Raw genomic sequence first — 72,089 nt, 5'->3', positions numbered from 1 at the left:
CCTCTCTCCTTCACAGCTGCTGCACTCCACCTCTTGTACACCTACTGTCCTAGGTCAGTCGTAAGGGTGCTCGTTGTAGGATTTCAATCTTCATACGCAGTGGAGGGGACTAAAACCAGATATTCCACATATTGTTTTTTCAGGTTTTGTTTTTTTTGGTTTTTTTTTTGTTTTTTGTTTTTTGTTTTTTTTTGTTTTTGTTTTGTTGGTGGTGTGTTTGTTTGTTTGTTTCTTTTTATACCCAAGGCATTATACAAAAGATATCTTTCTTCCAGCTTGGTTTTAAAAGAAAGTAGCAGCCACTGTTATGTATTTTAAGGATCCTCTAGGTATGTGTGGTACACTCTTTAGCAAACTACCAGATTGAACCCTTAAGGTACTTAAGTTTGTAAACAAAGAGACATCTGTTGTTTTTATTCTGATCATGGTGAGCTAGACTGAGCTACCTTGAGACTTTTCCACAAGTCCTCAAGGGCATCAGATATACCTAGGGATTTTTGGAGTCAGATTCTCTAGTTTGCCTGCCTACGAGGTTGGGTAGCACCTGGATTAGAGTCAGAGATTTTTGGGATTCATTTTTGCATTCCTGTCCTATTTTGCACCCACAAAGTTCTCAAACAACAGCAGAACTGCGAATGTGTCGGTGCTGCTGGTATTGAATGAGAACTGAGAAAACAATTCTGTTTTCTGAAGTCCTTCTTCCCTACTTTTACGGGATTTCAAGACAGTTGACCTGAATCTGCAGCTGCCTTTTTTATCTAGCAATAAATTATAACCAGAAACGTTGCCTCGAATATTTTAGAAGAATCATGGGAGGACCACGAGTTGCTCAAAAGCCTGCCATTCAAGTAATCTGAGGACGCTGAAAAAGGTTTCCAGATATGTGTGGTTAATGTTCATCATTATGTGCATTTTTTCCAGCATGACTAAAAAGCTTTTAGCCCAGTCTTGCATTCCTGCTCACCTAATCCAAATGACGACACTGTGCAATCAGTCACAGTGAACAAAGTGTTTTGTAAGCAGTCAACACTTCATTTTCTGAGCCTCGTCTAGGCCCACTCATCCTTTATCTGCTGAGAAACATGACATTCCCTTTCCTGATTTCTGCTGGCTGTCCCTGCTTTGTAAATCACGTATTGAAAGTACTCTCTGATAAGTACAGAGTTATCTCTATCATTGCCAAGTGTTTCACTTGTGATCACTTCTGGTTTTGTACTTCTTTCCTTAAAGATATCTCTATATAAAGTGGAATATGTAATTCTACTCTTTCCTTCCTGGGGGTGGCAGGGGCTGCCCATGGGGGTCCATAAGGGCAGGACCCAGCAGCCAGGGACCTTCCCACTCCCCAGGCACGAGAAGAACAGCCAGAGCACCGGGGCAGCCCCAGTTCCAGGCACTGGGCATCTCCCTGGGGATTAAGCTGGACCAAGGCTGGGCCGGGACATGGACTGAGGAGCGGTTGGGATATGGGTCCAGTGAGGGGAACCAGGATCATACATAGCTGCGGGAAGACCCAGCAAAGCTGAAGGTAAGAGCTTCAGCTGCGGTAGCCCCCAAAAGAAGGGGGGGGAAGCCCTGGCTGGGACGTTTTCCAGATCTTCCCTTGCAGCAGCTCCTGCTGTGGGCAAGCCATCAGCTGAAGCCCTGTTACAGGTGTGGTCAGGACAAGTCTCAACAAGGACTCATTGAACAGCTAATAGCAATGTTTCTATTAACAGGAACATATAAAATATTACTGCTTCTACAATGTCTTAGGTATATGAAACATTTTCTTGGCAAAGGGTGAGATAAATTTAAGTACAATGTGCAAAGCGGGAGGTTTCACATAGCTGAGTTGTATGGCCAGGGCTCCTCAAGCAGTGGTCTGTGGTCAAGCTCCATCTGCCAGGGACAGACAAGTAACACCATGCCACTGTTGCCACCAAATGAGCATGGAAAAGGCCACTGGCCACTTAAGGTCAACACTCAGGAAGTTCCTGTGCTACTGACTCATCTGAATCTGATACCAATTTGCTGACTTAGTCTTCCAAATCATAAGACAGTAGGGAAACTCGGGAACATCTCATTCTGATGGACAGAGGAGGCTGGAGGTAACATCCCTCATGTGTTTTTCAGTTTTCTCCCTAAGCTGCCCAAAGCTTCTGGTTCCTGTGCAATGCAGAATCTCTTTGCTGCTTGGTCCTTAGTTTCCTACTCCAGCCATTGCTAACTGCCTTGCACCATCAGCGACCTATTTGAACAAGGTTTCAGGTATTAAGGGGAAGATGGCAACACAGATGAAGTAGGAACAAGAGGGACACCTCACGGATTAAATAATAGAATCATAGAATAATTTAGGTTGGAAAAGACCTTTGAGATCATCGAGTCCAACTGCTCACCTAGTACTGTCAAGTCCACCTCTAAACCATGTCCCTAAGGACCTCATCTATGCACCTTTTAGACACTTCCAGGGATAGTGACTCAACCACTTCCTTGGGCATCATCTACATACAAAGAAAAACCCACTGCCTTGCTTGAGCATTATAGTTCCACTAATAGTATTGCGTCCAGTGTATGACATGAGAATGGAAAAAAGTGAAGGTATGCTTCTGAGCTCATCAGGATCTGGGCTTGGAACTCACAACTCCTGCTCCAGATTAATGTCTGTGAACTTGGGTCACCCTACCACCCAAGAAGACAAAAACTGAGCTCCCCCAGTGGCACTAACTACTAGATTACAGGAGTCTTTTATTTGGTCAGAAATCAGAAATAGCAATCCATGTGCTAGAGAAAAGACATTTTTCCCATGGGTAGCAGTGACTACCAGTTTCTGCTACATTCATACACAAAGGCAGCTATCATTCAAGAACTCTTGCCTATCATAAAAAATTACTTTGTGACTGAGAAGAACAGTGATTGATAGCCTGAGAAACAGTCTTCTACCTGAAATCAGAAGAGCTACTGGAATTCACACGTCTCTATCATTTTCATGGTATCTGAGTGAAAGCAAAATATCTCTTCCTTCCACTAATAAAAAAACCCCACATTTGGGAGAAATGAGAATGTTCATAACTTTAACATCCTGTGTCCTTGAATTAATTACAGTAGATCGACTCGACCGTATGTTTGGAAATTTAATATTTTCATCCACATGGAATTACTTATTGTATAAAATAGACTAAAGCAATAAATATTTTTAGTCCTAAGAAAATACTGTGCATTACCAACCAGATACACATGTATGAAGAGAAATGTCTTCTAAGTAACTATTTTAGAGATTCGGCTTGGGAACTATCTTGCACCTTTTTGAGAAGCAGTTGTATTCAGAGCATCCCCTCCCCTTTTTTCTCTTCTCCTGATAAAAGTGTATATTCAAGATATTTACTTATCACCATGTAGCTTGTTAGTTTTATAAGTTCTGCAAAACTTCATCCAAAGTACTTGAGAATCTAGAGTAAATTGTTTCCCTAGTGCAAACACACATCTATGTTAACAACAATGTAGAAAGCAATTCTTTTTGTGATATCTCACTATGATATTTAGAATTCATGCTACTACATCCTTGGTTTTCTTCGCTAAACATTGTAACATGTAGTTTAAGAGATAAATTAATTAAATAGAAATACAAATGGTAGTTCAATGTCGGAGTCCATGTTGTAATATTAATCCTAAACTACAGAAGAAAAGAGTGAGAACTCTTTTCCTAGGAGTTTCCAAAAAGCTTTGCTGAGTTCTACCTCCTAGGAGGTAAACAGTCAGTACTTCAAAGCTCAGCTGTTTCCCTTCTTGTTCACTTTAGAATTAATGATCTTTCTGGCTAGCGATAAGCTGCCTCTAGGGTTTCTAATTAATAAATACTGACACCACAGGATGCAAAATAATAACCTGGTATGGGTTTGTTTTTCTGATTCAAATGAATCAAAAAACTTTCAGTCTGTTAAATTTGTCCTTCCAAGTTTAATGTTGAATCAACCTTGAATCAACCATTGCCTGTCTAAATCATTCAAGTTTTATGCCAATACTAATATAATCTGTCTCCTACAGCTGGCATACTGTTGGCTTAAAAGCATAAAGCTGTCTTGCAGTCTGTATCCTGTGTCTTGAGTACTTGGGCTGCAATACAACTGATTGTGTGCCCAGGACTGATTTCTCATTAAATATGTATCTCAGTGATCTGGCAGCACACAGATCTGATGTGAATGACTTGAAAGCCACAGATACTTCTGATCTCCGCCTAGCTTGTTGTTTGTTTGTTTGTTTGTTTTTTTTAAACAAACCAAACCAAACCAACAAACCTGTCACTCTAGATTTGAAAGATAAGCTGTAGTTTAATTTATGGACTCGGAAAAACTATATAGGAAGTTTCACATTGACTTAATGGGTTCATTTTCTGCTACACAAACAAACTCAGTGACTAGTCATAGCTCTGTGATTCTGCTTGAACTCTTAGAGATATCTGGCCTTTTACAGTTCCCTGATAGAAGGCAGGCATTTTTGCCTTGGTGTATGGTAACATAACGTGTTATTGTAATGACTTAATTACCCAAAAAGCAAAGTGATGGGTTAACACAATAGCCATAAAACATTTGGAGTCTGGTTGGGAAAAATATGTCTGAAGAAAAGATCAAACAAGAGTTTGTTTTCCCTTTCTTCTCTTGAAAATTCTCGTGGTAAATACAACTCAGAAGACCTTACAGTAAGAGAAATCTTAATCTGCTATTTCAGTTAGTAAGTATATAAAGAGACTATGAGATGAGACAATTATGTCACTGGCTGAAACAGAAGAATATAGCAGAACATTTTTTGCAATCTGTACATAAAAGCACAAGGGAAATGTGTAATGACATCATTACTGTTAGCTTGCAGAATACGAGAACTAAAGTTCAGGTAGTGTAACTGTAATACACAGTAGAGCATAAAAGAACATACTTGGCCTTGAGGCTTAATAAAGCATAAGCTTTAATTAAATCAAATGACAAAAAGTTCTGTCAGAGACCTTTGATCTTCTTTTTTTTTAGCAATTCTCTTTTTCATGACTATTGCTTTAAAGCAGTGAAGAACCCATGAAGTAGCTTGTGCCTTTTAACTTCTAACAGTAGAATAGCGCTATCAACTTTGGAAATGACTTTGCATTCATGTTATAAACTTTGCTTGGACTACTAGCTGTAGTAAAATACATGGCAGTTTGGCATTTTTCTTATTAACTTTAGCTGTGCCAGTTTCTCCCCTCTTTTGTATTCTTTTTAGGTATGTAAGGAAACCTGAGTACGTACACACTAAGTAGCGTCACAAAGAAAAGATATGTAGAACAAGGGATTTTCTTAGAACTTTAACTTTTCTTTTTAGTAAACGGTAGTGACCTACTGGGATGTGTGCTCCTGTACCTGCCACTATACGTTTTTGATCTTTTTCATTAATCTGCATTTTTTTTAGACCTTTCCTTCATCACAGTATCCATTGGCATTGGGTTGCTGTATCTGACTTAGCAGGTGCATATCTGATGGCGCAATGTATCTTGATACTACATAGCAGTAGGTGGATGCTGAGGTGGCAGGTCTCTGTCTACCTTGTGTAGCAGCATTTTGAGAGGTTGGAGGTTAAGAAATACCTACTTAAAATAATTTTCTCCAATTAGACTCTGTTTTTTTGGTGGTGGGAAGACATAAAATTTAGAACATAGATAACTCTCCCATAGAAAAAACTAACCCTCAAGTAGAGAATCACAGTTAAAAATATACACTTCTAAGTGAAACACAGGGATTGACAGTAATTATGATTTTGCAATTAAAGCTGCTTTGGTCAAGTGCTTGGGCACATGTTAAATTTCATGCACATGTAGCTCTGTTGAAAACAAAAAAATCTAATCAGGTTGTTATTTATTGGGTTATGTGTTTTCCTGAAGTGGCATATAAGGTGGGAGAAGAAAAAAAGAACAAAAATAATTGAAAAAAAGTGGTCCATGAATAAGGTGAAGGAGGATGAAGAGAGTTGTGTTCCAGAGTTCTGCTCTGGCTTTGAATAATGAACTTATGTATACACAAGGACACACAGTACAGCAGAGTGAAAACCAGCTGACATTTCTCCTTTCTGTAGTAAAATACTACAAAATAAAAAGTATTGGAGAAGTTTATGAGCAGATCTCCATAAACAGCATGAAAGAAAAGCAGAAATTCTGTTTCCTTGGCTTTGTTTCTTGCCTTATCTTCCTCTTTGGAAGACAGATGGACTGGAAAGTTGCAGCATCTCAGGCTTGTCTGTCAGGGTACGGGGGATGAGAAAACCCATGATATTCAAGCACCTTAGCTGTTCTGGAATAGTTAGAGAAAAAAGCACCTTTAGCCTGGATGTAGACAGATTTTATAAATAGCACAGATGTATAGGAATAATAAAATTCATCAAGCTCTCCTCTGGTCTTACAGGCAGCAGAAATGTGCCATTAGTGATGGCAGCATCCTCCCATTTCACAGTTTATTTAACAATAGGACTGAGAGAGGACTGTTGTAGATGCAGGCTGCATCTAAAGTTTCAATGCTTTGAGAGAGAAATGGACAGTTTTCAGCCACTGCTCTGAGCTGCTTCTCTGTTTTGTGCCTTTGCCTTTCTCGTCTGTCACTCTGCTTGGCTTGGATGGGAAGAGAGGCAGATACATGGCACTGTGAAATTTCATCACAGCACTGCTGGTCCCACTGGCCTCATCATTGCTGGTCCACTTCAGTGGACCATCCCTTCTGCAAACTCAGAGTGAGGGTGTGAGGAGGAGGTTCCTAAATGTAACTTATGGTGCAGTAGAAAAACCAAAGCCAAACCAAACCAACAAAACAACAACAACGAAAATTTAATAAAACCAAACAAATAACCCCAAACAAACAAACTTGGATTTTAAAGCAATTCCACTACCTAGACATACACAATTTAGGAAATCAGTTTGCCCTCTGGAGATTCTCAGAAATCAGGTTTCACTTCCAAACCCCGTACTGACTGCAGAGCAGTTTGCAGAGAAGACACATTCCTTCTCTGGGAAAACTCAGTTAACTGTGCAGCCAGAGCTGGACAAAGAAAAAGCAGGTGCTCTCCACTGGTGGAAGGAAGTGGGGGTAAATGATGATTTATGTTTAGGAAAGTTAAATATTTTTTTTTTTCAGACTTAGGAAATTTTTTTTTTTATTATTTTTTTATTTTTTTTATTTTTAGTAAAAGGTTTCTAAGGGGAAAAAAAACTGTGGTTTTAAGAGGATTTTTTCCCCAAGACATCTTGATTGTGCAAGAAATCTCTCTCTCCAAAATTTAGTTCTCAAATCTGGAAGTACTTGCTTTTTATTTGTTCACTTTACTCACTTTATGACACCATTCCTGTTCTCCCTATTTCTTGGTAGACACATGAGAGAAACCACAGGCACTGTGCTGCTGACTTGACTATTCTAGCAATGTGTAGGGGCCCTGATCTATAAGGGTATTTGATCTGTGTGGCTATTTCTGTGAAAAGCTGCATTTAATTAATTTTCCCCTCAAGCATAAGGACTTTATTTTTATTTCTTTAAAAAACAATGGCAAATTCCACAAGTAGGCCTCAATTCATTTGTATTTATTTTATCTGTTATTGTATATGCATGCATGCATACACAAGACCTTTCTCCCTCTGACTTCACATCATTTTCAAGATAAGCTAACATTTTTAAGAAAAATATTTTATAAAAGACTAACGCATTTATGAAGACATGCTACTTACCCTCTGTATAACTACCACTCAGTACAATCTAGCATAGCTGTGGGGGAAAATCCTGTATCCCTTTTAAGTGTGTTCATTTATTCTATTGAGTTGTTTCATTTATCGATCTGTACAAAACAGACAAACATTCTCAGAAAGAGCTACTGCCCCCTGTTTCCATCTGAAGTAGCTATTTTTAATTCCCTCATGATCTGTTGAAGAAGAGAAACAATAAGAAAAGAAGAAAGAATCTTTCTCCTCTCTTCCCCAAAGACTCACAAACTGGATTTCTTTATACAACAGGCAAAAACAAACAAACAAACAAACAAAACCCACCACACACACGCAAACCCCCACAACACTCCAAATAAACAAACAAACAAAAAACCCTAGTAAGTTACATACATCTGTGGGGAAATGTAAGTTGATTTATAATGACTATTGCTTGAAAGATCCAAGGTCCTTTTGGTTCTAGACTGTCTCTGTCTGTCATACCTAGAACTGGAGGACCTCTGTAAGTCCACCCTCTACATGTAAGTAGAAAAATGGATCCATGTTTTTCCTCTGTCCTTTCCACTGAAAATTATAAAAACTGCTGGTACCATGTAACTACCAAAATACTAGGCTAGGCTCTTCACCTGGTAGAAGTATCTTTTGTAGCATAGTAATGCCCCTGACACCACACTGAGAAACTCTTCTTTGCTGATAATTCCTCAAATAGCATATGCTTACTTATTTTACTGTCTTCCATTGAATCTTCTTTTTCTATTTTATCCTTTTCTTGTGCTTATTTGGATTATATGGTCAGACGGTATGGCAAATGGCCCATGAGGAGACTGGCTTTTGTTGAGAGTCAGGTCTGTGAAACAACATGATTTCAGCCGAATGCTTATCTGATGGAGTCACTAAGAGACAGGGAGTCTTTTTCCATTCAACAAAAATCTGAGTGGAAAGAATGTTTTTTATGACTTCTTCTCCAAGTCTATATAAATCAGGTCTCCACTTCCTCACATGGCATTTCTCAAAATATGGGGTTCTAGTACATAACCAGCTGACTCAGGTAAAACACCACTGCCATCCAAATGTGACATTGCTTTTCCAGTAGGCCAGAGAAATGTTTCTCAAGTAATGCATAGCAAAATAAATCTCCTCACAGAACTTATTTTATTAATGTTTTTTTCCACTTCTAGTGGCTTACTTTTTCTCTCCTCTCTACATTTTTCCTTCTCTAGCTCCTCAGCCTTTCCTTTTCTGCCTGTCTTTCTGGATTCCTGTTGTAGATCATCACTTCAGGGAAACATCACATTCTCTTTGTGCTGAATTCAATCTGCACAGAGAGCCCCATGGTTTTGTGCTGCCAATCTTAAAATTACATAAAGAGAGAAGTTTCTAAAACTCACTTTCCCTTTCAGTCACCATTATCACTACTGAAGGAACTAAGAATCCCAGTCCTAGCCTTTCTGCTGACCAGGAAGGGAACTCATGGGTAACAAGTAGCTGAATCTCAGGACTGCGGCAACTGGAATAGCTTCTTCAGCAAAGCAAGAGGGAAATTTCTGTTGCTGGTGAATAATGATATTTTTTGTCCTGTTTGTGAAAACACTTCCTCTTTCATACCTGTGTCTTTCTTGACTATATGGCCTTGTTGTTACTTTGATCCTTCCTTCTCTCCTGCATATTCTTCTTCCTTTGCAAGCTTCCGAAAATGTTTCAATTCTCAGTGTGTTTCTTGAATTCCTCCTTAAATAATAGCCCCAGCCCATAATGCTTTCCTTTATTATGTTTTGAAAAGATGTAAATCACATGCAGGGCAATGTGGTAACTACAGACAGAAGAACCAAGAGGAAATGAGGAAGAAAAATAGGAAAGTATTCTTATGGTCTTTTCAGTAGTGCATAGGCAGGAGAGATACTTAAGGAGCTGCTACTTTCTTAATGTACTTTCCACAGCTTTGTATATCCTTTAAAATTACTTTGTGCACACAACTTGAACAGTGTTAACATCTGGAAATACAGAGGTAACTGTATCCAGTATCAGAGAAGGCTACTAGTTACTCTATGCCCTGCACCTACAGCATGCTAGTTTATATATCAACAAGGGCTGTTTCCTGCTCTTGTCCCATAGGGATCTCAATATTCACTGTGCAAGTGAATGTAAACATCATGGATTCAATCTCATCTTAGTGTCTGACCCAAAAAGATAGTAAAATGAGTTTTGGACGCATCTAAACTTTCAGCCTTTTCAAACTCCAGGAAACCTTTTGTAAAGTGACCAAAACGCCCTTGAATCAGGGCAGAGAATGGAGAAAATCTGCCCTCTGAAAACAATGTTTGTGGCTAACTCTTGAAACAGGCTCAGAGGGATGTGCTCAGTAAATATTTAGATCATTCTAAGTGGAGTATGGAGATACAATGGCGCCTTAGTTGAAACTGTGTGCTGCTTTGTAGGAAACAAGCCCACACTTTTTTTTCTGAAATGCACATCAGGTCCATTCCTCAGCTGCAGTAAACCAACACAACCAGTCACTAGAGAAAAACCAAATGAAGTTGTACTGAAGGTTTGAAACAGGAACTGGTTGCAAATTCAGTGTTTTGAAAAAAAAAAAAAATCCCTGCATGTATTTGCTGTAATTTTACAACCAAATACAACACTTGAGTGTGCAAATGCCCCAATTGACATGCAAGTTAACGTGGACAGTTTTAACAGAGCTCATCCTGAGGGCAAATTGTGCTTTTTCTGTACGCTCTTCAGGTCATCTAGTAAATGGCAGTCACATATCTTGCATTTGCTGTAGCAGGGAACATTTCTTCATTTGCCAGCTTCAGAGGATACAGATTGGCACCTTTTTTTTTTTTTTTTTTTTTTTAAATAAACTTTTTTTTTTTTTTTTTTTCCCCTTAGAAAGGCTATCCAGAGTTTAGATATAATCGGTCACTCCTTAATTGATTTCAAATGTTGAGATTCAACATAACATGAATTGAAACACTGGGCTGTACTTCACCCACTCCAAGTTTTCTTTATAGTCCTATATTTTGTCAGGCCTACGTCTGTGTCATACAGTACTGATGTGATACTGCCCTCCTGGCATAGTAGTGTGGGCTGAATTGAAACTCATCATGTGGGTAATGTAAAGCGGAAGCTCTGATTTCCTTTGGAGACAATGACATCTGGAAACCCTGCCTCTAATGTTACTGTGAGAAGGATCTCATCGGGGAGAGCTGAGAAGCTGCAACTGTCAATTCTGCATATCATCATTTTCCCAGCACAGGAGTCCTATCAAAGTCAAACAATTCACTCTACAGAGTCTGACATGTTTAACGAGAAGTAAAATAAATGCTATGTTGCAGATGTGCAGGTCCAAAAGAATTATTTTATTTCATGTCAGACACACGCCTCTCATTCCAGGCATTTAATTAGATCCACCACTATGACATGAAGAACTGAGAGAGGAAAAGGAATCATGGGAAATCAGAAAAATATAACAGGGAAGGGAAGGGAAGGGAAGGGAAGGGAAGGGAAAGGAAGGGAAGGGAAGGGAAGGGAAGGGAAGGGAAGGGAAGGGAAGGGAAGGGAAGGGAAGGGAAGGGAAGGGAAGGGAAGGGAAGGGAAGGGAAGGGAAGGGAAGGGAAGGGAAGGGAAGGGAAGGGAAGGGGGCAACGAAATAACACATAGCCTATGAGGACTCTGTGTTCCTCTGGAAACCACTGAACCAATCTCAGATGATTTCCTTTGCCAGGTTAGAGTGGTAAAGGAGATTTTCTTTTGACAAATCAGGTGCAAAGCAACTTGGCAATAGCAAGGAGCAATTCAAGGAGAGAACAAAAGAACAAAGACACGGTCATTACAGTCATCACTCATGCAGAGAGAGGAGAAAGTGAAAGGAGTTTTATTGCCGTCATGTACAGTATCAATCATTGTGTGTCAGTAAAGTCTGTTCTTTGTGTTAAATCCAAAAAAAACAGTCAATGAAAAAAATCTGCTTGCACTATGCACTTTTTGCTTTGTCAGCCAAAGATGGGTGCACCACTGGTAGCAGAACTTTCCATATACTATAGAGAATGCTTCACATCTCTAATTCTTCCACCTATTTTTTCATATATGCTTTTTTTTTTTTTTCCTGCAAAGTTGTCAAGATTTTGTCCAAGATATCTGACAGAAGCCAACCAACATTTGACTAGGTAAGCCTAGTCCCCATTCAACCTATTCCTCCACCACTTTCTTGGACTGGTGAACTAGCTCTAATGGAACACGTAAAAAAGCAGTTTTATATTTCTTGTCTAAAATATTCCAGAAGGCCTTTTACAAACCATGACCAAGAAAGGAAATAGCTGATGGAGATATTTTTTACAGTTGGCTAACCACAATATATAAACATACAGTTATGATAAATATCAATACCGTTTTTTTTTCCCAATTAAAATATGCATTACATAACACTCAGGGGACTGCTGTATTCTCACTATTTGCAGACTTTTAACTTTCCATTGTTTGCAATTTTTAAACTAGATGGACTTGAAAGAGCCATGGGAGTTGTTCAGTGACTGTGTGACTGGTTAGACCTCAGAAACAAATGATACGTTTTCTTGAAATGTCTTAGAATATCAAACTTCCTCCAAGTGACTTCTAAATAACCTTGGAACAGACATAATGTTAAACTTTCATGGTCTTAACTGCAGCTTCATGAAATTTCTCTGAACTTTGTTAATGCAGAGCTTAGGAGAACACAAAAGCTATAATACCACTCAGTGCAATATAAACTTCACCTTCTGAAAACAAGAAAATGCAATTAATCTACCTTTCCTCATCTCCTCTGCCTCTGGAGCATCGTCTTGCACTGTACACGTTCTCTGTCCCTGCTCCTAAGCCCACTGCTCTCTCCTTATGATGACCTTCCCCATAAATTCCCTCTGACCCAAGAAGACACCTCAGAAACATCTGAAAACTTATGAAGAGATCAGTCTACAGGATCTGCGTAAGAGATTCCTTACCCACAAGACCTAGTGACTTGCTGTGCTTTTTTTTATACTCAGCTCTGTTGGTCAGGAAGTATGTCAGTATAATCCTAGCTACTACATCAGTGCTAATTTCCTTGGAAAATATTTGTAAAATAAAACTGGAATGTGTATACAGATTTTTCAAGCACCTTGAAATAGTCTTTTACATCCAAAATTATTGATGTTGTATGTATTGGATTAAAGCTACACTACAAGATCTTTGTATGCTTCAAACTTTAAGCCCTGCACATATAATTTATGTCTCAACATAGCATCAGGATGTGATCCATGCAAATTCTAAGCCCATCTTTATGACCTCTCATATTCTTATTTTCCCATTTCCTCGGAAGAGAAATCTATCTTGCAGGCCAGAAAGCAGGTATAACGCATTTCAGTCATCTCCCAGTCATGATCACCCATGGCCCAGGACACTTTTATACACACTTTCTGTGAAACTTCCCAGAGGTCCTTCATTAGGCTGGAGGCAGGAATACCACAGGTTCCCCAGAGGCCTCATGAAGTTTGGTTTACCATCACTGAAGGAGAAGCATGTCTCTTTGAGGCACTGAGTCAATGCATGTGTGGAGCTCCTTTGCTCCTCAACAGATGCTAAACCTCAATATTCACATGATGCTTCTTTCAGCTCATTTTCCTAGCTTTGAGTTTCTAACTTAAATCTTGAGAAATTTTGTATTTGAACCCCTTCTGACTACCTGTTTGCCTAAAAAGCTATGGCTATTTTGTGTTTGAAATATATCCAAGGTCTTGATTCATTTTGGGAAAGGTTAAGCCAAAGTTTGAGACTTAGTTGTACGTTTAAAATGGAGGATCAAGTGGCTTTGTGTGCTGCTCTGTGGGTATGGGAGGGTGGCACTTTGGAATTGATTGCTTAAATAATGTTGAACTTGGGACATTAACCCTGCCCTGCAGCCTCAGGAGACCAAAGATTTTCCAGTCAGAGCTATACGGGAATTTTTGAGTACTTGGAACAGCCATCTTTGAAGTAGTAAGCCGCTGACAATCCTAACTATAATTCGGTCTTTATTCTGGCACTGTTCCCGTTTAATTCTGTAACATTTTTGAGTAAAGCAGGATTAAAAACTGGGTATGGATATCAGAATTTGTTCCATACACTATAGTGCTGAGACACTGCATGCTGCCATGTCAACTCCAGAAATGCATGTTTTCCTGGCAAGACTTCCCAGTTCGATGTATACTTTAGTGACCTCTTCACACTCCCTTCCAAATGCAGCTGCAATGAGGAGTTACTTATGGCCATCCATTTAAGTTGAGGAGTTATTTTCATGCCTGTCTCTAGGATAAAATTTAGCAGTTGTCATTTGAGATTCTTCAGGTTTCATGAGTGAAAGGCCTAACAAAAAGTCTTATATGTTTGTGGTGCAAGAAGTATCAGGCATTTCCCCAATACATTTTGCTCTCAGCTGAGCTTTGTTGCATAAAGTGGGCACATAGAACTGACACGAAAATATGTTAGACATGCAAAAGTTTCCTGAAAAATATAAAGGATCAGGTACACTTTTTTAGAAGTTTTTGTGTTTTGCATGCTACTTCTCTAGAAGAGCTAAGTTCTCCCACAAGACTCCTTTCTACTTGCAGAGGTTCATATGAGTACCACATTTTATCTTCATGTTGCCTGCATGAAACATGAACTGTGCATTTACTGAGATTTTTTTCATGATTTAAACTTCAGAAAACTGTACTTATGCCATTTTAGTTTGTGTCTGTCCATAAGTAAGTCCAAATTAATTTTCTAATCAGTACAGAATTAAAGCATTTTTTTCTTTGTTCAAATATACTTCAGTCCTTTGGACTAGTCAGAGATTTAGAGAGAAATTTCTTATTAGAATAATCACTCAACAGATCATGATCTGACTAGGAAAAATTCCTTGATCCTCCCTTCTTAAGAACATTCCTACACAGTGAGGGTCAACTTCTATTTTCTACTGACATAAATCTCTTCTATTTGCTTAATATTTGGTACTGTAGTTAATCTGATACTTGTGGATTATCCCCAGGCATCCAGTAACAACTGCTATATACATGATAGGAATGTTACAGGCAACGCAGATAACAACTTCTCTATGTTAAGGTTGTCCGATTCTCTTTTTATTAGCTTTACAGTTTTTGCCATGCTAGTACTTGAAACTAAAATTTTATGATTTTGAGGCTGTCTCAAAGCTAATCTTTTTAGGAAGTTTCAGAAAGATAGTTGGAATGAGCCCATCTTATATCCGATATCCCAAACTCATATGAAAAAGTCAATTAAGGGAAGCCTTGTGTTCTCATTTTTGAAATAAAATTTCAATATTCAATTAAAATAGGAAGTAGCCTGACTTGGAAATGTGAAGAATGTGGTTTGCAAGTTACTTTGAGGAGCAGATCAGGGGAATCAGAAGTGTGGGAAAATTCTGTTGATCAGGAGACAGCAGAAGGACAGCAGATCTGAGGACTAGACAAGAGAGATAAAGGCAGGAAAGACATCTGGTGATTGGCGTCACATACAGGGGACAGATAAGGGCAGAATGTTAGATAGGAGAAAGACAAAGGAGTATAGTAGCAAGAGAAGAAGAAATTATATTAAAGAGAGACATAGGCTTGGTAGAGAATACTTAGATATAGTTTTAGCACCCTCACTGTATAATTTTTTAAACGTCTGAGTCCAAAGCTCCCAAGAGATATGTGTGAAACCTACAGGAAAGTGCTGAACCATCCTTGTCCAAAGCCTGAGTCGTTACTCAGCCACTGCTTTTCCCATTGTCTTTGCAATGTCTAGTAGAAGTCTATATTCATGACCCAACATGTGGGTAAATGTGGTTTGGCATGAAGTAATTTCTGGGTGTTTTCAATATGTCTTATATACTTTGTGAACCCTTAAATAATGAGGTGTGGTACCAGAGATGGAATAATTTGTTCTTTTTACCCTACCAGCCTGACTGTCTCACGAGCTTGTCTTGCTGTTATAGAGCTTGGAAGATCACTGAGAAATTAATTCCCCTTCACAATCTGTTTTTTATGAGCCCAGCATTGATTTACTCATCCAGAGTTATACCTGAATTTAGCAGGTACTATCTTCCCCTGTTTCTGTGTAATGGGCTGAATGTCCTCATTCATTCACTCTGGGATTTTAAGTACTCTTTTTTTTTTTTTTTCCTTTCACTGTTACTTTTCAGTATTTTTATTTTCCACATTCTTTTTTTTTTTTTTTTTTTTTTTTGCCTACACATTGAATTGTGAGGCCAGGTAACAACTTGCTAGTTAAAGAACAAATGATGGACTCATGGAGACTTTAAACAGAAAAGGCCAAAGGGATCTTGGAAAGGTTAAATAGATGATAACACTTAAGGAAAAAAAATATGTTCAGACTTATCAGAACGACACGTGAACCCTGACATCTCAGTCATTTACTGTCACTGTAAACTTTAAAGGCATGTTTTGCTCATTTTGGTCTTCGGTAAGCACCTTTGGATCTTATTTATTTTAGACTTGCTTTTAAGAGGGGAGGAGTCATCTTCTGGAAATGCCTGCGTCTCTGTGTTGACCACAGAAAGAGTCAGTCTAAGACTAAACTTGTGTAACTGTGTAACCATCTTCTGAGTTAAGTGAGAAAAACATATATTTTTATAGCTAGGGCAGCTCTCAACCCATCACAATTGGAATTTTCCAAAATCTCACTTTCCTACATGACATTTTTTCTTCCTTTGAAAGCATAATCCCATTAGTTTTAAAATTCTCCTTATGGACCTTCTCCTTTTCCTCATGGAAATAAGAAAAACAAACAAGCAAACAAACAAAATCAACAAAACAAACCACAACAGGTTTTTTGTTGTTGTTGTTGTTTTTGTTTTGTTTTGTTTTATTTTTTAATTTACCTGGCAAAGGATGCCGTTTGACATCTTTCCAAGTCGTCATGAAGCTGCTGAATGGACCTAAACAGGGAGTGTCCATAAGATGACACCATCCATGATCCTGTGCCATGACATCCTTACCACTTCTACAATGCACAGGCATACAGTAAATCTGCTTTCTATCATGAAGGCAGATGACTAAATGCAGTTGTGAAATAGGTTGTCTATAAAGCAATCCAGTAAAGATCAAAGAAGATCTCGCTCTGGCCTTGTGTTATGAAAGCTCCTAAACACATTTCCTTTTGGCTATGTCTTCAAACTTACACAGACTTCTATGATGCAGAAGTTTTAATTACATCTGGGAATGGATTTCTAAGAAAACCAGTATTCTAACAAGGCCAAACCTCAGAAAAGAGCTTTCATTGTCCTTTTTCCAACAATAATCTGAGATAATTTTCTTTTGCAGCACCACAGCCTTTCTTCTGTAGATCTGACTTTTGGAGGCCATATGTATAAGGTACTTGGAATCTTCTGATTTTCCTGGCAAAACTAATTACTGCAGATTTATATGATAAGGTCAGATTGTGTCCTGCCAGGAGCAGAAGTCACTATTGCATGTTTAAAAGAAAGATAATAGACACGCTCTTAACTGAGACAGTAGCAATGGTCAAAGAACAACTTGTATATCTATGGCTACACCACTGACATCACTAGCCAGATGTCTTTCAAGATTGATTGAACTACTGTCCCTGTAAGCTTAATTATTATTTTTTCTCTGTGACATGTTAAAGCTGTCAATGTGCTGACCATCTCATACTGGTCTTTTAAGTGACACACAACAACAGAGAGACACCTAATCCAAATTTAGATCCCGTTCACACTGAGCTGATGCACACTTCTGAGGAGAAAGCAGGGTGAAAAGCAAGTTTACACATCAGGATCCAAAAGGCAACTCTGTAAGAGCCACTTAGGCCATGCAGTGCAAATAACTTTATCCCCTGGTTATGTGTCACTCATCACCTCCCCTCAGAAGGTAGTTTAAGAGACTGGAAGCAGTATTTGGCTGAACATATCCTAAACCATAGTCCATATATCCTTACAGGGAACCCCAGGCTTTCTGAAGAAATTGGATTATTTCCATTTACAGAATAAAATCTTCGTTTTTATAGGTGGTGTCTAGCTTTACTATACAATCCAAGATGCTGAAATAGTAATTCTAAACAAAGGTCATGCAGTTAGATTTTTATTAGTTACTGAAAACTTGATTTCCAACAAAGAACCTCAATCTAATTTTGGCACACAAAATGTACATGCAACCATTCATGCTCCAAATATTCCATTAATTTACATATACTGGAAATGAATTTGAGAAAATCATAACAACAAGAGAGCACTGAGAAATTTAATAAAGGACACAAATAAGGACTTAGTTAACTATCTGTGAAGGTGTGAAAAATAAACAACTTTTAAATAACCAATAACATTTCATTGAATTTGAAAACACAAACTTTGTTCATTGTACTGGAAAAGGCTTCCCATTACATGTGAGAATGTGGACTCAAGGGGACTCACATGGGTACAACTTACTGAGAGTTATAGCCACAGTTCTTACTTGGCAAATAAATAGCTCACAAGCTGCCTTGGACATGATATTGCCTGTAGGTTGTTATTGAGCTGGTTCCTAAATGGGTTCTGGATGAAGTTTGACAAATATGTGAGGGATTAGACCTGTAAGTTCATATCTAGACTTGACTCCATATTTTCTATATTTTTTAGCAACTGTTAAATGTTAGATTCTTAAGGATTTAGGGGCAAAGAAATGAGAAACAGAAGAAAGCACAATTTTAAGTAAGTGAAGAATTGCTTGCTTGCTTTTTTAATTTTGACCAAAAAAATATTGAATCTAAATGAAAAGACAAATGAAAGGCATTCTGCTGTATTTGAAGAAGGGATGTCTGATGGCAGGATTAACATGTAGTATATGAGTAACAAAAACAAATAGAAGTAAAAATACACATTTTTAACCAAGCAGATTCTGAACTTGTGTCTTTAATCTCACATTACACTTCCAGGGATAGTGAGGGACATACCTTTGAACAGTCACACACTTATGCTTACACAAGCGCTTTAATGGAACACTATGCAAATCTCACCAACATGTAGGCATCCACCACCAGTGACATGAACACAGGCTCATCCCCACCTCTGCAAAAAACATTCACTCGGGTGCAAAAATGCCACAACTACCAACTTTACTTCTCTTTCCCTTAATGTTTTGAATCATGCAAATTACCATGCAAATTTAAGATGCATTATGTGGTTAATTGAAGAAAAAAGAAACAGTTTCTGGTCAGTAAAGCTTTTCTTGAAGTAGAACCAGCTTTGTTCTTGTGTGATTTCCTAGAACCGGATACTCTCAAAACATACCATAACTAACTAAATAAATGCAAGACAATAATAAATATTAATCACCCTCTTAATTTGATGAATATCACTCCCTTCCTGTGCCTGCATTTCCAGCACATCATCATGAACATTCATTGAGAGGAAAACAAAACAATAGCAAGAAAACAATATCACTAGGAAGAAATGCAGTTAATTCCTGTAAGGTAAGTAAACAAGCAAGAATATTAATATCAGTAAACCACGCATAGGTTGAATTGAGGTTTAGCTTATAATTTTTATTGCCAGAGAACATGGATAGAAGTAGGAAGATTATGTTTCATAGGAAGGGGAACAAAATGCAGTTTCATTATAGTCTTTTGACTGACGTGAAGCCAATAGGCTCTTGAATGGAGTGAAACATAGAACTAATTACAAACAAATAAATAAAAAGCTAATAACTTGCAAGAACTGGCAAGTCTGCAACAAATGTGTGTGGAGATACATTGTTTTGTTCCTGGTATATGCTGTAATGGATATTTTCCCCATTACTCTAGTTTCCCCAGCATTCTGTTATATGACTATATCAATTTGAATAGTTTATGATTATCACCAGAGCAAATTTTTCTGTTTGCTTTTCAGAGACAGTCACAGTGGAAAAAGGAACATAGCAGTAAAACCGATTTTCTTCATATTTGAACTATTACATAGGGTTTTTTCAAAGTATTTAATTCTATGTGGGTGGTGCCTTTCAGAACCATTTCAGACCAAAATGGATGCTTAAAAGCACAAGTAGTTATATTCTTATAGCAGCCCCACTTTTAACATGTATGCCCAAGTGTTGGTTCAGGAAGTGATGTTGTGCTGACTAGGGAGCTGAAATTCCTCAACTGGCTCCTCTGACCATCCACAGCTAAGTAAGATGATTTGGATTTTAAATATTCATCAACAATGCAAGTAACGGCTATGTGAACACACCCAAGTAATTAATGTGCTAGGGGAAGCTGTGGTCTGTGTGTAGATGTTCTTATAAGAGGAAAAAGAGGCAAAACACATATTAGAGGTTTTTTTTTAAAAAAAAAGGTGGCAGAATTATTTCTTCAGCTTTAATCATCATAATCATTATCAGGCCACAGCTGAATGATGCTATTCTCCCGCTTAGAGACCCACAGCCAGCTGTAGTATTTTCATGAATTGCTTTCTTTCATCTCTTCACTTTTTCCTGTGGGACCCATGACTCCATCTGTGGGAGTTTTGAACATATGGAGAGATATCAAACCCCCAGACTGTTGACTGTGGTCTTTCAAATTGTTTGCAACTGATTTCAATTCTTTTGAGTATGTTTTTCTCTTGCCCTGTTGGGGCTTCCATCCATTCAGTTTCTCTTCCCAGTTGTGCCTCTTGATCTCTTCAGACTCTGTGAATCCCATATTTCAGGGACAAACTGTACCTGGTGAGACCATACTTTGCTGTCAGCCAACCACCCTGCTGTACCTGTAGAAAAATGGAGGCCCAAGGGGAAGGGTGAAGATGCCCAGGACCTTGCCAGGAGCTTGGAGAAAGCATAGCAGAGGTAGGCAGCAACCTCAGGCACAGGGCTGCAGTTCTGTCCAGGAGAGGGACTCCCATCCTGTGTTTGCACCTAAAGTCCCCTCAGGATGGGTCCCCCCAGCAGCCAACACATCCAGCAGTGGGAATAACCTGCTTTTCACAGGGCAGTTGTGGAGGTAAGGCAAGGACCCAACACAATTCTGGTGAAAACACAGATGTGGGTCTCATTACAATAAAAAATCCTTTTCAGACTGAGGTCATTCAAACATTTGTGATAACTTGTTAAAACCTCAGTAAGCATTTGGTATTTTATTTCACCCAAATAAGTGAAGCTAGGCCCAGAACTTCAAAGGCAGTTTGGCTCTTACCTCCTACTGAAATGAATGGCATCTGGTTCCCTGAAGAACTTTTAAGATCTGGCTGAAGTACCAAAGTTATCATTTTAGTTGTATTCACTTGTTCCTCAGCTAAAACTACTATCAACTTCAGTATGTTTTACTTCTAAATAAAGACCGAATACAAACCATTTAAAAGCTTTGAGACTTGGGCTGTCTTTGAATGTGTAATTACAACAGACCAAATTCCATTTGACATACAGAAAGCACAGTACTGCAAATAAAATAAAAATTTTAATTATCCAGCCTGGATAATAAGAACAGTCTTAGTTGCTTAAAAGTCAGTGCTGTAGCGCTGTATTCTCTCCCTGTTATAAACGAAAAAAATTCAATACCTTTGTAATGAGAATGTGAAACTATGTAACAAAGATGTAATAACAGCAGGCCAGTGGGTAATAAATCTGTTCTGAATTCAGTAAAAGGGTTTGTTTTTGGAACTCAGGGCAACAACATGGGATTTACTGAACATTTTCAGAGCTCACTTGCGTTGCACTTGGTAGGGGAATGTTCCTTTTTGGAGGCTGAGAATATTTGGCAGCCCTAACATGTTCAGCAGCTCACATATAGGGAAAGAATACAAAAAATCTGTAAAATGGTTAAGGATACATTTAACTGTTTGTAGACAGGTATTGGTTTTGCCATATGCACTGTATGGACAGGGAAAAAATAGTTTCCAGGTTAAGGTTGCCGACCGTGATTTAGAAGCCTAGGGTTCTTTCTGTAAGTTATTGTGACACCAATTAAATCATGTAGCAACCAATGTAGGAAAACACTTAAACATGTGTACAGCCTTAACGTTCTCTTACTAACACCACTGAAACAAGCCTTTATGTGTAAGCACTTTGCTCAGTAAAGATGAAGTTTGTAAATGGACGGTATCAAGATTTCCCTCTTTGACAAGATGATTGTAAAAGTATACCAGATAGTACTTGTGCAGCCCATGGACATTTGTTCTGACAGAATGTGTTACTGTTTGTACCTGAATAGCTTTTATACCTGGAAATTATTTAAAGAAGGTTGGAAATAAACCACTTGTCTCTCTGAATCAAATAGAAAACTAAGTACCTGATAATGATGCCCACTTTTTCTAACTACTTATCTGCCTGAACTCAAACTAAAGCATACAAAAATTTTGTCAAAAATAGCTTTTTCTTTTATCATAGATAAATTCACTGACCCTTGTGTGACCTGTTCCAGTATTCAAAATCTGTATTTATCTGGAGTATTTACAACACGTTGTCTGAGGAACCACCCAGGTCTCTTTTCCTATCAATATAAGCTCACTCAAACAACTGGATGGTTTGGTTACACGCTAACCAGAAATAATCTGTTTTAGTTTAGGAACCCAGATACAGTGAATTATGAAAACCAAACCTTGCCACAGGAAGGAAAAACTGAAAACTTCTTCATGCCTGTGGGACAGCATTTCAGAAAGAATGTTTATCAGCATCAGGTGAGCATCCATGACTGCAGGATAAGACCTGAAGGACTCCTCATCGCATTCATGCAATTAGATCCATTTCAAGTAGAGGGGATGCTTTTGTGGGAAAAGAAGAAAGAGCTTTAGTGGCATTTCTTCTAATGTAGGAGAGTTCAAGCCTTGCCACAAGCTAAGCTAAGCCGGAGTGTGACAAACTCCTAGGCAAAACCAAGATTATTTGTTGGACCAAATCCACCAAATCGCAGTTCTGAGACAGCATGGGACCAGAATCCTGCCATTATCCAGAGATTTTCAGTAATGCATGTTACCTTGCATGATGGTCACATGATCCAAAGTGGAAGTCCCGTAGGGCAGGTGCAGAAGGGAAAAGAAGCAAAACCACAAACAGACTGAAAAAGGCAAAGGAAGGTGCATAAGGAAATGAAAAAGACCTGTGTTCATGCCTGATATGCCAGTCTGAAACAAAACACAATGAAAGGGAAAACAGTACAGAAACCATTAGTGTGAGAACTACTGTTATTCCCCTAGTGTTCTAAAATGTTACAAAATCTGAATTTATTATCTCTAATTACCATTGCTCACTTTTTCCTTGTACTAAAAAAGCAGGTAGATTGAGAAACATGAACTTAATTGCAATATTTGCATGTGTACATTGGCTAGCTGGGGAAAGCGAAGAGCACATTCATTCCTGTGAGACTCTGTCAGGAATCTTGGAAAGAAGAGGATGTTTACCTCTTCAAAGGTGGCCGGGGAAAGTGAGCAGTGAGAATTTTCACAGTCGTGGAAAGAACAGAACCAAATCTGTCTTCTCAAAGGTCATCATCCTATATATAAATCACTCAGCTTGAAACAATATGCTATCAATCATTCATTCCTGCAACACCCACAGAGTCAGGAAGAAGAGTTTTGTCATGAGGTAGCTAGTTAAAAGCAATTATGATAAAATTTGTCTCTTTACTTTGCAATGTCCTTTTACTGACTTAAGAATTTCCACTGTAAAAAGTGAATGCATCACTAGTAATCTGCATTATCTCAAAGATACCTTTTAGGTCTCTTAAACAATTTCTTGCCACCTCTTCTCCAGCTGTAAACCCAGAGCAGCTTCTTGATGAGACTTCTGCCAGTGCTGTTCCAAAAGTCTTTTGGAAAACATGCTACACAGCTACATATATAGATAAAAAGACTAAGTCTTAATATAGTGGGGGGAATGAGTAAACTCAGTAGAATTTGAGGTTTTGTGAACTTCATTAGCTGTTTTTTAAAAATTCTTGAGGTTTCGCAAAACTGAAAAACCAATGTCTTAGGAAGACAAGAAAGCTCTCTCCCTCCTAGCTTGGCTCAATCCTCTGGACCCTGTGAGAAAGGGGAAGGCTCCTTGGCTCCTGCTACTCTTCAAGGCCAAGGCCAGCCAAGTTGTAAGGAGCTTCCATGGCAAAAGGAATGCCAGCAATGCTTATGCTGGCGTTTTCTGATCTAGTGACAGATTGAGCCTTTTGAACTCTTCTTAGTTCTGAAATATCAACACCTTTTCCTACTGGAATTTCAAATTTTGATGAGCCAAGTTGATGATTTCCTATGCTGGTTTTTTTGCCTTTTTTTTTTTTTACTTTTTTTTTTCCTTTCCTTTTTTTATTCTTTTTTTTTTTTTTTTTTCCCCTCACATTTGTGGTGTTTCTCTACCTATACATTTGACAAGGCTCCATTTCTTCAATTCTGCAGCCAGCTCAGCCAAATCTATGTCCGTTTGCACCAGCTGCATGATCCTTCCACAGATATTCTGCAACCTCAATTTGGGCCCCAGCAGCAGGGATGCTGGTCTTCTTGTTTGACTTCTGAAACATTTCTGCATGTCAAGGCAGGTTCTGTGGAGCCATCACAGAGATTGTCCTGCTCCACGTGGAGCACAGTGCCTACAGCTCTGCTGGCTCCTCCTCAGCATGGTGACCTGCTAGTCCAAGGTTGGAGACCGGAGTCTTTGCTTGTGAAGATACCTTTCAGTCCTCCCAATGAGACTGGGAGCAGCCCAAGAGTGAGATTTCTTGTGTGCCACTTTCGTTAGCCTGGGGCAAGGTGCCCTCTGTGAGGAGGAGCATGCTTAAACAGGATCACTGGACCTTCCTTGAGATCAAAGAGGATGGTGCTTCCTATGGAGAAAGGAGGGACAGAGGTGCTGGGCCCACTTGGCAAGTTGCTGACCGACTTCCAGTAAGCACTTTACAAAAGGAGCAGGTGAGGACGACTGGGGCAAGCCTCGCCTTTGAGCTGCTGCGTAATTTAAAAACAAAAATGATAAAGAAGAGAGGACTCAGTCCTCGGGAGGGCTGAATTTCGCCCCAGTGGCGGCAGGAGCACCGAGGTCTTAGCAAGCGAGGTTTCGCGAAGCCGCCGGCTGCGCAAGGAGCCCGGCTGCCGGGGCTGGCGCCGCCTCCCGGGGGCTCTGCCGTGTCGGGGCGGCCGCACTCGTCCCTTCAAGAGACGCATTCGGATGCCTCTCCCCGCCTTTCCGCGCCTCTCCGCTCCCTGGGGGAGGCACCGGCCGCCCAGCCCGCCTCCCGCACCGCCCGCGGAGGGCGGTGTGACGGTCGCGGGGCGGTACAGGGGAGGGCCTGGGCACGGGATGGCTTCGCAGGTAGGCGAGCAGGGGCCTCCCGGTGGGTAGGGGGCGGCGGGGGGCTTATGTCACCGCCGCGGAGGGGCGAGCCGGGGGCGCGCCCCGGCGCTGCTGATTGACAGCGGGGCCCATCCCGCAGCCCATAAAGGCAGCGGCGCGGGGCGCGGGGCCGTGGAGGGACTTGCGACGGCGGCCCGGCACCGCGCTCCGCTCCCCACTGGCATCGTCCCAGCAGAGCCTCAGCGCGCCGTCGGCTCCCCCCATGCCAGGTGAGGCGTAAGGCAGGAAATCGCCGTGCTCCGCCGTGAAGCCCCCTGCGGGGGGTGGCTGCCGCCCGGCGGGGCCGGGGGAGGCTGCGGGGGCTCACCGTGGGCAGCCGGGTGGGCGCCCCACGCTGCCGTCCCTGCGGGTTCTCGGGGTGAAAGATGCCCCGGGGCAGGCTCGCCGGAGGCGGTGTGCGGCACCGGCCGGGAGCTGCTGCAGCCGTGCCCGCGGGGGCTGTGCCGGAGCCGGGAGGGCAGGGTCCCACGGGAAAGGTGCCGAGTTAGAGAGGTGCAAGAGTCTCTGGCATTTGCCGGTAATTGGTGGTAGCGGTAATACCTCGGGGTGACAGATAATAAAGTGTACCCTGTAAGAGAAAGGAAATACAGACAGTAAAAGGTGGCATCCCCGAGTCTTTACAGAAGTGCATGGAGTTAGCAGTGCCAAAGTGATGTGGCGGTATCCAAAGAAACGAATGTCTGCACATTCCAGTGAATGTGTCTGCTCCATTCATTATGAGTGCAGACACATATGGAGATGCAATTACGTGGCTTATAGCTGCATAGTGCTGCGAGGCGAAAATGGAATCACGTTAAAAGTCACGTTGTCCAGCTACGATTGGGTGAACAGAATTGTAAGAATGGGTAAATTTTATAGATAGATAGATAGATAGATAGATAGATAGATAGATGAAAGAGAGAGGAGTTTCTATGATGGCACTGAAAAAAGGTACTGAAAAGTACCCTACTAAGGTACTAGCTCAGGAGCAGCATCTAGTGAGATCTCATTATCCTCACAAGGAATTTCAGCTGAACATTGTGCTCCAAAGTAAAAATGTAGCTACTAATATGCTGTATCTTGTGTAGTCTTGTGGTCCCTATGCCAGCTACTGAAATACTGTGGAGAAAATAGTAGCCTATTTTTTCTGTATGTCTTTCTTTTCTTATTATTAAGAACATTTACATAAAAAGGAGCTTTATCATCCAGCTTCCGTTCACTGGATGTCCTGTTTTACGTCTGGCATCGAGAATTACCCCAGAATAAATATTACCAGAGTCAGACAAAAGAGAAATTCTTATTTTTAGATGTATAGTTGCTTCTAATAAGAGTTCTGTTTATGGCATTTCATGAGGTAAATTAAAATATTTGTAGTTGATAGATATTTTTCCATAATACTTACTACTTTTTGGTTTATTCATAGGAGTTATGCTGCAGAAGAGTGGGCTGTTGTGGCTTGCTGTCTTGATAACCCTGTGGGTTTCCTCAAATGCTCAGGGTGAGTTCTGACACTTCTTAACTAGATATAGAGTAACTCCCAAAGCTAGAAGTTGGTGTAAAGCTTACCTGAGCTACAGTGGGCAAAATAATCATATATGATTTTTTAGAAGTGCCTGTAGTAGTAGGATATTTTTGGTAGATACATCTTACTGCTAAATGACGATTTCCCATTAAATATCCCCAAATTGCTTTCTTTACAAATTATTGATGAAAATGTATATAATCTCAGAAATAACTGCTATTATACTTTCCTGTGCAGTGGAAATGTATGGTGAAATTAACGTAAACAGAATCACTGAGTAGGGTGAACACTTTAAAAACATGGATGTAAAGAAATAGACCTCTACAGACCAAATATAAGTAGAATGTAAATTGGCACAATGCCAGACCCTTGTTTACATCTGACTTCTTGGCCTGAATCTTTAAAAAGTAAATCTCTTGCTTCCTGTTGTGATGTGTCCACATGTCTACTCATAATTTGATTTTTATTAGCTTTAGTCAAAATATAGAAATTGACTCAACTTCCTTATCCATTCATGTATATTAAAAATATTAATTGAATGCATCTTTACATACATCCATGCATAGGCGTATACATGACATACAGCCTGTATATATGTACAAGTGTGTATTGTATAGTGCTATAAAATATATAGCCATATGTTTAGTTATAGAATTAAACATATTTATACCTACACATATAGAAGGAGAGAGTTGTCATATAAAGGAACTTGACAGATGGAAAGTACAATTCATTTGCATGCTAATAGGAAGAGTTGTCTTTGTGGAAGTAGGAAAGTGCTGGGTTTACTCTGCTGGTCTTTACATCTGTCATACAACTGCAGTTACTACGTATAGTGTGCAGAGTTGTTTCTTATAAGACTTTTTGTAGACACATTGTCACACACTGTTAACTTTTTCAGATGGTGACAAGGAAGAGGAGACTACCTTTGATTTACTTCAAATCAGTAATATAAACCGAAAGACAGTTGGAGCAAAACTGTTTCGGGGTCCAGACCCTGCTACCCCAGCGTATCGTTTCATTCGGTTTGACCATATACCTCCATGTAAACCAGAGAAATTGAAAAAGATTGTCAGACTCATACGGCAGAATGAGGGCTTTATCCTTTCAGCCACCCTGAGACAGGACAGGCAATCTAGAGGCACTATCCTTGCTTTAGAAGGTCCTGGCATCAGTGAGAGGCAGTTTGAGATCATTTCCAATGGCCGTGCCAACACCCTGGACCTTATATATTGGGTGGATGGCTTCCAGAATGTGATTTCCCTGGAAGATGTGGACCTCGCCGACTCACAGTGGAAGAACCTCACCGTGCAAATAACAGGGGAGAACTACAATCTCTATGTTGGCTGTGACCTTATTGACAGCTTCATCCTGGAGGAGCCTTTCTATGAGCAACTGAAAGCAGAGAATAGCAGAATGTACGTGGCCAAAGGGTCCATTCGGGAGAATCATTTCAGGGTAGGTAACCTGGAGAAGCTCAAGCCTCTGGTGAGGTAAGAAATTAACTGCAAGTAGTTTGAAAAGATGCAATAGGTACAGTTATGTTCTCCCAACACCTCTTGGATTTTTTGTGGTGATTTGTAGAATTCTTTGGAAATTTCTTGAAGACCTCTTTGGCTGTCGAAATATAACTATTCAAGTTGTAAGAGCCTTTCAATATTTTTAGATTTTATTTGAAAGATGAAGAAAAAAAAAGGATTTTTAATGGAGCTGAAGCATGTGGTGTTGGTCCATCCCCTAACAGAATATCTTGATTTGCCATTTTGAATGGCCTTTCATTTCAATTAAAAAAAAGAAAAAAAAAAGAAAAAAAAAGGAAAAAAAAAGATAAAAATAAAACAGTTTTCATCATCAGTCCTGCAAATGAGATTTTTTCTTTTTGTGGAAAACCTTTATTGTTTCACTTTTGTTTTAAAATGAAGCAGTTACAAACTTTCTGGTTTTCTTATAAAAGAAAAATTACCTCCTGCCTCATATAGTGGTGTGATCTCGCTCAAGTGCTTTAAGGATGGCTTCTTTTCACTCACAGCTAAAATCCAGCTTGAACTAATGGCTTCAAAAATTTGGAAAGCCCTTTCTGTCTCATCCTATTGTGCCATCTAGTTGTCAGCCAGAGCATGACATGCTGGAGTGTCGTTCCATGGGGCGACAAGTTTTGTCATGGAAGCCAGAAGTTCTTGTCCACAGTCTCTCCATTCCTGCCTCCATGATGAAGTTTCTCCATCAGTTGTTTGTCAGAAGAATTGAGGAGGCAGTAAAGTGTGGTGCATGGGAATGACTGGCTAACGATGGAAGTGTGATGGGGCAGGAGCGTCAAAAGTTGACTTTGACCCCGTGGCAAATGTTTCATAGAACTACTATCTAAAATGCACCGTGAGAATAGAGATTTGAGCTAATAGCTGATTAATAACTTTTAGCATGACTTATTTCAGAACATACATAATTTTGTTGCTTAGAGTATTGAAATTGCATATAGCAAAACTATAAACACATTTTTTTCAGTGTCTTTCAGTTGTGATGCTTGTAGGTTATTTTTTACATATTTATGGCTGAATCCAGTCATTAGCATGGGATTGACATAGATCAGTTATTAGTTAATCCCAAATTGATCTAACTGGTTTTTAATTACTTTTTATTTTTATTACAGGGTCTTTTGCAAAATATTCAGTTAATCTTTGATACTTCAATAGAGGATGTTCTGCGTAAGAAAGGATGCCAGAGAAGCCAGTCAAGTAAGGCTTTTTTACCTCATTAATACCATTCACTTGACTCTGAAAATGAGAAATGTCAATGCTGACGTATTATCTTAAAATCATGCAACAGAGCCCTTCAAAATAAAAAAGAAAATGAGTTGTTTTGTGGGTTTTTTTGTGGTAATAGGAACATATTTTTAGCTATCTTGAGATATCATTTCTACTCTCTAGCCTACTATTTTAGTTCTTATTGCTTAGGTTGATAACTCTGAGCCTGTTTTTAAGTTGGGAGAAAAGCTATCAAGCAAGAAATTAATATAAATAGAAGGAAAAATGTGTTATGTATGACAATATCTGTATTATTCCATGAGATGTTCATGATTGTCTGAGCACAAGACTGGTAAAGTTGCTTCTGAATTTTGCTCCTGTCTCTCAATGGGCCCATGAACAAGTCTGCAAGTCTTACAGACACTGAATTGCTCTGCACTAAGTTTGTTGACTGAAAGAGGCTTTGAGTTTTAATACCAAAGCATTGTTAATCAAAATAACTTAAAGAAAACAAGAAAAAAAATGAAAAGGGATGGAAGGCATGTATGTGACAGGCTGACGTGTTCTTGTTAGTCCACTTCATGCTGACCTCACTAGGAGGGAAGCCCTCTATGTGTGGGGGTATATTGGATTTGTCATGAAAGAGTTATGAAAATTTGTTAAGTATGCACTAAGGTTTTGTACATGAGCTCATGGGAGATGCTGAGTATTTTACTTTCCCGTTTTTGTAACTAGCAAGAGCTCAGTCAAGAATCAGAGACAACTGAGTCTGTCAGAGGAATGTGGTGTGTGCACAAGGCAGTCAGGACTTCAGGATTTTATTTTAAACTCCTGCTATCTGAAATTCCATTATTTCTGTCAGTTTGCTAAAATGTATGTCATAGAGCAAATCAGTTAGTTGAACTGTACTCATCATTGTGCCTTGTTTATACAAAATCTAGAAATTAAGCAGTAGCGGGTTTTGACTTCTTCAAAGGGAGCCAGAATGTTGAGATTTTGTAACAAAAAGTCTCTATAAGATATATACATGTGTTTAGATAAATTTATATAGATATCTGTATAGGACTGCATAGATATGTATATGCACAAAAAATTAACTGAGCTTGCTAGTCTGCTTTTACATCTTAGTAAAGGATTGGTTGTTTCATATGTTCCAGAGGTGTGCCCAGGTGCAGGACCTCAGACACAAGTGTGACAATGTGTTACAAATGAGTCACATAGGCTAGAATGAAAGTGATCTTAGATGGCAAAGGCAAGAAGACATGCCCTCATTTGTTGGTTGTTATCTCTCCCAGCCAAGCTGTCTTCTGTACTCAGAAACTGTGGAGAAACTACTCAGAACTACTGATTACTAGTGTTCAACTTTGTTAGTGGAAGAAAACTGTTGAGCAGAACTGCTGTGGGAAAATAAAAACATGTATTTAGATCTAATCGTAAACTGAATAAAAGAGAAGGCTAGTTTTAAAAAGGATGGAGTTCAGCTATGTTGGTTCATTTACCAGTGGAAACAAAATTCCCAGAAGCTGAAGTAGAATCTTGAGGGCACTTTCAGGAGTCAGAGGTGGAAAAACTCTCAGTCAAGGGCATGGGATCCCTGGGTGTAGAGGGATTGAACCAGCAAAACCAATGAAAGACAGTGTCTACATATCTTTTACACTGTCATTGATTGATTACCACAGTGGCAAATAGTGTGGCCAAATGTTTTGAAGTATCACCAAGTAAAAATGTGCTTCTACTTGTACTTCTACTATGAAGAGGAAGCCAATGGGAGCCTAGAGGGATAGTAGAGTTCTGCATGCTGATACATACCCTAGGAGGAATTCCTATACTCTTCAGCTATTGCAGCTATAACCAACAGATAATATTTTCTTAATATATTTTTTATCACATCACATCACAAATCTTCAGGTCCAATAAACTATACAGATTATACAGATTTTTTTTTTGTCGTTGTTTTTGTAGTTTTATCCTTCCTGGGAAGTATGTAGCAACTAATATTTAGTTCAATTCACAGTTCAATTTAGTATTTAGTTCAAGTCACCGTATCTTTACTTTTACTTTGTAGCACCAAGAGAACACTACAAAGTGGAAATTACTTGTGCAGCAACAGAAGATGGCTAGCAGCACTCTGTGGCTTGAGGCCATCAAAATTACTTGGGAGGCTTGTTATATGCATGGCTGATTTCCTAGCACTGTCTATCTAGCTTAATTACCACAGTTGAAAAGCCATGGGTGATATGTTACTTACTGCAAGGTACATATTTTCCTATTTTGATGGCCCAATCGTTGAGCTGAGGTACAGGCACTAAGGTGCCCTATTTATGTGTTGGTGTCCCATAATAACATGGCAGATGTAACCAGAGAAGTGCCCTCACCTCTGAGGACACAAAAAACCTGCTGCTTTTTCGGAGACAGGGCTGTGTTTTCCTACTGTATCTTTACTCCTAGTATGAGAATGTGAGGTATGGTGAAATGGTAGCTTGGGATTGCTGTTAGGTTGAGGGTAGGAAAGTATCTCAGTAGTGTGGTGGCTGCAAATACTTTAGGCAGGACTTAGCACTAGGTAAGAGAGATGACAAAACCACGTCTAAATAGGCACATCAATAAAATCATTTATTCAGCTAGATCAACAGAATGACATTTACATACGTGAAAGAATGCACATTCTGCTCTTCTGCCTTCTCATTTTAAAGATAATCATGTGGTCCTTAGGAAATTAGCAGGAAGCCAGCACCAGAGAACTGATTTCCCAGTGATCCCCAGGCATCTTCTTTCAGTCACTGCCAAGTACCAGTAGGAAATGTGGATTTAGTTCTTCTAACATAGTTTTGGTTTATGTTTCCTGCTGAGACTGCAGCTTTATTAATGTCCTCAGAATGTTCCGGTCAAGGCACACTTCATGTTGGCTAGAAAAATATGAAATTAATGACCTCAGAAGTGCTATGGGGGAATCTGAGAAACCTAGTGTTTCAATGCGGTAGGAAAAATTCATTCTTTCCAGGGAATCAAAAAAGCAGCTGAAGTAAACAGTTATGACACAGAGAGTTTTGATCTGCTATGGGGTATATCAGTTTTCTCCCATCCTGTAAGTGAAGCTGGACAATTACTTCAACTCTGGAATACAGTGAACAATTTTTTGTAGACCTTGGCTGGTGACAGATAGTTCATAGCTAATTTTAGAGCACATCAAGCCAATCATTTTAAACATGGTTGAGAAAGATTTACTTAATGTAATCTTATGGGTTGTTTCTTTGTTCTTTTGTTTTTAGCCTTCTAAATGAATGAAGAATATTTTGCTTACATTTTCACTGCTTGTACATTTAAATAAAACACTTTATATTGTGTAGTCAAGCATCAAATCAAACCCTCAAAGTTTTTGAAGTGTTTCCACCTTCTGTGACTTGTCAGCACTGAATGGTGTTGGGCTGTTTTGAAGCATATGTTTTATAGCACACATTCCTGTGCTGATTTCTTCTTCTAAAATGCCTATATCCTTTGCTTCTCCTTTCAGTTCGGTAAGCTTAGATTATTACAACATTACCAAATCTGATAAACAAGTCCTTACTGAGAGACAGGGCACATTGGATTTCTGTACAGCTGCTACCAAATTTGAGTGTACCATGGAGTCCTTAGAGAAAGTTTTCATGGAATCCACAAGATATTAACCAAGTGGGGATTTAAATGCCTAACAGAACACAAACTGCTTTATTTAGCTATGTTCTTTTTTCATTAATTACTACTGATGCTTTGTGTTACATTATTTTTCAAGAATTTGCTATAGACAGGGAAGTCTTTTGAATTGATATTAGAACCTGTCCAGTTCTCACTTTATAATGCATGCAAGTTCTGTTTTGATTACAATCTGCTTCATGGAGGAGTGTTTCAAGTGACAAAGCAAAGCTGGTTTAGAGTGTTTAGAGTGACAAAGCTGATCTTACCTTCTCCTCCATTTCACTTCAGAATTAAACTATTATTATAACAGCTCCTCTGAGTTTAACACCAGGCAGTGCAACATAGAGTAGCCTAGAGCCTGGTATAAGTGGCATGATGGTTGAAATTTGAGCCAAGTAACCATGGAATTTATGGGCAGAACAGGGAAAATGTTTTTCTGCAAGGAAGCTCTTTTTTCTGCCTTTTGCTCTACATCAAGAAAAAGTCTGAAATCTTTCATGGCTGTGCATGAATAAAAGGGGTTTACTTTTTTTAACACTATGTCCTTTTGTTATGCCTTCATAAATTAAAGTTTTTCAGTGCCAACAATGTTTTAAAGTGAGGGCTATCTGAGATGCATCTTGGCTCTTAATTTTGAAAAAAGAAAGCCTGTAATTGGAACCAGCTGACATGTAACCTCTCTATTTTACTCATGGGTGTAATCTAGCATGAAGTTGTGCCAAAATAGATGAGTTTAAACCCTATCTATGGGTGCCAACCTGTGATTTCATCAGGATCTGTAATCTGCGGAAGAACTTTGTATATGCTGCTCTTCTCTTTCCTTCTCTTGCTACCAGCTGAAGTGAACACCATCAATGAGAGCACTGAAATCCTTCACTTGAGCCCTGCTGTTACAACTGAGTACGTGGGTGAGAAACCAGAGAAGAAGGCTGAGTTCTGTGACCGTTCCTGTGAAGAGCTGGGAACGATGTTCACAGAGCTCACCGGCCTGCGCATTGTGGTGAATAACTTGGCTGATAACCTCCAAAAAGTGGTAGGTACATGTAAGTCTGAAGAACTGAGAGAGGTCTGCTGTACAGTGCCCTTTCCTTGTTTGTTTTATACCAGAGACACTTAATAGAGTTTTCTGTATGTACATTCATGTACCTGATTATATCTGCATAATGTAGAGATGACTTACATTTTCAATGTGACTAGTTAGGTAGTTTTTGAGTATAACACTTTAATGAAGTCTTCGTTTACACAGACTGGGTTTAAAAGAGCACACACACATGCACTCATACATGGGGGAAATCAATCCTCCTGAAGGTTACTGTGGGTTTGGAAATTGAAAGCTAACAAACCCAACCGTGCCCGTGTATTCTTTAGGTGTTGGTATCATGCTTATACCTTTTATGAATACATTAGCAAGTGGCTACACAGGGTACCTAAACTGTAAGTGAATGTATAGGATTTTCATAGCTGAAGTATGATGGTGACATTTTACTGCAGTCTGCCTCTCTTCTTATTCTGAATCGATTAATTTTTCCTGAAGGAAGTTTATTACTATGTCATATGCCTCAGGACTAAAGTCTTCCCATCTAAAGATGAGCTGTACTAGAAGAAAGAAAAAATGCTAAGAACAGGTTTTCCTTAGTATTGTGCGACTGTGTTTGCACTATTATCTGAAGAATTGCTATGCAGTATTGTGGTACCTGAGATCATCTTCTTTATGTACATAAATATGAAAAATATACTTCTTTTTTTTTTTTTTTTTAATGGAAGAACTAAATCCAGTAGAGTCTCAATTTTGTTTATGTAAAATGGTTTGCTTATCAAGTACATAATTTGTTTTTATTTACTTCATCTTCTAGTCTGAAGAGAACCAAATTATGTGGGAATTGATTGGGCCCAACAAAACACTGAAGAACCAGTCGGTTTGCTGGCAGGATGGCCGTGTCTTTGCAGATAGCGAAAGCTGGATTGTAGATAGCTGCACCAAATGTACCTGCCAGGTAAGGTTTTAGGAACATTCTTCTTCACTGTTAAAATTGGATAGTGTGTTTAACCCAGATCAACTGTCCAGGTCAGGTCACATTTACCCAGAGCTTAGCCTAGATTTACTGATATTTATAAAAAGTAGCCCCCATGTCCATGACAGAACAAATCAAAGAATTTCTACACGTGAAACTTCCACAGATGCCCACCTTTATTTGCCTCTCTATGTGAGCATGTCAGTAAGGTGATTTCTTTGCCTGTAGGGTTCTAAAATTGTGTGCCATCAAATCACCTGCCCAGCAGTCTCCTGTGCCAGTCCATCTTTTGTTGAAGGTGAATGCTGTCCAGTCTGCTCTCACTGTGAGTATTTAGCCACAGAGAAAGATACTCTTTGGCAATATTAAAAATCACTACTAGCGTGTTCGAAAGGTCAAAACAAGTAAGAGGTCAAGGCAGGTAAGATCAAATAAAAAACTTATATATGCACAAAGATCATATGAAGTAGTTTGGCTGCTTGAAGTTACTTTCTGGAGGAGCTGGTCTCTCTACAGTGATTATATTGGTTACTTAGAAATGAGCTGATAACTGGCCTGCCTAATTTGGACACTAAAGTTTAAATGCATGCTCCTTCCCAGTGATGTTTTCCAAGGCTGAACATTCTGATTTTTATTGGTTTGCTATAGTACTGTGCACTATTGTTTCTTCTTCATACTGCCTGGTTAAAACAGACTAACATGGGTTAGGATGTCTTCTTTTCTCCTTGTGGAGGATGTATATGTTCCAGATCAAAAGTTTCATGCAGTTTGATGCAATATTTAGTAAGAGTGCAAGCAGTGTTCTCTCTGTTACTGTTATTCTGGTACTTTGTTTTATATTTTCTCTGTCATGTATCCTCTTTTGGTTTAATGCTTTGCTTATGAACCTTGACAATCTGTTCCACATTTAAGGAAACATTGCAGGCTGTGAACTAGACTTTGGAGTGACAATAGTTTAAATAATTTTACTGATTAAGTGACTTCAGTGTGGATCCAGTACATTTCAGTCTGTACCAGAGAGGTCTGTTACAGAAGAAAATAGTTGCTTAGATATTCTAAATAAAAATGCATTGGAATATACTCAGAGGGGTTTTTTTTTCCTATTCAAAGCATAGTGCATATTCTTACAATGTGCTCTTGATCATGTTCACCCTTATGTTGTATTCAGAGGTGGGGCCACATCTCATCGTAATGAATCATATTCTGAAATCAAAGGCAATTGGAACTCGAGTTTTTGACTCAGTCCATTCTAGAGATAAGATGTTGTTCCTCTGAAGGTCAGTGCTTCATGCATACACTGCATACAAGTTCATGAAGTTTCAGTATTGTTGTCTGGGCTAACCTCTAATTACATTAAACCATAATTCCCTAACTTCAGTGGCAGCTTGGGAAAGCAAAATTAGAAAAAAAAGAGATCTCAAGGACAAAGTACATGTTCTGTAGAAAAACAACAACAAAAAGGTGAAAATCTTCTCAATAGGATAGCAGAGCAACTTTAAATGCTCAACAGTTTTTCTTACCTTTTGTTCTGCAGCTGATGACAGTGAGGAAGGCTGGTCACCATGGTCAGACTGGACAAAATGCTCAGTTACCTGTGGTTCTGGGACTCAGATGCGAGGAAGGTCATGTGATGTCACCAGGAGTGCTTGTACAGGCCCACACATCCAGACAAGGATGTGCAGCTTTAAGAAATGTGACCATCGCAGTAAGTAATAAAAATTCTCCATTTTTAAAAGCTTCTTTGGACATCTCTAAGTGAAAACAAGCTGGATTTCCTATAAATGCCTGCTAGTCAGGACAGTATGTATTTGAACACTCATATATGCATAATTAAAGTAGCTATCATTAGATTCTTTGTCATTTCCCCCTTTCAAATATTTATCCTTTTCCTGACATTCTGTAGTTAATACTGTTGCAGGTAGCTTCTGTGTCCAGGCTCCTATAGTAGCTATGGCTATTGTTGAAGATGCAAGATGTCCAAATGTGCATTTTAAACAAGTGTCCATTTCATTGGGACAGTTTATTTTTCAGTAAAATATCTAACATCCATGTTAGCCATGTGTTGGTCACTGAGATTCTTAAAAAAGCTGTACTTGAATGCCTGAGCTGACATGCTGGGCTTTGTAAGTGACAGTGGTAGGAAAGAGATAGGACATTCATCAGGTGTAGGAGAGGCTTACTATAAGTTTAACTTCACAAATGAGTTTATATTACTGCTGCAGGTGGGCTATTTCCTTGGATTTTGCTCTTTTCCCTGACAGTACGTCAAGATGGTGGCTGGAGTCACTGGTCTCCCTGGTCTTCCTGTTCAGTCACCTGTGGAGTAGGAAATATCACTCGCATCCGCCTCTGCAATTCCCCTGTCCCACAGATGGGTGGGAAAAACTGTGTAGGAAATGGGCGTGAAACGGAGAAGTGTGAGAAGGTTCCATGTCCAGGTACGTCTGTGGTCTTGAATCCAAGGTGACACAGTAATACTCCAGCTGAATTTCTTCTCTTTAATCAGATCTAAGTTACAGTGAGTTTCTATGATGAAAAATATAATTTGTAGCTTAGGGATGAAACAATACACAAGGGTGCTTTAAAAATGAAGACAATGATGCAGTCAGAGGCTTTGTAAGCCTTCCAAGTTATGATTTGGATTTAAACATTAAAAGTTTGAGAAATTTTCATGTGATAGCTTAGTAGTATATTTCTGCATATCAAAAATATAAGCATTTTCTATCTAAAAGGAAGCTGGTACTGTACACGTTAGGAATAGATATACAGTCTCCCAATACACAGGTTTCTTTGAAAGTGTCCATACGTGTACATGCATACACATATTCAACACATTTAATTGTTATTATAATTCTTTCTTCCACACCTACACTTTTAACCTTTTTAGATACCTTTTATTCCACTCACTTTCACTTTCCTATAATTTTTCCTCACTTTTTTCCCTTTGTATATCTTTCTTCGTTCCCTCCTCTCTTTAGCCTCTCTTTTCTGCTTGTAGGATATGAGCTTGAAACTGATGTCAAGCTTCTAAACCAATAGTACTTTAATAGCTCTAAGCATTTAAGCTATTTTTTTGATCTACCTGTGCATGCACACTTAGTGCAAAAGTTATTTATTGAAGGGCACATACCATTGCCCTTATGTTGCTTTTTTTTTCAGTACAAAGAACAAACACAGAGTTTGGTTCAAAGATGTTTGTATTTCAGGAAAATTCAGGGTTGATGACAACAGGATCAGTAGGGTTGGGTCTTACCAATATAAAATGTGCAGAAGAATCATTGCGATAAGTTATTTATACTGAGTCAAGCAATACTATTGAAGATAAACTGATGAGTGGATTACAAAACCAGAACAATAACTGCAACCTTACTGAGCATACTCTTGCCATAAAAAAACCCCACAGAGCTCAGGTTTGGCTCAGCAGATGCTTGTATCCTGTGGTCACAGCCTGCTTTCTGTACAAAATTAAAGCTTAGTAGGGAGCTTTGAAGGCACAGTACTTGTTCTGATCAAGCAGCTTAAATGGAAATACACCATGCCAGCGGGCACAGCGTGTTATTTTAAATTATTGACCAAAAAACGCCTATAAAGCAGTTGGGTATTTTTTATTTGTTTGTTTGTTTCTGAAATATTGCTATCTCAGTGTAAGGCTTTGCCAGCATCTTTCTTCCTGCGTGTGTAGTGAGAAACTGTCCCCAGTCTAGGATCTGAAGAAAGGATTGTTGTCATTGGCACCAGATAAATTGCCTGTGATGCTCTTCTCCTCTCTTCTGCATAACCTAGTGAATGGCCAGTGGGGTCCTTGGTCCCCATGGTCTGCCTGCACTGTTACCTGTGGAGGAGGAATTCGTGAGAGGTCTCGCCTCTGTAACAGTCCAGAGCCACAGTATGGAGGAAAGCCATGTGTGGGAGATACCAAGCAACATGATATGTGCAATAAGAAGGATTGCCCAATTGGTTGGTATTTAGTCATTCCTTATTCACTCTGAGTAATTATTATTGCTGTTATTTCTTTAATGGATAATTATGATTTGACACTATGGAAATCTACTAATTATACCTCTGTTTCAGGAGAATAAATTTAACTATTTTGGGTGCTGTTTAGATCAGTGGGATTTTATATATATTCTTAATACTGACTTCTGAATGTGTTTTTTGAACAGGGCTTCAATCTGCTGTCATTTATACAACTGGATGCATAAATCTCTAATACTTTCATATTGAATCAATAGGCTATTAAATACCTTTAATAACCCTAATTCTAAGGCTGTTTATAAGTCTATTGCATCAGATGTTATTTAAGCTAATGAACAAAGAATACACATTTCTTAAATGAAGTTTTACATGCCTTTTATGCTCCTAACTTGATTTACACTCTTATGTGTCTTTGCCAGATGGATGTTTGTCAAATCCTTGCTTTCCTGGAGCAGAATGCAACAGTTACCCAGACGGGTCTTGGTCATGTGGGCCATGCCCAGCAGGTTACCTTGGCAATGGTACCATCTGTGAGGATCTTGATGAGGTATTGACTTTGTTTCTATTAGCATTAAGAAATCACTGTGAAGTTTTCATTATTTGGGAATTAAACAGCCATCTAATTGGTTTGTTCTCTCTTTCTTTTCCTGCAGTGTATAGCAGTGTCAGATGTTTGCTTTAAGGTGAATCAGGTCCATCGCTGTGTCAACACAAATCCAGGTTTCCACTGCTTGCCATGTCCTCCACGCTATAAAGGAACTCAGCCCTATGGGGTAGGGCTGGAAGTTGCCAAGACAGAGAAGCAAGTAAGTGATGTCAAAGAGAATTTGGTGTCTTTGAAATGGAGTAATTCTGACCTGAAAATATCTGTGAATGAAACCATGTGATAAACTTGGGTACCAAACAAAAATGATATGAAACAGATAACTGCTTTTACAGGCCATTTTTGGTTCAAGTAACAGATGCTGAATTTGGGGTTGTTTTTTTTAAGGGTTTTATTCTCTCTAGACATCTGCCCTGTTGCACCAAATGAACGTAAAATGCCAGGAGCAAGCAACCCTCTGCTTTGCACTCCTTTCTGCAGGTGAATATACCTAATCCAGGGATTGGAAACTGAGGAATCAAGATTGTTCTCTCCATAGATATAATGCTGTTAATGTGGGTGTCATCAGACATGTGTTTGAAGTTCTCACTCTCTAAATTCCATTCAACCAACACTTAACAGCATTGAAGGACAGAAGGAATTGGAAGTGATATTGAAGATTATGGTTTGATAGACAAGACAAAAACATTAAAATGGATATCATGGGATGCCTTCTCCTTTTTGCTGTTGAATCAATCTGTGGTTAGCTCAACATGTGAAGTCTAAATGTAAAACCTCTGTGTAAGATCCTCAGATACTGTCAATGGAAATAAGCAAAGTTGTAAGAAAGTGGGAACAAAAACTTACTTGAAGGGAACTTGGGATTTCATTAGGGTCTCTTTGATTTAAGAAAATATGATAGTCAGACAGGCAGAACAGTAAAGGAAAGAGGGGACTACAGTTCACTTTCTGTTGCAGGTAACTTCTGGGAATTACTGACATCTGGAAGAAAGCAGAGTTTTGAAAATATGAATCACTTTAATTGTTTTTTGAATAATGTCCAATTTTTCCTGTGCTTTATTTTAATTATTTTTATTGTACACATTGTCTGGAGTTGTGAACTGACAGAGCAGTACTACTTACTAACCAGAATTAGAACAAAGTTCCTGTCTTTAGGAATCTAACTAGTTGTCCTGTTTTTGACAAAGTTGAAGCACACACAGCTGGCTGTGAGTATCATCATGTTTCAATGAGTACGTTCTGTTACAGGTCTGTGAACCCGAGAATCCATGCAAGGACAAGACACACAGCTGCCATAAGTCTGCAGAGTGCATCTATCTGGGCCATTTCAGTGATCCGATGTACAAATGTGAATGTAGGACAGGTTATGCTGGTGATGGCCGCATCTGTGGTGAAGATTCAGATTTGGATGGCTGGCCTAATAATAACTTGGTCTGTGCTGCTAATGCAACATACCATTGCATGAAGGTAAGTAAAGAAAGGTTGATAAACATGCCATGACATAACCAAATTTTCTCTCCTTTTTTCCTAAGTAGTTGTGAATAACACTTTTCAGCATCAAGCTGATGGTTGCTTTCATTAAGCTTTGACTGTTGCAACATGCTCACTTTGTAGCAGACACTGTGAAATATGTTTTATTTTCAAGGCCAAGGGAGCATGGGAGTGCAAAGGTACTGTTTTGCAGAACGGTATAAAGACATATTTTTCAATACCCTTTCTTACACTGTTCCCCTTCATTGCTATGTACTACATCATTCCAGTAACTTTCCATATGAACAACTATTTCTGAAGATCACTTTCTGGCTTGTATCTTTATTTTTCTGGCAACCAAACCTGGTCATTTTATATGTAGCATTCAAACATACTTCATGAGTTGTCTATAAAAAGTTGATGTAAGGTTGCACGTGTGTGCGTGTGGTGTGTTTGTTCTCTGCTAGATAGTTTCATCACAAATTTACTGGAAACACCCCTTTAATGGAAGGAGAACTGGGAAACAGAATGATTTGCAGATGCATTTTACTTACTTTGCAATATGAAAGCCGCAAATGAACTACTATCTTTGGCAGCAAACAAACAGGCACTTTTAAAAGAATTTGTGACTGATTGTTCTTGTTTTATAGTCTCTGGTGTACCATATCTACTCTTCTGCCCAAGCAAGTCATTCTGACATAATGTAGACATAATGTATTGATTTATTTTGCCCAGGATAACTGCCCCCTTCTGCCTAACTCTGGCCAAGAAGACTTTGATAAAGATGGCAAAGGAGATGCCTGTGATGAGGATGATGACAATGATGGTGTCGAAGATGATAAAGTAAGATGCATTTCTGTGTTTTCAGTACAGTTGACCTAAACATCTGTTTTTAAGGAAAAACATTACAATAGATGAGAGCTTTATTGTTCATAGCTTCAGCTGAGTTATTTTGCTCTGCCTTCCTTGAATGATATCTGGTGCAGAGTACAGCTGTGTGGTGTCAAAGGAGAGTAGCACTGTGCAGAGCAAAACAACCCAGGGAACCTGGGGCTGAATTATGTTCTCTGAATCGGTTCTGGCATCGGTTGTGTGCATGAAAACAGTTTAATGGAAAATGGTGTTGGACTTTTTATTTTACAATGGAAGAATGATATGTCCATTGTATTTGAAAAGCTGGTAAATATTGGATCTGAGGTATGTTGAAAACAAGTTATCGTGAATAATTATAACTACAAACACGCAGCCAGCATCAAGGGAAAATGACAGGAGGAAAGTACCTTGCCTGGTTCATGCTTTGCTCCTTCAGATCTCCCCACAAGACTGAGGTCCATTTACCTGCAGAGCCAAAAGGTAGGCAGTTAGTCTAAATCTCTTCTCCCTGTACGTTCAGCAAAGGGACAGAGGCATCTCAAGAGTGGGCTTCATCCTGCCTTTTCTGAACATGTTTAGGATAAATGAATTCATGTTAGGAATTTACTGCTCCTCCTTGTTCCCTTCAGAGGGAGCCTAGATGCTCTAGAGCTTCAGACGGTTAAAGCTGGGTTAGAACTGTGTTCATGGAGCCTCTATTTGGAATATATAAAACCCCAAACAATCATTTGATAAAATAATATGATTTAGTACATATATTTGAAAAATTGTAGCCAAAAGTTGTTTTATGATCTGTATAAAATTTTGGCTTGCCTCCATATCTTGTCTTTGGGTACATAAAGTGTATTTCTGAGAAATTTAAAATGTGCTAAAAATTTCCCAGTAAATGGGCTTTGTTTTAGCAGCGGAAAAGTAGTTCACAGAGATTTTTTCCATATGACCTCTCGTCAGATTCCACGATGCTGATGTAGCCTTCACTCCCACTGCTTTGGTTTGGTTTCGTTCTTCTTTGCTTTCCACACGGAGTGCTTCCTCATGCCTGTGCAAAAGTCCATGTGTGATTTGGGAATGTGTGAAACATAAGAATTCTTGTTTTGGCAGACTTTCAAATTAGGGACTAAAGTGAAATGAAATTTTCCAAATTCCACTAAAAGGAGTTGTCTCAGAGAAAAAAATATTTTCAGTGAATAGGAGTATTTCATTTTAACATTTCTTTATGAAACTTTTCATGTTTTATTATCGTCAATCTTTGTTTAAATTGAAAAATCAAAATATGTGGTTTAAAAGTGAGAATATTGGTACTAGATTGAAAAAGTCAGAGTAACAATTCTTGTTTTTTTCAAAAAAATGTAATATGCAGCTGAAGTTGGCCTGATTGTGCAACACATTCTGGTTTTTTGAAAAAAATGCATGTACCAGTGATACGCTTACCTTAAAATATCTGAGTACAGATCCAATTTAAAATGCATGTTGCTCTCCTAGTGAGATACAGAACACATTTTTCATTCATGCCTTGTACAAAACCACAAAATCACACAATGAGCCAGGCTTTCCAGATGCCAACCTGCTACCACCAAGATCTTCAGTGTAGGTACAACTTGTCCATTGAAAAACTAATGGATTAATATTTTTATTTTTGGCCTCTGTCTGAGGTGAATGAGAAGAGATACCACTTCATAGTATGCAAACATGAGCTGTGATTCGTATCTTGAAATCTTCTATTTATTCTTACTAGGACAATTGCCCTCTTTTGTTCAACCCTCGTCAATTTGATTATGACAAGGACGAAGTTGGTGACCGCTGTGATAATTGCCCCTATGTGCACAACCCTGCGCAGATTGACACAGATAATAATGGGGAGGGTGACTCATGTGCTGTGGACATTGATGGCGATGGTATGCTTTCAGTTTTGAGAATTAAGTGCTGTTCCACAAATACGCTTTGCTTTATGTCCAGTATGACAGGCTACCTTGTTTTATATGTGGAATAAAATTGGGTCTAGCAGCTCAAAAAGGCAGGACGAGAAACAGAAGACTGACGTTTATCACTTCTGTGTAGCATAGTTGCATAAAATCCCTAATTGACTACAGTATTGAAGAATAAAGCACAAGAACTTTTTATCAGTGTAATCTTAAAAAAACAAAGCAAAAAAAAAAAAATCTTTCCTTCATCTGTGTTCCAAAGTAATCAGGGTCTAATATAACACTTCTGTTGACTTTTTTTTTCCTTTTTAGGGAGGGAAAAGAACATCAGAACATCCATGCAGTTAAGACAACATCTGTAGGAAATTAACCTGCTTTTCTATGAACATAATGGAAAGCCCACAGTAATCCAAACACACATATTTTATGTCTTAAAATATTATTAAAAGTGTTGATTTCATCTTCCAGTACATGCCTATATGACCCAAATTTGATCAGAATTAAGGAGCGGTAAAAGCACTTAAATGTCTTTAAAAAACCACATCCCTGCAGCATTTCAAATTTATGAGATCCACAAGTACTAGAAGTTGAAGAAATCTAGTTTCGTATTTTCTTAAGTAGCATTTTAAACTTTTGGATGATTATCTGACTTGAACTTCTGAACATTTTGAAGTCCTCTCATCCTTCTGATTATCAGGTTCTTAGTAGTACTCATGGTAGTTCTGCATTTGAAGAAAAAAGTATAATATGTTATTGGCTGAAAGATTATGTGAATATCCAGGGATCATATAATGAAGGAAAGAGTCCTTGTATCATTTCCAGACAGATACGCCAACATGACTGGATTTTGTTTCTTTTCAACATATTATAATTTTTTACAGAGATTGTTTGTTGTATAATAAAGTTTCCTAAGGAAGAACTGTTTATTTTGAAAATTTGGCATGCTGTACAATAAATAGTGCACATATTCGGGTAAAATTAAATTATTTAGTGGTAAGACAACTGAACATTAATGCAGTTGTTTCTATACAAAACTCTTCTCCTGTACAAAACTGTGATATAGTTATGTGTTCTATGTCATTTCTTAGAGTGTGGGAAGAAAATCCAAATCAAATTATCTAAAAAGAAAAATACTCCACCCCTTTATCTGTTATTCTATGTAAAAGGGCTAAATTCTTAAGACACGACTGGCCCTCACTCTAGCTAAATTCCTTAGGAAAATACATATGGAAGACTTTATCATAGCAAGAAAAGTGGAATTGATACCATCATTTCTTTTTCTAATTTTAGGCTTTTCAGTATTTCATGTTGTAGTAATAATGTAGCAATCAGAAAACCTATGAACCTTTTAAGAGCCTTGCTTCTTTACTGATGACTCCTACAGTCTATGACTGTCTGTGCTTGATGTTTTATCAGTCTGGTTTCTTCAATCTTGTGTTGTTTTTTCTCCCATAGACATTTTTAATGAACGAGATAATTGTCCTTACGTCTATAACACAGACCAGAGTGATACAGATGGTGATGGAGTTGGTGATCAGTGTGACAATTGTCCATTGATGCATAACCCAGACCAGGTAAATGTTAGAGATAGTTTCCTTAATAGTAACATCAGAACACGGGTAGATAAAAGAACACAGGAATTGGCCTTAGTTCCTGTTTACTGTTGAACTGCAGATGTGGATCTGCATTACTCATTTTCACATCCTGAGTTGTCAGATCTCTGTGTCCAATGAAAGGGAAGTAGAGTGATGATACCTTTAATCCATCTTCAAGCCTTTGGTGAACTGCTTTCTTGCCCCATGGCAAGTGAGTACAGCCTCAGAGCTGCATTTGATATGTCAGAGTTTGTTGGTCCATGTGCAGATAAGTAATATCAAGTATACAGAAGCAATCAGAAAATGTGCTGCCCAGACTGATGCTCCCCTGTGATCTCTGAAATGAGTGCAATGAAGATTGTGGCCAAAGACGTGCCTTCAAAATGTCTTGGGCACTAGATCTTACACACTGATAGGAGAATAAGTAGCCATACTAGTTTGATGTAACATTTCTGCCTTAAGCACCGTTGTCGTCATGCTATCACTTGTCTCCAGAGAATTTATTGAAGAGAAAGGTTTAGAAATTAAGTACCAGACTGTCCATACTTTTGTGTTAAGTAACAATAATAACTTTACTTTTTAAATTTTTTTGGGGTAGACTGATGCAGACAATGACCTTGTTGGTGACCAGTGTGACAACAATGAGGACATAGATGAAGATGGCCACCAGAACAATCAGGATAATTGCCCTTACATCCCAAATGCTAATCAGGCTGATCATGATAAAGATGGTAAAGGAGATGCCTGTGATCCTGATGATGACAATGATGGTGTCCCAGATGACAGAGACAATTGTCGCCTCAGATACAACCCTGAGCAGGAGGACTCTGATGGTAAGAATAATGCCATATTAATTTAATTTAGTCCTTGGTATCCAATTCTAATCTTGGAGTCTTTATGTGTGATGAAAAGAAAGACTTTATGTCAAACTGAGCTTCTTTTGACATTTGAGACACTTCAGTGTCACTCCACTTCAGTGGAACTGAACTGGCTAGTTTGGTCCAGGATTAGAGCATTAGAAAGCATCTTTGACAGAGTCTCAAACATGCACATGTTTATTTATAGAAGAACACTTTTAACAAATTTATACTTTGAATTGAAAAATTACAAATCTGGGAAAATACTTTGAATAGCTTGAATTTCAATTGTCTTCAAAAAAAGAAAGAAGAGCTGCTTTACCTTCAAAACAAGTTACCTTCTGAAAATTAAAATGGAAAAAATATGGTTTGCTGCTCTGTTTTATTTTGAAAAACAGACTATTTCTTCAGGCTCCTGAACTCTAAAACTGTTGTTAGTTTTCAGCTATTTCTGTAAAAAAGATTTCTGAGCAGCCTTTCTCAAATTTGCTTTCTAAATAGCTTTAAATATGTCTCGATGAGGTACATGTCAGAGTTTAAAAAGTCAATATATAATTGTTCTTTTCTCCAGTTCTGTGGTAAAATGTTGCTGATCGCTCTCAAACAGTCCTTCTGTATGCTTGGCAGTATTTTAATAATGAAATAGTGATAGTTTCATGATGATAAATGTAATTTAGAAAACATTTATGATCCTTTGAAAACTGCCATAATATGTCTATAAGTAATGGCCCTTACAATAAATTCAGGTGAGCAATTTCTGGTTTGAGTTTTATATATATTTAGAAAGATAAAATCCTGTGGCCCGATTGATTTCCTGGTAAGACAACTGCAGGTAGTAGGAAGTTTCTGGTTGGTAGTCAGTAGTAGTTCTTAAATTACTTAACCCCTTAGTCCAATTGCATATTCAAAGTGTCTTTGTACTTGCCAGTCTCTGGAATAGTCCCTTAATTTCAGAAATATTCCAGAATAAGGGTCCCCCCAAACTGGGATAGTTTGCTAGAGTTGTCTGTCACCTGCATCTTGCAAGGGAAACTACATTTATGTTTTTGAGTAAGGATTCACAAAAAATGTAAATTTGAACAGTTGAGCCAGCTCATCAGTGTCATTAGTGGTAGGTCCAAAAGAAATCTTGGCAAAGCAATAAGTAAAGCCAAAAGATGCTCCCACGCTCTTGAAGATGTGAGCTATAGCATATAAAGATGAAGCCCTGGAGAGAGCTCTTGGACATGGCTGGGTAAACAAATGCTTTATAACTTTCCTTAACAGGGAATCAATGTTGTCAGCAGCAGCTCAGTACCAAATGAACGTCAGCAGGACTTTCAGTGAATAATTAGATTCTCCTGTGACTCAAGAATTACCTCTTTGATATTGCTGAAGGAAATAAAATTGGAATTTCATTCTCTTTTCTCCAATAAGCACTAAGGCAAACGGGTACAGGAGCACACAGCTCGTCAGGATTTGGAGTCCTCCAAGGCTGATAGCTAGGTTGGAAAATGGGACCATTTTACCATATATGTGACCTGCAGGAAGTCTTTGAGACATTATGTGCTTCAGCTTTTTCAAATGACTAAATTACCTTTTTTTTTTTTTCTTTTTTCTTTTTTCCTGTTGCCTAAAACTCATTCTCTCTGAAAGCTTCATAGTTGGATAATACTGTGTTGATTTGGCATAGTAATATAGCTTTCCATTTGGCTGTGAAGCACCTAGTAGAAGGTCAATGTTGAATGAGCTGAATCATTGCTGTTTCCCATTGTGTTAATTCCCATGTTTTTAGAGCAGTCACAAACACACATACACGCACACACACAAAAGTTGATGCTACATGAGGGTAGAAACAAATTAGCTGACAATTCTGGTTTTACATTAGTACCCAGTGTAATATCCAGTGGTTTCTGTTGTAAAAGTCAGAACTGTTTGTGAATTTTTTCTATACTTGTCTAGCCAAGTTTTTTTACTTTGTTTTCAAGTGTTTGTACTATTGTATGCCTCTGAATAACACTGAATAACAGTGGCATTGACAAATAGATTTTTTTTTTATATGCCTCCTTTTACCAGCCGCTATTCAAGGCAAGTCACATCTGGTTTCTACCAATGTTATGGATAAATTAAGGGAATAATTTTTAATTTTTAAAAAAATATTGATCATAGTAGAAGCATTGAGCAGAATCACAACTGTAGCTGAGCTGTGTGGATGTATTTTTAGGGTCTCTAAAAAACTTCATGTGATTCGTATAACAAAACTTAATATTTCCATTCCTCCAAGGCCAGTACTGTTGAATACAGTGCTTCTTTCTATTTTCTTACAGTTTTTGAAGTGCTAAATTTTTCTAAGACAAATTATCCTACCCATAGGTGAAAGTGTGACTAAACATGTTTGCATATTTTACTGCAATATTGTCCCCACTTTCTTTTGATATAGAGGTGATGCTTTTGCAATCTGAAGCACCTTAGATGGAATGTCCATGAAAGAATATTGAGACAAAGATAAAATTGTCTCAAAAAAGTTTAATATCTTCAGTAGTATATAAGGATTTAGTAACATGCCGAAAGATACAGATTTTAATTCTATTGTTTGAATTAATTCACTGCACATATTAAAATGTGGTGTTGTATCCACATATTAAAATCTGGTGTTGTGTCCACATCTGGGACAAATCAAACTGAAAATGTAATACAGGCATTAGTGAATTACATCCACATAGTAAACTTCCAGCTTATCTCACCCCAATTCTAAAGCAATGTATAGACTGGGGCCAGATTGATCATTGACAAGACAATTTTATTAACAACATTTTTGGCCCTGATTTAAGTTGATGACTTCTTATAGTCATTACCAGCAACAATTCAAATGGACATTCAGGACTGAAGCCTTCTTTGGAGTCATTTGGAACATTCTTTGAGAAACAAGAGAATAACATACTCACATGTATCATAAATTTCTTCTGTCAGTGGTAGAGGTTTTAGGAAGACTGAATAAATTGCTAAAAGTTGCATTTGCTTATTTACATTTCTTATAGGTGATGGCAGAGGTGACATTTGCAAAGATGACTTTGACAATGACAGTGTCCCAGATATTTATGATGTATGCCCTGAAAACAATGCCATCAGTGAAACTGATTTCAGAAAGTTCCAGATGGTCCCCCTGGACCCCAAGGGAACAGCTCAGATTGATCCCAACTGGGTTATTCGCCACCAAGGCAAGGAACTGGTGCAGACTGCCAACTCTGATCCTGGAATAGCTGTAGGTGAGTATCATATGTCAGCCATCATCTTTGGAAAAGTAACCAATGAGCTGGTGATAAGGAAAGGAAAAAAAAAAGTATGCATACACACCTTTTTTGTGCTGCAAGCTTTGGACTGACACATGGGCATAGTATATATGCTCAAATTAAAACCAACTTAAGGCGATTTGCCATTGACCGTTCATCTCATCTCTTACTGTGACACATACAAAATACCCCATTGAAGAACCTGATATAAGTATAGTGCCTGCTGTCTTCAACATCACTTGTAAACAACTTATTTCTCTTCAGAAACCTCTATGCCATAGGTAGGCAAGTTTCATTACCTTCCATCCTGCAGGAAAGGAAACAGAAAAAGATAGTTTATGAAACCTGGTAAAACTCAGACTAGATCTGGGACCCAGCATTTTAACTTAATGGTTTGTCTCTTCTGTCCTCTCGCAGGCTATGATGAGTTCAGCTCCGTTGACTTTAGTGGGACATTCTATGTTAACACAGACCGCGATGATGACTATGCTGGCTTTGTGTTTGGCTACCAGTCCAGCAGTCGGTTTTATGTTCTGATGTGGAAGCAGGTCACTCAGACCTACTGGGAGGACAAACCCACCAGGGCTTATGGCTATTCTGGTGTGTCACTCAAAGTAGTGAATTCAACAACTGGTGCTGGTGAACACTTGAGAAATGCACTGTGGCACACAGGAAACACCCCTGGACAGGTGAGAGATTTAAAAGCTCAGGCCAATGATGCATGACTAATATTTTTTTAAAAAGGGAGGTGTCTCGAAAAGAATTTCCTTTCACACCTCAGTTTTCACAGATGTTTATCAGATTTTCTTGAATTCACATGTTACTAATGTCAATAATGACATTTGTATTGTGTTTCAAAGAAAACATCACATGTGTAAAAAATTATGAATGGAAAAAATTACACATATGAAAGGGAGATGTGGTGTGGTCCAAAGAAAAAGGAGTTAGAGGTCTCGGTTATCCACAAATTCTTCGTAAATCTCTATATTGGCACTTACTTCTTTGGCATTCCAGCTCATTTGAATTATACATGGTTTATAGTTCAGTAACCAGTGACAGCCAAAGAGAAAAGAAATGAAAACAAAGAGAGAGAAAAACTGCTGCTGTTTCAAATAGGGCCCAGCCATGGAAGAAACTTGTGCCTTTTAGAAGTGAAGCTGGTGGGGCTTCACATGTGGATAGGAGTTTCACAGTGTTGAGCTCCTTGCAGGAAAAGAACCATAACTGAGTGCAAGAGATTGCAAGGAGCAAGCCACAGGCAGTAACACCTGTGCAAGCTGCAGTCCCCCTCCTTAGGTGGAGGCACTCCTACAGCGTGGAAAAGTAGTATTGACTCGGGCAGCGTGGGTTTGTATGTGCAAACAGGCAGCACTTCCCAAGGGAAGTCAAGTTCAATGTTGAAATGGTCTTCAGTGACTCCAGCTATGAAACTACAGATGGGTAACCGATCAACAATTTAAAACAGAAATTTTCATTACTGTTGCCCTGTAAAATAGGTTTGATGATCATTTGGTGATCATCATGATCATCAAAGGTTGAAATCTATTTTCAGGTTCATGCCTGTGTAGCAAATAAGTTTTAACTGAATCTATGGTTACTGTAGTGAATGTGCATTTACTGGAGCACAGTCTGTTTCTAATAAGGCATTTATATTCCTCCTGTAGGTGCGCACTTTGTGGCATGATCCCAAGAACATTGGCTGGAAAGATTATACTGCTTACAGGTGGCATTTGATTCATAGGCCTAAAACGGGATTAATAAAGTAAGAAATGTTTCTGCACTTCTATATTTTCTAGTTGCAAAATTGTTGTCTCTGACGTGAAAGCTGTGTTAGCAGTTTCTTTGTTAGTTCTGATAATGGTGAGACGTATGTGACAGTGTTTTTCCAATATCTTGGGGACATTTTGTCACCTTTAGAATAAGGTTTTTTCCCCTTTTCATATGGATTTAATTTAGTCTGGGTGGTTCAATATTTACATCAGCTAAATATTTTTAAATTAAAGGAAAAATAAAATTATTTCTCAATAGCTCTGCTGTAAAGGGACCAAAAATTCCTGACCAAAACTTAAAGCAAGATTAGAACATGAGATTCCTCCCCAGCCTCTGGAATGTGAATGAATGAAATTAATTAGAAACATCAGAATTGCCACAGGGAAGTAGGCCAATGGCCTGTCTACTTCAGCATCCTGTTTCCCATAGTGGCTTATACGAGATACTGCAGAAGAAGCCATGAGCACATCTGTGATGCACACAGCAAGGAGCTGTGGCATATGACTTTCCTTAGAGCCCAGCTGTTTATCTGATGTTCCAAAGAATGAGCATTAACTATGCATGTCAATTTTATCTTCTACTAACTACTGTAGCTGTAAAGGACATTTTCCATGGGACAGAGTCTGACCTCTTGTTTGTGCGTATGAGCAGAGGAGTTTCATTTGGCTGTGAAAGACAAATTTGTATAAACTAAGTTATCTTTTTCTTCAAAAAAAAAAGAGGACTTTTTATGCATCAAAATATTGCAGTGCAAAGCATTGACTGATACAGGTCAAAGGGAAACTTCAGGTTTTCATTCATGTTGCTGTTACCTCTATCTTTTTTTGTCAAATATAATTAGTGTCAGACAAAGCACATTTCAATTAGCATCCCATTAGATTAATCTAGCTTAACAAATTCTATGGTCATTATGGACATTAAATTCCTTCATTTTAGTGTTTTTGTAGAAAATAAATAAATAAAATAAAATAATTTCACTAATACAGTCATGAAACCATTTTAATTGTAAAGAAATAGCAATTTAGTGTCAACATGGTTAGAGCTGCCTTTTTTTTTTTTTTTTTTCCTTTGTGGGATGAATAATTTATTAAACTCTTCCCATGTGTTTTGGGTTCTTGAACATTTGAGAATGACATTAAATAGAGTTACATGACCATGAAAACCTGTCATTTTTTTGCTGTTCTTTTTACCATCCCTTAAATAGTGTTTTCAGGGAGCATTTTCATACTTGTCTTTGGGCACTCTTCAGAAAATAAAACTCTTCAAGGTAGAGCACATGCTGGATATGCATTTCTGGCTAAGTAGATATCTGTCTCCAACCCCTGAGTTATAGGAAGCTGCTCAAGTGTGTTCACCTTCATGTTTAGCTATTCTGCTTTGTATAACTAATGTATTGTCAACTGAAGCAGAACCATAATCCCTTCCTCCAGAGATTGCTCTAATTAACATGCTATAGAGTAATTTCTCATTTGTCTCAAAAGCTGTTTTAAAAGACTGAGAGCCTAAGAACCTTGACTATCTCAAGGTCTCCCATGAGAAGTAGAGAATCCAAGTTCAAGGAAGTGCAGTCTATCTGATAAAGAAGGAAAATGAGGAAGTGTCTTTGGAGGTCTTTTGGCTCCAGGGTGTAGCCTGAAACACTAAAAAAACCCAAAAGCAAACAAACAAAAATCCCAAGTTCTCCTTTTCCAATTTCCAATTTATTATTAGTCTAGCTGTTTGTGTTCAAATCCTTCCAGCTTTGATTAAGCTCTGAAAATGTCAGAAATGGAGATTCAGCATGTCTCCAGTTAATGTTTTGTTTGACTCTAAAGGGATGGTTCTTCCAATTTCTGATGTTGGCCCTTGTACCTCAAGATAAATAAATCAGCCATTCACACAAATGTAAAGAAAACTTTGCTAAGTGATGTGGTGAGGTCTTGTGCTAACCTCTGAGTTCACAGGGACAGGGGCTTATCAGTGAATGCTAGTACATGACATAGTTCATTCCAGGAGACATGACTGTTCTAAATAAAGAATTAGGAAATATTTTGCAGATGGTGTGCATAAAATCACTTATGGAACAGCTCTGCTGCTTCTGATTAATGTGCTATGGCTGCCAGCCAGGTGGGCGTGAGATAGAGATGAGAAGTGATCCTTACAATGAAGTTGGATTTTCTGGTGCCTTGTTAAAATTAATTCTGTTTCAGTTCCTGGGAACTGTTACCAGCCCTTAGCACTGGACACTGTGTTATCATCCTTGTCTAACTTAAATTATGTTTCTCTTTACAGAGTCTTAGTGTATGAAGGGAAACAAGTCATGGTGGATTCTGGACCCATCTATGATACAACCTTTGCTGGTGGACGATTAGGTCTTTTTGTCTTCTCTCAAGAGATGGTCTATTTCTCTGACCTCAAATATGAATGCAGAGGTTAGTTACCCAAAATGTCTGGAAAATGCTGAAGCCTTTGACAACATAGGGAGCAAGCATGAGATGTGGAAGTGAAAAGGATCCTCTAGTTACTGAAAAGGATCTGCTATATCATAGCATGGAGGAAACCTTGTTCTATTGAATTACCATGAATGCCCTTTGGCCCTGTAGTCATCTCAACTGGAGTAACAACACCCAGATGTTTAATACTACCCACCTGGAAAAAATGAGATAGAAATCTCTGAGCAAGATATGCATTTGGAATTCTCTGTATATCCGCTTTTATTTGTAGGCTATTTCAGTGTGTCCTGCGGGCAGAGAGCTACTCTGAATCACCACTCTTTCAAGAGGCATAAAGGAGAGAGCAGATATTTTTAACGAGCATGTCTGTCTGTAGTGCCTTGTCTGAAATGTTTTGATACACAGCAATGCTTTCTCAGATTTTCTTATATGTGATTTTTTTTGGTATGCATTTAGATATGTAGGTGCACATACAGGTATGTGTGTGTCTGTCTATATAGGCAGATATCTCTTTTTCTATAAATGTCCTCACATTTGTAGGAAAATGCAGAGCAGGATTCTTTGTGCTGCATCCCCATACTGTATCATGATGGAATTCGGTTCTTGTGTGGTTAACTTCCTGATGAAATAAAATGACTACTATTAATATCTTTTTTCCCATTTCTTTCAGATGCTTGAGCAATGGTTGCTGCATTACCAGCAAAGTACTGTAAATGCTATGCAACCTAGACACCTCAATACATCCTGGTACTCCCAGTTTCTGTTTTTGTGTACCTCCTGTCCTCTGTCCTCGTGTTCCACTCACCAGGTACCTCCCAGCTGCCCGGGGTGCATCAACATCCCTCCACCTAAGTGCCTTCTCACAGCCAGGACTAATGAAACCTAAACGTGAGCGTCCAACCCACCACTGAAGCAAAAGCAGATTGATACATTAGAACACTTTTGTAGAGTGAAAACTTAGCAAAACATGTTTGTTTGTTTATTTGTCTTTTCTAAGGAATGACGTTTACATTTTAAAATGTAATTATATATTTATATATATATGGAGAAAAAGAGAGGGGTGATGATTATCAGTCATTGTCTTTAAGTGAGGAAAAATGTGTTCGAATAACTTTTTAGGTGTATTGTTGACAATTCCTTGCTCTGATCAGGATGGGGCTTCAGCAACACAAAGCCTCTGGGTCTAACTTTAGCAAAGTAATGGAGTGCCACACCAATAGTATCTATAATGACAATGAAAATGCTATTGGATGTTAAAGATAGATTATGAACATTTCTTGGTCCAAAAATATGTTATTTCACTGATGAGGATGCTCTTAATAACACCCACTAAAATTAGTTGATAAAAATGTCAAATTTGCAACCTAAAGCATTGTCTAGTAGAAGCTTAATTCAGGCCAAACAGAACTGAACTAGAAACTCCCATATGAAACAGAAGATTCATTTAAACATCCAAAGCTGTCAGTGTTGTCTGACTTTCAAAAAATCATTTCCAGTTGTTTCATTTCCATTATATTTTGCATTCCCTTGTAATAAATAGTATACCATGAACATGTGGAGCAAAATGAACCTGTACCACTTTCCCACCTGGGCTGCAAAAAGCACTTTGACATCCTGAATCCTGATGTGGGTTTTTGAAAAGGTGTCAATGCCACTATACTTAATTTGGTAACATATGAATTTAAGGTTCCATTTATAAATATTTTGTTAGTATTTATTATGATTATCACACCAAGCTACCTTCTCTGATAATTTATTTTAAAGCATGCCATGTAACGCTTCAGTAATACATTCACAAATAATGATATTTTAAAGCTATTTTTTAAAGCCTATCACAATGTGTAGATATTGTCAAAGCATGGTATACACTTAAGTATAGTTTCGTGGGTTATATTCATGTATGCTTTAATGTTAAATGAAAAATAATAAGGAATTTATAAATGGAACCTTAGCATATATCCAGTTATCCTAATTCTAATATTTTGTATTGTTACCTATGTCTGCTGTATATAGAACTTAAATAATGCTGAAGGGATACCAGTGTTTATTATAAACAGATAAAACAGTTACTCAGATATACAATAGTATAAACATGTTAAACATTTTGTTTTGTTTTGTTTAAATTGTATGAGGTATGTTCACAGACAGAACACATGCTGGTGTAATTTTATTCATAGATGGGTTAACTAACGGAATAATACAGTACCTCTGCTTTCTTATAGGGCACAGTGAGCTACATGTTGAATCAACTTTTTCTCCCTTGGAACAGATTTTGTTGCTATATTCATTAGAAAAGATTCCACAGTTGCTGGCTGTATTGCACATTTTATAGTGTTCATATTATGAAATCCTTTTTTCCTTTTGTTTTGTTGCTTTCCCCCACCCCGCCCCCAAATCCTCTTCATGAGGTTTTTAAATATTTCAATTTCTTACTTTTGGTGTTTCAAATTGTATACCCAAGTCCCAAGCAGAAGGGAGGGTGGCTTCATTAAATGTAATGATTGTAATGGCTGTGTAGGGTTTTTTGTTTTGTCAGAGAAAGACATCAGTGTGGGGGAAGTAGATGTTAATATTTGGACTGTATGATAATTTTCCTATTCTATGTAAATTATTTATGATTTTTTAAATTTCTTTTTTCATTTTTTTTCCTTGCAAGTGTGTGTGAGAGAGTGAGATCAATGAAAATTCATTTTATTTTGCCAAAGATTGTAAATAATTATTTATTTGTTTACATGGACGGAACTTTATTGTTTAACGTCCTGATTCATTTAGTCAGATCCTCATTTATATATATATATATATATTTTAAGAAATTAATGATAGGAAATAAACTGTAAAAAGGTTTTATAAACAAAATTCTCTTTACCTTTTTTATAGTTTAAAATGTTTTTTTAAAGAAAATGTTAAATTCCCCAAAGCCCTCAGTTAAATAAGCCTTGCTATAAACCAGTTCATTTCAAGCAAATCAGCAAATTTGTTGCTCGGTTACACATCACTGACTGTCTTCAAAGGCTGTAAACAGCAGGTTTCCTAGCCTCTGTGAAAAGAAATCATTGTCTCAGGTCTTTATCTGTTAAATGATCCCAAGTTTTGTTTATGGCATTGCAACTCAGAAATTTTGGTCCTGCTTCTTTTTCTTGCTAGACTCGTATGCACATTCACTGTATTGTGTCTTGGACAATGTGTTTGAACAAATACATGACCCTATTCTGTAACTGGTTCCACTGTGAGTCCCATCAGAGTTACTGGGTTTTGATGGTGCGAGCGAGGATTGCCTTCCTGCTGGAGAATTTCAGGAACCAGTGAATCATCACTAACCAAACAATAAAATACAAGAAAAAATTCTTAGCCTGAGGGGTCTTTGCCCTGAGTATGAACTGCTCCCAGGGAGAGGAATTTGAATTGGATTAGGGAAAGTAAGAATGCCCAGCATTCCAAAGTGGCAGTTTGGAAGTGTGAACTCAAGTCATATTCTCTTATAAATATCCTAACTATTAACTTTTATTGACTTCATGAATCTCCCAAGTATTTGCTTCTCTTGGTTTTACAATCATCCCAGCTATTTGGTTTCCTTGGCTTTTGGTTCCAGTGCCAGTAGTCACAACGTTACACAAGAAAGCCATGCAGTCTTCAGCACAATCTTTTGACGAGTCCTTTAAACTAACAGAGATGATCAGTCTTGTAGAGTGGTGGCTTTTTTCTATTTATGCTGCAAGGACATCAATGATTGACATTGTTTAGGTAATAGAGTGATAAAGATCCTGTTACACACATTCTCAAGAATCCCATGTAAGTCTCTGATATGGATCTATAGGGGAGTTTTGAGTGTAAACACTTAGTGACGATTTGAAGGGAAAAAACCCAAAACTCTTCATGACAACAAAACAAAACCCAGTAAAACAGATGCAGGGAAATAAAACTAGTGTAAACACATGAAACTATAGCAGCAACACTTCAGTACTAGTACAGGTTCTTTGAGAAAAAGAAAGGGAAGTACCAAAAGCAGCAAATATTTTTTTGTGAATGAGCAGATTCACATAAAGCGGTAACATCCTCTGACCTCTGCCCATTGTTCTATCAGGCTTTTGAAGATATTCAGGAATATTTGGGTAATCTGGGAAAAACATATATTTAAATTTTTGTCAGCCTCTGCACTTCTGATTCAGAGAGAGATATGGCTATGGAAGAAGAAGCCCTGAAATCCCTGCAGATGCTGTATTTCTCACAAGGGGAAGTAGAATGGAGCAGGTGCTGATGCTGCTCCTGACTCCTGCATGATACAAGGCAGAATTTTTTTTATTCTCCTGAGCATGAGGCTCACATCTACTGAAAGTCAGTGATAAATTTCCTCCCTTTTAAAATCCTTTTGTTAAGTTTTATGTATCTTATGTTTCTGGGCCAGCCAAAAAAACAGGAAATAATGAAATCCTGAACTCCCCCAAAATTAAATTCTGGTGAGACTTCTTGATCATTTTTAAAACACGGGTTTTTCTGATAAACCTTGGGTAAGCCTCTGAATTCTGAAAAGTTAAGCTGAACTCATAGCGTTTAAGGATTTGTCCTTTATAAGACCAATACATTTACCACAGTTTCTTCCAGAAAGGAAGGAAAAAAATCCACCCAAGGATTATACCTGTGATTTTGCACATCAGGTAGCCCAAATATTAGTATCATGAATGCTAACATCTGTGTCTACTCCTTGCTAGCTACACAACAGGGGCAGAAGCTGAACACACTGTCACAGTCACTGGGCCAAATCCTCATCTTGGTCAGCTCAGTGGGAGTTTTCCTATGGACTTGAGTGATATCTGGATGAGATACAGGTTTCAACTTGTGCTGCAAACCCCCATAGAGGAAGAGCTCTAATGCTCGCATGGGAACATCTGCTCTCTAAAGCCATTTGAAAAATAAATAACTATGTAATAACTTGGCACAGTGTTGTTCCCAATGTGGAGAAGACCACCCTTGTAGATCAGGATGAGGAACTTTGAAGCAAAAGAAACCTGAGACTGATTAAACCAAATCCATTATCCTGCTATTTGAAAGCTGCCTATATCAAATGCACCAGAGGAAGGTGTAAAATCTTTATTACTAAAAATCATACATTAGCATACTTGGAAGCGAAACATCATTCCTAGCCCCAGGCAGTTAATGGGTGGTTTCTGCTTTCGTACATGCATGGCTTATTTTGCACTAATATAACTGCAAATATTATTGTTGTTCATATAAGTATCTTGGGTTTTTAATCTCATTTCTCAGCCTATTCAGAGTTCTGGATGTTGATTATACATAATATAAAGTATAAATTTCCTTGTACTAGTTTTGAGTTGATTACTGTTTAATTTCATTGACAGACTTTATTTCTCACAGGCTTTGGGAAGGAGTGAATAGTATATATTTCATAATGAAACTTCATGTTAGAAAAAAAAAATATTCTGCTTTGCTTTTACTGCTTGTGTGCATGTGTCTGTAATGGATACATGCAGTACCTCAAATTTCCTCTTCTTGCTGAAAAGATCAGCTGTCATGTTGCAACTCTGCTTGAGTACAGGATGCTACCCATGGTTATGGCCTTCTCCAAGTCTAGCTCTTGCATAGACATATGCACACAGACACACACACACACAGAGAAATATACATATTTTGCAAAGGATAAGGGTCATTTTGTGCTTGTCTTGTTATTAATGATTTCCCTAGCCATCTGCTACCAGCCACAGTTGGTATCAGGCAAATGATTTAGACAGATCTTTTATAACCTTTTATCTCATCGAAGGTCATTGAACGTTACCCATTCATCTTGATAGACTTAGATTTGTAGACCTAGATGTGAAAATGTATGATGTTTCTTTAGAAGCTAGTGAACCTCTTTTCAGACATTTCTGGACTCTTGCTGACATTTTTGGACTCTTTTCAGCAATACTGAATGCAGCAGTCTCTTGATGTTAGAGGCATGCATTGCAAATCACACTTCAAATCTTAACAACAGCTGTAACAAGGCAACTCAATTTGGAAATATTTTTAGTCATTGAGATTACATAGTAATTGAGTAACTTTTAGGAGATATTGTCTTGACACTCTCTTTGTGAGCTGATTTCCTCTCTTTAAATCATCCTGACATAAAGGAAAACAAAGGACAGGGTGAAAAGCTGCAGATACTGTCAGCTGCTACGATGGATAATTTTTGACCAATGCCTCTTTAGATAAGTGAAAAAAAAAAAAAATCCAGAGTTTTTAGTTTCATGCAAGGCAGGTTTCTCTCAGACAGTCTTCTGATTGAACATTCAGTCTAGTTTTCTTCCTGGAGTTGTTGCTGCTTCCTTCTTGAAAGAAGCAACACCATCCAGTAGAAATTTTAGTGATGGATCTGCCTATCGTAAAGAGACAATCATTCAAGATCTGGCAAAACCAAAATCTCAGATTGCTTTAACAGATATTCAGGAGCAGTGGCTACCAATGGTTAAGACATTCTGTGCTGTTGAAACTTGAGTACTTTAAAGCTGGAGAGTGGAGACCAAGCAAATTAATCTGTGGTGGGCATTGACGGCTTTCTGACAAGAGAAATAGTAAAACTGAGTTACTGAAAGCAAGAGCTGGCAGATGTAGCATGATTTCACTTGGCCCATTGTGACAGCCAAAGATATAGCTAGGGTAAGAAAAACTGCAAGCAGCTCTCCCCAGCAGGAAAAAGGGGGAAAATGTGCTAAAACCACAGAGAGTTATTTGAAACAGTGAGGTCTGCAGATCAGCTCCATGGCTGCTGTGTTGCCTATACTTAAAATATTTTACCCTATCCTCACGTCAATGCATCTGCCTGCAGTCTGGTTCCAGATTTAACACCTGAATGCTGTCCTTAAGATTTTTTTTCTTAATGATTTGGATAGATTAAATCTAAACAGTTTTACTTGTTTATTTCCAGAATTTTCATGCCAGCATTGTTTTTTTCTTCTATGAACTGGGGATTCATAATGCTCCTGTATGTCCCAGAGGGTGAAATAATTTTTTGAAAGAGTTCTGAATAAAATTCCAGTGCAAAGCATTGTGGTGTTGTAGCACTGTGAAGGATCGTTGCTTATGCCTCTTAATTCCTGTCCAGGATGAGTTCAAAATGTGGTGGCTGCTATTTCTCAAAAAGTGTGCATTGTTTAGCTCAATAGTTATGTACATACCTTCTTCCTTGCTTTGTTTCTCCCAACAGATAATGTATTATTGTGATTTAACAATGCAGTTGGTAAATCACAACCTATTTCGTATCAGCTATTACTTCATATCAGCTTCCCAAAACAGGGTTGGAGCCACGATAGTTTTTGTAGTCCTTGCTGAAATAGAAAATTACTTAGAAAACCACTGCAATATTTTCTGTAGCTTCAAAATAAATTAATGCTCTGTTTGCACATATGGCCTTCTTATTAAAAGGAAGTTACCATTCTGTCCGGTTCTGATTAAATATTTATATGAATTTTAAAATGTTAACACTACGGATGGATATGGAAAAGATTTTATCAGTGTACATAGGTCAAGATGCAGAACTGGTATCTCTCAAGAAGATTAGTGTTTAGAAGAAACTGTAAACATTTCACAGTGAATTTATTAATAAGTAAAAAATGACAAGTATCTGAGACATACTTATCTCTTCTCTTGCCCTAGTCATTTCTCTGCGTAGGTGTGTCCATGTGGGATAATTCAATGTTGACAATTTGCCTTATTAGGACTACCAGTTTTTCATACAAATGTTCCTAATTTTGAGGGACATACATCATCTTTTAGCAAAGAGCCCAACATTTCTTATGTTGCAAGTGTTTTGCATTAGGAATGTAAAATAAAACTGAAGCCATTGAAAAAGTTATTAATTCAAAAGGAAACAATCTCAGAGCATTTTAATTTCCTGCTATATTCATATTTTGTATCTCATCATCTGAAGCTTTTACACGTGTTTGTATTCTACACTCTGATGTCACTATTGCATGAAAAGTTGTTCTATTTCTCCTGGGGATAACCTGTAGAAAAGGTAGAAAATACTCCCTTTTTTCTCTGCCACAGTTCTCGAAGTGCACAGCAATGTCAAGGGGGTGGGCAGCAGAGTTCCCCAGTGTCACAAACCAGCAGGTGCTGAGAAGGAAACTAGAGAAGGATGAACACAAAAAGACTGATATGGCTGATCTGTACAACTATTTGCCAGGTCCCACAATACGAAAGAGCAGCTCCTGATGGAGGATTTTAGGGGTTTCTAAATTTTCTTCAGGTTAAATATTAACTTCTTTAGTGTATTAAGCCAAAGGGATTTTTTTAAAAAAAACCCCTTGCCTCGTATGAAATAGTGAATGTCAAATGTATTTGTCACCTGATCTTTCTTTCTCTTCCATTGATGATGCTTCACTTTGATATTGGTAAAACTTCAGGGAGTACACGGGAAAAAAAAATCCTCTGTATTTTTATACTGAATGAGACACATACTGTATACTATAAAGAGAATTGTTTAATCATCAAAGAGAGGGTTTTTTTTAAATTTTTTTTGGAAAGTGATAGGGATCCACACAAGTGGCAAAGGTGCTGCTGTGGGAAAAAGGGATAAATTCAGTCCTTGTGATGAGACAGACATATTGCAGGTTGAGGAGAGAGAAGGGCATCTGAGTTTGTGTGGTTCAACTGTGAGGCACAAAACCTTGCAAAAATCTATTAATAAAGTCTATTGCTTTCTGTTGATTACTGGCTCAAGGATATTTATTTTGCTCACCTTGGGTCAGCCACTATGTGCCTATATCCATTTTTAAATACACTTGCATATAGACAAACCTACATATAGACATGTACAAAGTGTACATATACACAGGGGTTTGCATGCAAATCATAATGAAAAATTAACCTCTTGCTAAATTCCTGTTAACAAAAGCATGGCTGCTGATTCAAAATAGGCATAGGCAGAAAAATCAGTACTAAACTTATTTGCTCAGTGGCAGATGGAGGCGTATTGTGATGATGTGTACTGCAAAGAGGCCTCCACTTTTTCAAAGTACCTATGCTAGTATCACTTTACTGAAGCTTTTGAAAAGCCAGCAGAAATCTCTCAGATGGAGACATGTAACATACCAGATGTGGCTTTGAGGAATGAACGTGGGGAAAGCAGCAGGAATAAAATTGCACAAAATTTTATAGGGACTGACAAGCCACACAAAGTATGTGGGCAGGGGGAGAAAAATACTCTGCTCAAAGTCATAATCAGTAATTGCAGAAATATAGGATCTAGTCTGCAGAGATCATCAGCCAGTGTCTGAACCACCTAAGATGCCTGGCAGGAATCCCTGGGGAACCATTGTGCTGTGTGCATCAGAATCCAGCTGTTAGCCTTTCTTCATCCCTGTGTATTTTTTATTAAATAGATTATAAAAACAGAGAGCCAAATTCTTGCTTCACTTGTGCACAGGCAGGCTGAAGAATTAGATGTACACATAAAATACAGAAGTTATGTTCCTCGGACTGAACTTACAGAGGTGGCATTTTTCAAATACATGCTTTTTGTTTGGGAAACTTTTCTTAATCCTTTCAGATCAGAATGAAAGCCACTGATCCATGTTCATACCTTAGAAATACCAAAGCCTCTTACAGATAGAAACAGAAATGATTTGTGATCATTAACAGTGAACTGAGGGTAACTGTTAAATCATATTTTCCAAAGGAATACTGCTCATAAAGGACTGGCCATTTGGTCTGTGTATCACAACGCCCGATTTTCAGCTATAGCTATAAGAAATGCCTTGTTTCCAGATGTGTGAGACAGATGATATTCTGGTAAATAAATGGAAAAAAAACAAAAACAAAAACAAAACCAAACAAAAACAGAAATGAGATTTAATTATCTGAGAAGTAGATATCTACACCTGCCCTAACTCCTTATACTTCCTTTTCAGCTAGTGAAGAAAAACAGGCTTTCCTAGAACAATTTTTTTATTTTAATTTAGGTGTATAAAATAGAAGAAATAAGTCTGAAAACCTCAAATCCAAGCTAAAAGAGGTATGCACTGACAGAACTATTCTTTAGGATGAGGAAGGAAAGCATCTTTCCTGTTGTGCTCCACTCATTAGTGACTACAACACTATAGATATTTTTCTGGTATGGTCTTGTGAAAACGTTTCTCTTATGTAGTCTTACTGGGGTATAAAAATGATTCCATAAAGGTTTTTCAAGGTGCACTTAATTTTATCCAGACAAACAGAGAAAGTTTTTCTTTCTGACTATTCTGATTCAGAAGGATTCAGTACCTGTGTTCACTGGACTGGCTTCATCGAAGTTGACCTTTGCTTTACTCACACCCCTGCATTGAGGCATTTGATTAGAGGAAATCATTAATGACTTATTTCTGAGCTTAGGCAAAAAGACTCTGACCAGAAGTAAGGACTTAAATGACTGCAATTCTGGATCCTAGCAGCTGCATTCACTTGACATTGCTCATTCTAGAAATATTAACGATATTGGAATAGATATAAATCGTATCCTAAAAAATTAGGAACACTGTTGTGATATACAGGCTATTGCTGGGATATAAGAAATCTCATCATTAAACCAAAAATCAGTTCTGAGCAACTGCTCCAGTTGGCTCTGACTTGCAGTAGGGTGGTTGGGCTAGACAATTTGCAGAGGTCCCCTCCCACTTCAACCACTCTGTGACTCTATAAAAGATCACGGAAAATTAAAGTAACTCTTACATAACCTGCTAGAAGCACTGGATTCAGGTGTTTCATCATTAATGGCAGAGCTTCAACAGTAAATTAGACTGAGTATGAAAATCTGTTAATTGGTTAGTATATCATTGGTGAACTTAAATCCAACTTTAAAAAAAGGAACAGTGATATGTGTGAGGCTGTATTTAGTACAACATGCAGGACATTAAGTTACACAGACCCTAAGGGAAGAGAGTGTTCTGACTACACTATTAGACAGGCACAGAAAGTCAGTGTAGTCCTATTTAGACCAACAGATGTCTAGAGCTGGCATCAGTTTTAACCATTACCAGAACTGCCTGGTTGGTCCTAAGATACCTGTTCTCCATCAGAAAATCAGACAATTGCAGAGCATCATGATGCTGCTTCTTCTCAAGGGTTTCTACTTCTTTATGGCTCTCACCAGAAACCATTTCCCTTGCCTGTAGACTAAACAGCAAAAATATAAAATAGAAAAACAAACAAACAAAAATAACAGTCAAAATAAATAAACCATTAAGGATACAGAACATGATTTGTACCTTATAGAACAATTTTACAATGAAAAATGGACTAGAAACTTAAGTAGGCTTTTTACTAATCCTGGCTTCTCAGAGAAACAAAGCTGGCATGATCATGTTGTCTATCTGTCTATCATTTGCTACTAAGTCACTAGCAGAACTTTTAAGCTCATTGACTAATTTTAATTGACTTGACAGAACTGAATTTGACCAACATTTCTAAGATTATTAAGTACTTATTATTTTTGCACAGGTAGGATTGATTAAGATTTCTCTTCCATGTGGATTCTCTTTTTATTACTAAATCACAAAAAGACTGAAATATTTTCTTGTAGTTAGCAGATCTATAATCTCTTTCCCTTTGATGTCTAATAATATTTAACTACTTCTTGCAGTTTCTGAGGTCCTTCTTTCTAAAGAAGTACTTTCTTTAAGTAAGAAATAATTCTGTCTAGTCTGGAACAGTTTGTCACAAAGAAGCTCATTTGCTTTCTGACTAAAACTAAATCTGATTAAAGAATTTTCAGAGATCAGCTACCTACTTAGCACTGTTATGCTAAAACTACTGTGTATATTAACATCACTACAAATGGTTATACTGTGAGAACATGAATGCTGAGAAAAAACTGTACTATTATACCTGAACTGCCCTTTACACTTTTGGCATGACAGCAGGTGGACATGTAAGAATAAGGGATGTCCCCAGCAGATACTGCTGGCCAAAGATTTCAAATTTCAAGCCTGTACTGTGTATGCATACCAATAATGAAGTAGACATACAGACAAATACTCAAAGTGGAAATAAATGTTTCAGCAGTCACTCTTTATAACAGTAATGAGAATCAGAACCTCATGTTTGCAACTCTTCATCACTTCTGTGTGGTAATATCTGAAAGCATTAATTGTCCATGGACCTAATCATGAGGTGATGATCACTAACAACAAAGTGCTGAAAGCTCTCAGCTCCCAGTGCAGTCAGAGTAAGGAGATGAGGATACTCAGTACTTTGCAGCAGCAGCTGCCTCTAGAAACACATATTGTCTTCTGTAGGTCCTAGCTGAGAATGATTGTTGTCATGAAACAAACAACAGCAGCTCAGCTGGACTCCCAACTGCAGTCGGGCCGACAGCCTCAATTTCCTGGTTTGGATTCAAAGAAATCCATTTCTGATTCTGGAGAAGAAACAAGGCATTTGATCTGCGGCTCATGGGAGACCATTCTTTCCCCTGTCCTCTCTTGTGTTTCATGTTTCTTTGAGTTACATCTCCTATCACCATTGTGGAAAGAAAGACAGTTCTGGTGATGTCAACAAGACTCTTCCAAGTGGGTTACGTGTCATCAAAGAGCTGCTTCTCAGAGGAAACCTGGACCAGTGCCTAGAGAGAGCACAGGCTGCCAACCTCAGAGAAACATTTATGTTATTGAACAGGACCAAGGGGCAGAGGCAGCTTGTCTTTCTTTTCATCAAATCAATCAGACAACAAGGAGCAATTCCAGCAAAACAGTCCAACGTAAACACTATGATTTTGAGAAGGATAAATGACACAAGAAGTCAAAGGGGTCCTTGAAGTTATACCATATTAATATTTCATTAGACCACCTACTGCCACAGTTGAACAACTCCGTTATGTACAAGTGTAAGGTGATGAGGTCTTGAAAAGTAGGGGAGCCCTGCAGGAAGGATGAACGATATTCTCACTTTAAAAGCAGACTGAAAAAGAGCTTCAGAAACCCTGGCCCCAAACCTTGTAAAACAAATAATGAGGCAAATTTACCTATAAAATGTTTTAAAGTGATTGCTCTTTCTAGATATATCTTGACATCATTTGTTGCTTGTTTGGTTGGTTGGTAGTTTTGTTGTTGTTGTTGTTGTTTCTTTCTTTGTGTTTGTTTTTTTTTTTTTTGTGGGTTTTTTTGTTTGTTTTGTCTTGGTTTGGGTTTTTGGGTATTTTTTGTTTGTTTGTTTTCATATACAATGAATATTTACTAAGGCCAGGACTACAATAATGTAATTGCTTTTAGTGTCCTAAATCCAATAAACAATGCCAGTATGTGCAGTACATTATTTTCATTTTTACTGGTAGCTAAACTGTTGTGCAACTTGATGAAAGGAGTGTATTTTTTACTGCTACTCTCCTCCAAATATATTAAGCTACATTTACTCAGAGAAGTGAGGCTATTTGAAAGTAAAGCACCAAAATTCAAGTCCTAATACTTGTGGTTCAAATCTTTGGCTTCTGTCTTTCTGACAGTGTGATGATTTTAAAGGGTACTGTAAAATTAAGCAAACAAAATTTACATGTCACTGGACAGAGACATCAATAAAAAGGAAAAAAAACTATTGAAGGGGATTGCCTTATTCTCCCTTTAATCACTAGCAAACATAGACATTACTGAAAATTGCCAGTGCCTTTTCTTTAACTTGTGATGTTCCTGGGGGTTTTCTGTGTGTGTGCATGGGGAATTGAAGAAGTCTCTGAATTTAGACAGGAGAAAGAAGCACTGAAATTTAGCATGGAGGATTTAGATGGTCAGGCTGCGACTGCTCCACAGTCACTGTTATTTGTCAGTCCTTATTCCTGCCTTTAATAACTCTGTAGTAACTGTTGCCTCTTTCCCACTTGCCAGCTTTTGCCTGATGCGATGTCTTTTCTGACATCCCACTAGAAATGACCTTTGGCTTTTTCAGACAAGTTATGATAATGACTCAGGCTGGACTGGTGGATGCTTCATCCTTTTCTTTCAAGAAGTTCTGTCATAGAGAAACATCCGCATTTTATTTAGAAAGTCATAAAAAATTGTTTTCTCATTTTCATATCACTCACCTCTGCTCTTACTGGTGCACATTCAGAAATCAAGCCTTCATTCCTGAAGCTCTGTTTGCACATTTGGAGAGACCACTTTTCATCCCTGCACACCTTTTGAAAGGTTTGTACATGAAATAAGGACTCCACAGCAGCTGAGCGCAGTTGCAGGTCAGCAGTCTCACTGTGTTCTCAAAAGTGCAAAAAGCCTTTGTAATGGCTTCTTCCTAGTCCAAAACATGGTTAATGTTGAAGGTGTGTATATTTACATTGTTAAATTAATACATATTAAGTGAATGATCACATAACATGTGGCCTAGGACACTTTGGCCATGCCTAACTTCGGTGAGTCAGTCCCTACCTATCAATGATACTTATGGTTTAACAAGGTGTTACAACAACATTTATATATTCCTTTTGATATGGAAAGAAAAGTGCTTAATATGAGCACTGGCAGATAAATAGCATGGCCTCAGATCATAAGCCTGTAACCAAAGATGTCTTCAGGTAGGGGAGGGATTTGGGTTGTAGGAACTGAAGAATCAAGCAACAGAGAAACCTGTCAGGGAAAAATGTCATCAAATACTTACTTTTTCATAGTATTTACAAATAAGTGGATAATAGTAATTAAGAAATGTTTTAAATCTTTTATTACATGCCCAAAGTCAAAGATGCAGATCAAGGGCACTATTTTTTTTTTTTTTTTTTAAATAGAAATAGTTTAAATGGGAAGTGGAATCAACTAAACATGCTTGCAAAAGTCATAGGTGTACAATGACATATCTTTTTTCTTTTGAGGTCAGTAGATGAATTTTCAGGTATTTCACACATGCATGCACTTTACATGACATGTACACATAGATGTGTCCATATTAGTATATAAAAATTTAATAAACAATTAGTGTAATTTACAGTTATTTAAATGAAAGCAATATGGATTGAAGTTAGGACACTATAAAAGAAACAAATGGACAGAATAATTTACAACTGGAATGAAACATACAGATTTGCTCATTATTCTATAGGTACATTAATAATAATTGAGGGAATGGAAAAGAATTAAATGTTCACTTCTAGTCTGTGTTTGGGTAAAAAAATAAGTGTGTCACATCCAAGGAAGGACTAACTGTGTTTGTATGATTTCTGGTAGATATTTACCACTGTCAACCTCAGGAAAAAGACTTTCTTTTAACAACTCTTTATACAAACCATGTAGGACCATTACGTTTTCCCCTGTTTTCTGCCAATCTCAGTTTGTTTAACCTTTCCTTTTAACTCCCGTTTTCCAAGCAGTGAACAGTTTTCAACTGTCTCCAGTTAGTTCACGTTTTTTGAAATACAGAGCCCTATCCATTACGTAGCACTCTGTTAAGCAATGTCTACACAGTGCAGCGGAAAGCAAAACAACTTCATTTATTTTGCAGGCTGGACTCTGACTATGCAGTCATTGTTTGTTTGGGTTTTTGCAGCTGTATAACAGTGCTGGCAGTTTCAGATGGTTACCAACTGTTAGCCCCACATCACATCCTTGAGTTGTTACCCTCCATCTTGCATTTGTCAGAGCGATTTTTTCTTTCAGAGATTAGCTATTGTTTGTTCTTATAAATTTCATCCAGTCTTTTTCCAGACTAGACTACATCTGAGATATATAAGTATTGAGATTAGTATAGTTTGTACAGCATTCTTCATGGGTTAATTGTGTGAAAACATACCAGCAACAGATGTGGTACAAACAATAGATTTTTTTGTGACTTTTGAGGTCACAAACCCAGTTTCAGCTGCACTGTCTACTATGCAGACAGGAAAATGTTTCTGTTTGCCAGAGTTCCTTGGCCTGATTTACCACACTCTTTAGCCTAGGTCTCATTTGCTTATCAAAATAAAGATTACCTTGCTGATTCCACAATGTTCAACCTGAGGTATTCTCTTCTGCATTAAAACAGAGGTCAGCTCTTGGAGAGCTTATCATGAAATCAGGCTTGTTTCCAAGAACAGTGAGATCTGGATAGCTATCTAGATTGAGAGTTTTTGTAACAAGACGCCCTGAGGATCTGACAGCTGGAGAAAGCACTGCAGGAGTGCTTTAAAAATCTTTCTGGAAAGGGCAGGAATGGCTACTCTCAACAGACATGTCTTGTAACGTAACCAGTCCAGCACTGTGTAGACAAGAATGACACATCTGGGTGTCTGGGGGGTCCTGGACCAGTATTTCCTCCTTTAAAATTCTCTGCTACCATTTATAAGGATATGCTAAGAGCTTTTTTGCATCTTCTTCTCTTGAGGGGATTAAAATTATGTGGAGAATCTGCAGCATGCACTTGTACTCATTAACCTCCCAAATCGCTTCATAAGCATATGAACACATCATACTGCAAGGAGATTGCTCAACACTATCCATTATTCCATGTCAAGGCTATAGTCTCAATCTTCGTAATCTTTGGAAATCTACCCAAGCAGTATAACCTTTGTAAGACCTCAGAACTCTTTTCTCATGACTAGTGAGATAAACCATAGTGTCCTGTTATGTATCTATCTTATATTTATTTTATTTACTAATTTTTTGATTCATTCCCCTTGAACCTTTCAGAATGAAATAGTATTGCTTAAGTAGAAGAAAAATGAATGAAAGCCAAGGTTGAAAAAAGAAAGAGGAATATTTATAGTTCAGACAACTCTGTAATTGTTTTGTCTGGGTCAAAATGGTCTACCGAAGCTTCCTTGGCAATGAAAATCCAGATGAAAAATTTTGGTCAAATCTGATTACATTTATGCAATAGTGACAGAAGAACTAGATCCTTTGGTCTGGTAGACAGGTTATTATCTTTTTGTGAATTGTTATTTTGTTTGTTGATTGCAATGCAGTATTCCTTGGAGGTTCCAGTGATTATTAGGGCCCATTCTGTAAACAGAGGGCAAGAAACACTATTGTCTTGAAAGGTCCTGAACTGGAAACAAGCAGGCTCAGGAAACAGGAGAAATGCATAAGTCGCATGATATTTTACAAATCTCTTGCTTCAAAATTATTATTTTATTATTATTATTCCAGTTTTTATCCACCAGTGACTAGTAATTTTATTGTCTAGAGTTTATTTACTGTATCTTTGACAGTATATAAAATGCAAGCCATAACAGTGGTGGGTAAGAAAGGAAAAAAGACATTTGATAAAACAAAGGCAGAGAAAGGTGAAAGCAGGATGGTGGTGAAGGTGAACTGATTGGTAACATAGATGAACTTGCTAAGGAACAGAAGGAACACTCATCAGTCTTTGAATTTGGCTGTAACATGAAGCCAAAAAATGTCATGCTAGTTTCTAAGTCCATCCTTCAAAACAAAAAAACCAGCTTAAATAAACTCTAAAGAGTGACTTAGTCATCACTGGAATAAAGTTCAAAATTCTAGCTGACATGAAATTTACTGAAAAATAGTGTCATTCTCCTCTGGAAAGTTCCTCTATCAAGCTTGAGCTGTACAGAAACAAGATTTTGCATTTTTTTTTTTCCCCTCTCCTGTCTTAGTTACTGCAATGACACAGTCTTTCCCTTTTACACCAAAATTTACAAACAACCTGGCCATTTTTTAAGCCAGGTGGAAGTGAGGAAGGAGAGAAAGAAGAAAGTCCTTGGCTGAAGTCTGAAATAATGTGATGTGCTTGGGTCGTGCGTAAGAAGGAACTGTGAATTTCAGGAGAGGGAAAAAAATAGTATCTACTCCGGGAATTTTTGCCTGAATTAGGACAGAGATTGTTGCCTGTAATCCCTAATCATGGCTTACTTCTGATGTGCTGCACAAGACCCGTGAAAGAACCAAGAGTCACCTAGGTTCCCAAACACAAGTGGGACTTAAACTGGACTAAGTAGCATATAGCACTGTGTTAATCCCATTCTACCATGGTGGATTTCACATTAGGAAGATTAAGAAGTAGATCAGCTGCTCAAGAAAAACATCAAGTTGCCTGGCTTTCTTTTGTTGTTGTTCTCAATAAAGGATTAAGCATCTGGAATTGTGTGGGTGGCTTTTCAGTGGACAATGTATGGTTTTCTTCAGTTACTATAAATCTATCAGCAGAATATTATCTTCTCAGTAAGAAGTACTTCTGCACTTCATTAAGATGGAGAATTATCAATTCTGTAGCAGTGAAGCTGTATGAATGAGGCCTTCTAAGTAATGAAAAGGAAATTACATTCCACTGAGAGTCTTTTAAAAGTAGCTTGGGTTTGAAAGTTAGAACTGAAAGTCTGGACAAGAGACAAGCCTGGGAAGGTCTTAATAAAGACTTACTAGCAATTCTGGAAATACTTAGGTAAACTGCATTAGCTGTACTAGGCTATAATCTGGATGACCAGGTTTGTACAAACACTACTAATAACCTGAAGAGGAGCATTTTGCCATCTTCT

The 72,089-nt window shown here is 38.2% G+C and overlaps 1 protein-coding gene across 1 annotated transcript; it reads left to right on the top strand.

The window, feature by feature from the left end:
* Positions 1–26,391: 26,391 nt before the first annotated feature.
* THBS2 (thrombospondin 2) lies at positions 26,392–53,661 on the top strand (the record flags this gene model as incomplete). Its single annotated transcript, XM_080342686.1, has 20 exons — positions 26,392–26,461; positions 27,387–27,943; positions 29,133–29,217; positions 33,735–33,931; positions 34,752–34,892; positions 35,139–35,235; positions 36,445–36,615; positions 37,172–37,348; positions 38,694–38,867; positions 39,305–39,432; positions 39,539–39,691; positions 40,738–40,956; positions 41,695–41,802; positions 43,568–43,727; positions 45,210–45,328; positions 45,948–46,182; positions 49,224–49,451; positions 49,893–50,164; positions 51,140–51,237; positions 53,517–53,661. The coding sequence occupies 20 exons, from the start codon at positions 26,392–26,394 to the stop codon at positions 53,659–53,661; spliced, it is 3,534 nt and encodes a 1,177-aa protein (XP_080198812.1).
* Positions 53,662–72,089: the final 18,428 nt, after the last annotated feature.

Source organism: Nesoenas mayeri (assembly GCF_963082525.1).
Source record: "Nesoenas mayeri genome assembly, chromosome: 3".
Classification (NCBI taxonomy): Eukaryota; Metazoa; Chordata; class Aves; order Columbiformes; family Columbidae; genus Nesoenas; species Nesoenas mayeri.
This window is presented reverse-complemented; position numbering and strand designations above follow the sequence as displayed.